We start from the raw sequence: 72,089 nt of genomic DNA, 5'->3' as shown, positions 1-72,089 counted from the left end.
ATGTTGTGCCCCACCCAAACTTCAGATTCATGGAAACTTCCTGTCTTACTGTACGTGACTGAAGTTAGGCTACATCGCACACGCACTGTCACAACGCAGTTTCATGTAGCTAACAGCTAGATGAAAGTTGGAAACTGTGGCTAAGCAGTTATGTTTGAGCCACTTTTTAACAAAAACTCATCCAGAGGATGAAGCATGTTGGGACCAGGCCGTGCCTTAAAGTGAAGTCACAGCAGGATGGTTGTGAGACATTTGTTGGCTCTAAAGTAGGGCTGCTCGATTATGGCAAATATCATACTCACGATTATTTTGGTCAATATTGAGATCACAAGTATTTAACACAATTTCATTTTGACTCATGGAACAGAAACGCTTCCATTTTATTAAATGTAGCAGTCGACACTGACTCTGAGTGTCTCACGGAGACCCCATGTTTTTTTTTTATTTCTGTTGCATTTAGTGAAGCGTAATCTGCACAGACAGCTGTTTAAATCACAGAAATATCCGGCTGTATATGTGTTTTAGGCATGCACGATATTGGATTTTTTGCCGATATCCAATATTTTCCATCTCATTTTTGCCGATGCCGATATATGTGCACATTTTATCCACCTGGCTGAGGAGACTATTACACCTGCAATCATAGATTGTACTAATGATCAAGAAAGACAATATATGAAGGAAGAACTTATGAAGACTGGAGTTCAGGAGCTCAGCATTAAAACTTTAATGAACCTGCCAAGTGGGTGGAGCAGTAGTTTTCTCTGACTTTATCAGACAGACAGGAGTAATGTGCAGGATTTCATCTTTGGTCCACAGTCCGAAACAGAAGGTGGCGGTAATGCACCTCATACGCTGGTTGCCAATAGCTGTTATAAACCAAAAAGAAAACTTTTTTTTTTAAACAGAGTGGTACATCCTGTCAGCCGAGGTGTTTCCTATCTCTGCAGCCGAACACAGCAGCTTCTCTGCGGACTGTTTCATCCTGACGGTCCCGGTGTTTCCTCCGCAGGCTCCACTTCACTCAGCTGCTCGACAGACCCGCTGCTTCTTCCCACTTTAACCTGAATAACAAACCGGGGCTCGGTGCTCCGGTTGGATCCAGACGGAGAGCCGGGGCTAGCTGGGAGGCTAGCGGAGCGTTAGCCGCAGCATGACCGGAGGGAAGCACAGCCAGCTAGCCTCCGCTAGCCTCCCAGCTAACGTTACCTCCGGTTTCACTACAGGCAGATTCACTCGCTACAGTGGGCGAGGAAATAAAACCAATGAATCAAAGGGTACAAACACTGTTGATTTCTTCCCGTGGAGCCGACATGCAAACTATTTAGGTTCAGTAAATCCCAGCTGTCAGTCAGCCTGGTGAAGGCAGGTTAGTCTGTGGACAGAGACGCTCAACGCCTGTCGGAGGCGTTTAAGGAGGAGCGAAAGCGCACCGCTGTAAAGGAAAGAGGTTTGCTGGATTTAGAACACAAGACAAAACGAGAGCATCACTGCGAAATGACAATAATAAACAATAATCGTTTTATCTCCATTATCTTGTTTTCATAATCGTTGGAAGCCAAAATCGTAATCGGAAGTTAAATTCGATTAATCGCACATTCCTACTCTAAAGGACCCTTCAGTCACCAAATACGGTGTAACAACAGATCCAGATGCGCATCAGATCATCCATGTTGACTGGACACCTGAACAACTTGACGTTTTTGTCTTTTGAAAGAGAACTAACTGACACTTGTGATTACAAAGACATAATCAACCTTTCCAACTCAAAGCCCAGAAGACTCGGCCTTGTGTAGGAATAGTAGCCGCAGGTAAGCCAGTGTTATTTATCCTGGCCCGCCGTGGCATGTTAGGATTGTGGTTTCTGTGAGGAAGTTCTGAACTGTAACATATTCATTGTTCAATTTGTTTCAAGAGTTATGCAGTGTTGGTTTGGTTATTACAGTGGAAACCGCCTGTATTGATCACAGTTACAGTGATCAATCGCTTATATGGATCACAAAGCTTGAGACTGAATCATTCTTATACAAATGTTGTTTAAATAGTTTGCTTATACTAATCAAGTACAGTGTTCATTTTGGGTCTTTTCATACATGAATCCATATGGAAAAAATTGTACAACTTCAGTAATTCTATTTTTTTTTTTTATTTTACTCCCATGAAACATGTTTGATATGTTCCTGGCGGCTGCGGCACCATTACTGCCTCGTGGTAACCCGTCTGCTTCCAGCTGGTGACCTGAGGCTGCTGCTGCCTGCACATTGAAATCATGACGGGAAAAAGAAAATCATTTTCTCTCAATGAAAAACGTTGTTTCCTCGAAGCTCATGACAAACTGCCAAAAACCAGCCAACGAGATGCAGCAGCGACACAACAACCAGCGTTTAAACAGCTGTACTGTATTTTGAAACAGTCAGTAAAATTCATTAAATAGCGAAGCTGCTCGTTTCATTACTTTATATTCATGTAATAAATATACAAATGTCAATTAGATGGTATTCTGCATGAGAAATAAAGAAAAAATGTTTAAAAATCAGTTATAATAATCATCTGTTGATAGTGATCAATTTGATCCAGACAGATGTGATCAATATAAACAGTTTCCACTTTATTGTGTTATTTCTTCTTTTATGTATAGAAAGCCATTCATCTGACTCATTTACGTTAAACTACCAAAAAAAGAAAGAAATGTCTGATCTATGAGGATGTAAAAAGGAGTGCCCACCCGTGACGACCTTGTGCCCCCCTGCTGATAATTGTCTGGCGCCGCTCTGGCTGATATTATGATGATCCACAATAACACAATGACAAAGTTACTCTGCTCATTTTAGTGAAAAGCTCATTGATGAGGACATAGTAATGTTGAACTACACATTTAAAACCTCAACACATCTGATTGGATTATAAATGGATTTTAATCTACATCATTTATTCTTTATTCAGATTGACTGACTGCAGGTTGTCAGAGATCAGCTGTTCTTCTCTGGTCTCAGCTCTGAAGTCCAACCTCTCCCATCTGAGATATCTGAATCTGTCTGGAGGAAAGTTTCAGGAATCACACGTGAAGCTACTGTGTGATTTTCTGGAGAGTCCAGACTGTAGACTGGAGACTCTGAGGTCAGTTCACTGACTGTCTGTTACTATTGTTGATCTTAATGTTTAACAACTGAACATAATTTATGTACATACATAACTTACATCCATGAAGTTCATTTTCTTTTTTCCATATTTTCATTTTTTTACGTTTATGTATGCTGTCTCTACCTGCCGGGGAGCTAACGCCAGCCAGCAGCTGTCTGCAGGTATCAGACTGATGTCAACACAAATACAAACAGTGCAGATGAACTAATGAGCAGACTTTCAGTTTCTGATGTCTGTGCTCAAAGTGATAAAGTTGAAATAGCAGGTACTGACAGTCCATGTGTTGCATTATGGGATAGCATTTATGTGTTTTAAATGTACATAATGATGAAGCTCTTGCAAGTGATGCAGGTCTTTTATTATTCTTGCTCAACTGTTTTGCACATGTAGACCTAAAACATATAAATGTGTCGTGTTTTAGTCTTTTGACATTTTTACTTGTGTTTGGCTGAACAACATGAGTTTGTATAGACGGTAGGGCTGCTCGATTATGGCAAAAATCATAATCACGATTATTTAACACAATTACTTTTTGACTCTCATTTTTGCCGATGCTGATATATATGCACATATTTTTTTCCACCTGGCTGAGGAGACTATTACACCTGCAATCATAGATTGTACTAATGATCAAGAAAGACAATATATGAAGGAAGAACTTATGAAGACTGGAGTTCAGGAGCTCAGCATTAAAACACATGAACCTGCCAAGTGGGTGGAGCAGTAGTTTTCTTTGACTTTATCAGACAGACAGGAGTAATGTGCAGGATTTCATCTTTGGTCCACAGTCCGAAGCAGAAGGTGGCGGTAATGCACCTCATACGCTGGTTGCCAATAGCTGTTATAAACCAAAAAGAAGAAGAAAAAGAAAACGTTTTTTCAAACAGAGTGGTACATCCTGTCAGCCGAGGTGTTTCCTATCTCTGCAGCCGAACACAGCAGCTTCTCTGCGGACTGTTTCATCCTGACGGTCCCGGTGTTTCCTCCGCAGGCTCCACTTCACTCAGCTGCCCGACAGACCCGCTGCTTCTTCCCACTTTAACCTGAATAACAAACCGGGGCTCGGTGCTCCGGTTGGATCCAGACGGAGAGCCGGGGCTAGCTGGGAGGCTAACGGAGCGTTAGCCGCAGCATGACCGGAGGGACGCACAGCCAGCTAGCCTCCGCTAGCCTCCCAGCTAACGTTACCTCCGGTTTCACTACAGGCAGATTCACTCGCTACAGCGGGCGAGGAAATAAAACCAATGAATCAAAGGGTACAAACACTGTTGATTTCTTCCCGTGGAGCCGACATGCAAACTATTTAGGTTCAGTAAATCCCAGCTGTCAGTCAGCCTGGTGAAGGCAGGTTAGTCTGTGGACAGAGACGCTCAACGCCTGTCGGAGGCGTTTAAGGAGGAGCGAAAGCGCACCGCTGTAAAGGAAAGAGGTTTGCTGGATTTAGAACACAAGACAAAACGAGAGCATCACTGCGAAATGACAATAATAAACAATAATCGTTTTATCTCCATTATCTTGTTTTCATAATCGTTGGAAGCCAAAATCGTAATCGGAAGTTAAATTCGATTAATCGCACAGCCCTAGATCAAGTTCATATGTTGAAGGAGAAATATTTCTTTATTATATTATTTAACGTGTTTTAATGAATAATGTCTGATCATTGATATTGATCCTTCAGAACACACACACTGATCTAAATGCAGGTGTTTAAAGTATTTTTTATGAATCAGTGTTGACATGAATATGTGTCTGAATGTTGTGGTGACATTTGGATGATGTCTGTAGAAGGCTGACATCATGATGATCCACAATAACACAATGACAAAGTTACTCTGCTCATTTTAGTGAAAAGCTCATTGATGAGGACATAGTAATGTTGAACTACACATTTAAAACCTGAACACATCTGATTGGATTATAAATGGATTTTAATCTACATCATTTATTCTTTATTCAGATTGGAAGGCTGCTGGTTGTCAGAGATCAGTTGTGCTTCTCTGGTCTCAGCTCTGAAGTCCAACCCCTCCCATCTGAGACATCTGTATCTGTCTGACAACGACGTGTGTGACGTGAAGCAGCTGTGTGATTTTCTGGAGAGTCCACACTGTAGACTGGAGACTCTGAGGTCAGACACCATTTTTTACTTCTGTGCTGAGATTAATATGATGTGACAGTTGTGGTGACACTAAACTGCAGACATAAAGCTGATATTATGCTGATCCACACTGAGGATCTATTTTCTTCTTCAGTGGTTTAGTCCATTGACTGTCAGAACAATGTTGAGCTGCACATTTAAAACCTTCATATAACAAGAAAAATCTACACTGGATAATTCACTCTGAACCTCTGAAACTCTGTTTTTATCTTTTCTATTTGACAGTTTTGAACCTGCATCCTGTTGGGTTCAGCTGTTTGGAGTTTCCATCTTCTAAACTTTAGGACAAAAAAATAGATTTTCAGATTAATTGCGATTCTTATTTGAATGATCATTAATTGATTATTGAAATCCAGAGATGGATCTTTGCATTTGTGTCTTTACTCAGTAAACATGTACATGTGCTCTGTGTTGTGTGTGTGCAGTGGTTACTTGTTGTAAATGGTTCAGTTAGAGCAGCATGATGTGTAAAATGTCCACTTTGTTTAAATCCAGTTATTACAACGTGCACAAAAATCTTATTTTAAGTGTAAAAGTAACGTAGATGCTAGCTGCTATATTAGCTGCCTTGAGTCACCACAGTCCCGTAAACCGTGACGTGAATAGTTTCAGTCTGTGGACCCGCCGCAGTTTACGGGACTGTGGTGACTCAGGATGGTCAGCTGACTCTGGCTGTCTCGTAGGGGATCTAGAGATCACATCTACAACTTTCTAAACTTCTACATTCTAAACCTTCTTCAGCTCTGAACAGATTATGAAACATTGAATGATTTCAAACATGAACTTTGTTTTCTAAAGTGACGTCATTTATTCTTTATTCAGATTGAAGGACTGCAGGTTGTCAGAGACCAGCTGTGCTTCTCTGGCCTCAGCTCTGAAGTCCAACCCCTCATCCCATCTGAGAGAGCTGCATCTAGAAGATAATGACCTGATGGACTGGGACGTGAAGCAGCTGTCTGATCTTCAGGAGAGTCCAGACTGTAGACTGGAGACTCTGAAGTGAGTAGAGAGTTGGAGTCAGTCTGTGCTGGTTTCAGCAGTATTGTATTAAACACAGTTAGTATCAAAGCAAAGATCCAGTATTTCCTGGTGAACCTTCTCAGTGGCTGCTTTCCTCAGTGAAGCTGTGAGAGGAGAATGGTGACAGGCTTCAGGATTGGACAGAAAGACAGAGAGAGAGAGAACAGTCAGCCAATCAGATCAGCCAGAAGCTTGTTGTGATCATGTGTTTGAGTTGATGTGAAGACGACTGTTGTTGTTGTGTTCATGTCTGCAGGAAATAAAGCTGGATTACAGCTGACAGCCTTACAAGATGTATAGAGACAGTGGTCCTCATCATCAAACTGTCCTACCATCAAATCTGATCTGAAAGTGTTTGTTCTCTCATTTCAACACTAAAGAATTGATCAGTTCATCTTTGTCAGAGCTCTAAGATCAGTCTGACTGCAGCCTGCAAATCACTGGCTCTGATTTCACACAAGCATCATTACGTTTAGTAACCATGTGGTCTTTATACAGACCAGAACCTCTGCTGAAGTCCAGGAATCACAGCAGCTGTTTAGCTGAGAGCTCTGACTGATTGTCATGTGATGATTTAACAGCAGGAAAGATCTTCAAATCCCACAGAGACTCTGTAGCTTTCAACTTTTCTAACAGTTGACATGTATCAACAGTAAATCCATCAGTAAACTGATGAGCGAATGTCTCTGTTTCTGCAGTAATGATGTGTTCATGACTCTCAGCACTTTATTTCCTCTGTGTACTTGAGTGAAATCTGCAGAGTAAACAGACTTGATAGCAAAAGTCTGTGCAGGTGTGTGAGCTTGGAGCTCAGTGTGTTCACTCCAACACGTTAACATGAGAGCTGAAAGGAAGCAGGCTACGCTGCACAGCTGTTCCACTTCTGGTCTGAACAGGACTGAAGTCCCTGCTGCTCTTTAAACTGGATGTGCTGCATCACTGACTGACAGCTGATGAAGTGAGTCTCACTAAACACTGATTTATGACCTCTGTTGTTTCTTCTTCTCTCATCAGCTGGGAGGATTGATGATCTCTGTCAGAGTGTGAGTGAACATCCAGGAGTGAGTGTTGAGAGAGGATCAGCTGGATCCTGATGATCCATCTGGACCGGAGTCTGGATCTGGATTTTGTCATCTTCACTTAAGTCTCTTAACTGACTACAAACTGAACATTTATCTCTGGATTCTGTTGAATCAGCACTTTACAGATGTGTTATACATGAGCTGTTTGATGCAGAAAAGATTAAAAACAGGTGTTATAAGTCAGACTCTGACCCTGGGCCCATATTTATCAAGCGTCTCAGAATCACACTGAGAGTTAACGAGGACTAAAACTAATTAAAGAAGCAGAAGAGAATTTACTGTGACTGTCAGCAGGAGAAGGATTACTCCTGGGAGAGAGTGAGACGTCGCTGTTTTACCACAGTCAGAGCAGCAAAGTAGAAATAATGATGACGTGTTGTAGTTTTCTCACAGTCTCAGCTGGAAATATGAAACAGTGGTAATTTGGTATATTATGTGTATAAGCAGGTAACCAGGCAGGTAACTTACCAAGGTTATGGAACAAAACTATGATGCCAAAATTCATTATAAGATGATATTTACATTAAATGCATTAAATGCACTTAAATAAAAAAAGGAGTTTTTAAAAGAGTTTAAAAGAGGACAATGCGGTAGCTTGTCTGATTTGCAGAGGAAGGTTATTCCACAGTTGAGGGGCTCTAATAGCAAATGTCCTTCTACCCTCTGTCTCAAGCCTTGCCTTGTGGACTGAGAGCAACAGCTTGTCCGCAGATCTAAGAGAACGAGCTGAGGTGTAAGGGATGAGAAGGTCAGTGATATAAGATGGGGCTAGGCCGTTCAGAGATTTAAAAACAAGCAGTCAAATTTTAAAATCATTTCTAAAAACCACAGGTAACCAGTGCAATGAGGCGAGAACAGGGGAAATGTGATCATATTTTCTAGCCCCTGTAACAACCCTAGCCACAGTATTCTGTACAAGCTGTAGGTGGTTGATTGGTTTTAGGGGCAGTCCAGCAAATAAGGAGTTGCAGTAATATAAATGGCTAGAGACAAAAGCATGAATGAGTATTTCAGCATCACTGAAAGAAAGAAAAGATCTAATCTTTGCAATGTTCCTGATTTGAGTGGTAGCTGATTTGGTGATTTTGGTGAAATGTTTAGAAAAAAAAAAGTCTGAATCAAAGATTTCACCCAGATTTCTGGCCTCATGGGTGCACTGCAAACCCTGGGAAACTAAGGTCTTGCTTACGGAGTCCCTGTGCACTTTGGGCCCAAACACTATCACTTCAGTTTTGTCATTATTGAGCATTAAAAAATTATTGGACATCCAGGATCTAATACTTGCAAGACATGTTGTAAGTGAGGTAAGTGAGGTGATGTCTGATGGATTTATGGATAGATATATCGGTGTATCGTCTGTATAAAAATGTAATGAAATATTGGGGATTGCAGATGGTTCCAGCGGTAACATGTAAATGGAAAACAGTAAAGGGCCAAGAATTGATCCTTGAGGAACACCACAGGTGATACCTGAGAATTTGGAGGAGACATTTATAACTGAAACAGAGAACATCTATCACTCAAATAAGACTTTAAGTGGTCTAGACCCACTAAGCCGTTTCTGCAAAAGTTAATTGTGGTTCAGCTTTCTCACTGCAGGCAGCTGCAGCCCCCTTCCCCGCACCTTCATTTATAGTCAGTCAGTCAAAAAAAAAAAAAAAAAAAAAAGGTTATAAATGCAGTTACAAGAACAAAACTTTCCACTCATATCTTGGGATGTCTGATTTGAAAGAGAATTTATTTTAATTCTAATTATAACTATTCTAATGATCTGTTAACTCCTCCTGATCTTTCATCTGTTTCACTCTCTCGTTTTTCTGCATTGAGTGTTTTGTCAGTGATGGTTATTTGGTGCTTTAACTGTGTTCTCTCCTTCAGGCCTCTGAGACTTTTTTCTGCCTCTTTCCTGGTCAATGATCATGGAGGCTGCAGTGGAAATTGTGAATTGAAGTTTTAGCAGCATTTTGGATGCAAATTCAGGAGGTTTATCTCCACCCTGTGTTTCCCCTCAGAGTTTTTTCAGGTTGGTGGTAAACGCCCTGAAACTACCAGTGTTGCACGCAGGGTTTTCCCTGCTGTAGGTTCATTCAGGGCTTAGATATGATTATCATTACAATATTTATCAAACCTTCAACACAGGTTGTAGTTTTTCACTGTGCACTCAGAAGAAAAGTGAAACAAATATGTTAACTGATAAATTGAGCACAATGTCCTAAAGTTATTCTTTATATTTTCACTGTGCACCATAAAAAATAATAATCAGAATATAACATTATGTTGTAATTACTCTATGTATGATTATACCCAAACAGACATGGCAGGATCTGCTTCAGCATGAACAGATGTTTTTTATTCTCTTTCACACAGAAACAAACTGTTCAGACACACAAACATGGTTTTTATGACTGTCACTGAGTTCACACAGGCATTTATACACATTCATACAATAATCACCAGGTTGAAACACTTAGGGCTGCAACTAAGAATTATTTTCATTATCAATTAATCCGTTGATTATTTTCTCAATTAATCAATTAGTTGTTTGTCATAAAATGTCATAAAACGGTGAAAAATGATGATGTCCTCAAATGTCTTGTTTTGTCCACAAACCAATGATGTTCAGTTTACCGTCATAGAGACTAAAGAAACCAGAAAATATTCTCATTTAACAAGCTGGAATCAACTCAAACTGATTATCAAAATAGTTGCTGATTAATTTAGTAGTTGGCAAATAATCAATCGCTCTGAAATTAAATTCACCGCTTGGAGCTGGAAGTGATTCTAGAAAGCTCTGAGTAACTTTAAATGGTGACACACACACGCACACACTGTTTATTCTGTATTAAAATGTCACAACAACAACAACATTAAGATGTTTTATTTACTGAATGTTTGAGCTGCTGTTGTTTTCATGTCATGAGTGATTTTCACCAGCAGGGGGCAGAGTGAACACGTGACTGTCCTGAACCAACAGTGAACACATGAACTCATGACGTCACTCAGGGGCAGCCCTAGCATTATAGGCTGGGCGGTCTCGGGGGAGGGGGGCGTCAGAGGTGGGCCCCGTTCATTTATATTACATTACATTTTTTTTTTTTTTAGAGAACATATGAACATTAACAGTATACACAAACAAAAGTGTTTATAACAGGGGTACATATGCAACGTTATAAGAAAAACATACAAAATAAAAAGAGTGAAATAAAAATATTTAAAAAGTAACACATTTTCACAAAAATGTATATTTGTTTTGGAGTCCATCCATCGCTTCTTGTGAATGTGGAAATTTCCCAATAATGAAATTAACTGTACAAAGAAAATAATATCTTTTTCCTTCTCATTATCTTCTGTTTTCCTTCTTATATTATGCTGAACATCCACCCAAAGTATTCTGGTATACGTACAGGGATACAACTAATGACAGACTGTTTTTTCTACTAGTGCACAAAAATTGCAAGAATATTCAATATTAATTCTAAATCTCTCTAACATCTTTTTTGCTGGATATATTCAATGCATAATTTTAAAGGAAAAGAATCTTCCTGGGGGCAGAGTTAAAGCTTGTGTGTAATTCCTGATGTATTTATTCAAGCATTTATTCTTGGTAATGTCAACTTCTCCCAGGAATATACCATTACTGAAAGGATCAATCACTGATACATCAATTAAAAGCATCAAAAACCACTGCATACATTTTTCATTCTTATCAATGACAACACCCTGTTATGTAACAGTGTTCTTCACAGAGAACATTCACTTCTGATAGATCACATTCATTGAGTTGTGATAGAACAGATTTGTTCTGGTTGATTATTAAACCTGACACAGCAGAAAATTCCTCAGTTCATCTAATTGCTTTGACCACCTTATGTCTATTAGATAGAAATATTTTTGTATCATCAGCCAGTTGGGATCATTTAAATTCTCTATCTAAGCTCACTATACCTTGGAAGTGACCTTTTTAAATATGTAAAGCCATAATTTGTGTGACAAGAAGGAATTAGAATTGGCCAACCTTGTCAGATATCAAACCTTGTGAAGTCGTGCCGTGTGCCAGCTTAACTGAGCAGTTACATCCTTTATATAATGTTTTGACAGCTTTCAAAAGTTGGTTCCCAAATCCAAAACATTTAATAAATTTAATAATAAACTGGTGGCTTATTGTATCAAATACTTTATAGAAATGAACAAATAAGATGAAACTATTGTCCAATATATATTCATTGTACGCTGTTGAAAACACACACAGAAGATGTAGGGGTCCTCCATTGGCTATATAAATATGGACGATGTGTCTCTACTTCCTGCCGCTAAGCAAAAGTGAAGCCATAATTTTCTATTTAAGTTGCTTGGCATCAGCGTGGTGAGAATGACTCAAAATGACAGAAACCATCTTTAGGAAAAATGTATTTGACATGTACTTTGATTTTTTAGTTTGGCTCATGTCCCATCCACTAACATGGATGAGACATGAGCTTCTACTGCAGCCAGCCAGCAGGGGGCGATCCAGATGTTTTGGCTTCTCTTTTGGGGAGCTGTCATGACGTCCATATTTATATACAGTCAATGATTTCCTCCTAACAGTCTTAAATTATCGTATGTTCAACACAGTATGTATTCATCTGGTCCTTTTTGAATTACATCATGTAAATTAAATGGTGTCACCAACATGAAGCATTCACATTTCCTTGCTTATTTTTCTGAAATTAATGTTTATAAATAGCTTGCTTGAGATGAAACGCTGAATCTCGTTGCACTATCACACTGATGGTCAAGAGTTCAACAGACTGTAGGCTGGTTAAACCCGGTGAATACTGGCTGTGTGACTACACACAGGGTGCGGCCCGGCACCAGGACTGCTCAGGAGTGATCAGAAACATGAAGGAAGAAAGAAAATATTAATGTTTTTCATCCTTTAATATTGATCTGTGAACACACTGAACATGTTTTATTTATATTAATCTAACTTGATTTATACATTATATAGAGACAAATGATAATGATTTATAATAATAATTCATTATAAAATTATTTTTCAATTAAGAAAAAATACTTTACACTATATAAATATTATTGTATAATGTATACATTTTTTTTTTAAATGGTGAATTATTATATTCACATACTTTCAGTGAAAAAGGCACAAAACAAGTTGAAATTACATTTAAATAAACTGTATTTTTCTGCTGTATTTGTGTGTAAGAACAGTAAAACTATATTTTTTTACAACCTTTAACTGTTCTATAATAATATTTTCAGTGATTATCACTCAAGATTTGTACATTTTTATTGGTGACTGTCTCTTTTTTCTTGTTGTTTGGGTTCCTGGTGGCTTAATACTTTGTTAAATTGACAAAATGATGAGTTGTACTTATAGCTGAGTCAGGTGATAAAGGTGATTAAATACCAGAGACACAGTATTTTCCTGTAGTCCAACTGCCTTTAATAAATCACCAAAGTGTATGCTTAGGATTCATTTCAACCTGAGCTCTGCAGCAGGAGAGGAGCACATTAAACAGCTGACACAAACATTTTATAGCCTCAACTGTCAACACAATGCCTAATGTGCAGTCACACTGCAGACACCTGTTTCCTGCAAGATAATCAATATCAGTTCCATATGTGGTGTCATGCCTGTCCGCACAGCTTCCTGTTCTTGCATTTAGTTCCCTTTTCCAACGATCACTTCTTTAAAATCAGGGTCACTATATATCATCAGATAATGTTTTCTGTTTCATATTGAATCATTTGAACATTTATTGATATGAAAGCATGTGAGAAGTTTAGAGGGAAAAATCACTATTTGGTGGAGCTGTTAACAACTCATAGACATGTGAAATGTGACCCCGACTACACACTGCTTTTTGTAAGACGTCAAAAGCCAAAAAGGTTGGAAACCACTGGTTTCATCTTTAACAATGTGTTGTATTTTAAAAGCTTGTTATATTATCCATTGTGTCAAATCTTCATCTGAAAAGTAACTAAAGCTGTCAAATAAATGTAGTGGAGTAGAAAGTACAATATTTCCCTCTGAAATGTAGAAAGTAGCATCACATGGAAATACTCAAGTAAAGTACAAGTACCTCTAAACTGTACTTAAATACAGTAGTTGAGTAAATGTAGTCAGTTCCTCTCCAGCACTGGTCAGCAGTGAGTTACCAGCAGGTGTTTAAAGTCTGATCAGGGTTGGTTGCTGTTCTCTCCGGACTCCAAACTAAAGGACACTGAGCCTTTGACTGAACTTTGAAACTGTCTCCTATTGGATTTAAGATCTGTGGACGCCTTTAAAAAGCAGCTCAACACCTGTTCAGACTTACCTTTGAGTAGCAGAGTTCTATTGATCTATTTCTATTTTATTTACTGTTCTTATATTGTGTCTCTATTTTCTTTTTGTCTTCATCTTTCATTGTGAAGCACATTTTATGACGTCTAACATAGAAAGGTGCTTTATAAATAAACTTTACTTACTTAAATTATTAAACGTCATGCAAAAAAATCAAATGTGCTGTTTAGTCAAACATTTAGGTGGTTGCTCTGTATTTCTAAAATCCAGTTAAGACAACTAAGTCAAACATTTAATATGTAAGAGCCTTACAACCAAAATGTGATGAATAAATTAAAATATTAAAATACATTACATGGATTCATTTCAACTTAAGAATTCATACAATATATACATCAATGGCTTTTATAGACACAGGAAATAAATTAAAACTTCAAAGTAAGAAAATGTTTATAAAACATGGATTCATGGACAGAAATCTCTGTGTTATCAGGTTTTCAGTTTCATTTTAAACCAGAGAGAATTTCCAGTAAATGCAGAGGAAGCAGACTGAAATCAGACCTTCAAATAAAGGAGCACATCAACTATTTTAAAAGTAGACTTAATAAACTGATGTCATTTGATATTTATGGCTTTGAAGACTGTTTTATTTCTTTATTTTCTTCTTTTATCATGTGAAAGTGCCACGACTCTGATGATGCATACAGACCTCCAAGTGTGTTATTAATTCCTGTTATTTTCTGTAAATAAAAAAAACGTGAATTGTGGATGAATCTATTTCTGATGTGTGTTTGTCATTTAAACATAAGTCATTAAAATAAATTAATAAAAACATACTGAAATATGAAATGTTAGTTGACACTTAACATTCAGTGTTTTCTGCAACAGCATCCACTCTGACATCATTGATAAGAATTTACATCACAGTTTGGACCTCTTGTAACTTTATTAACAATGAGACACTGGATGCATTATGAACAAATTACAATAAAGTTAGTTTTTCTTTCAAAATTAAATTGGTGCTGTTGTTTTTCTATAAAAAATATCCTAAACTCCTCAGATTGACACATCAACACTGATTTTGTCTAATAAATAAAATAAATAAATAAGACAATTACAGAGTAGGACATGTTAATGTTTGGAAGGTTAAAACTGAACTTAAAGAGTTGATAACAGTTTTACTGATCTGCTGAATTTGCTTTTAAAATAAAATGTTTACAAATTGATCATTTATTTCATAAATATACTCCTTTTCTTATTATTTTACATTTTCTCTTAAATGTTAGGTATAACTCAGCAGACAAAATTTGCTCTGAAATTTAAAAAAGTCATTAAAGTAAATTAACTAGAAGTATTTTTGAGGAAAAGTGTGTGACTGCTGTTGATGATAACTGGCATCATTTATTAAATGACTTTATAATCATATGAAACAAATTGATTTAGAGATGTCAGACATGTCTGCATTGGGCTTTAGTTCATTACTGTAAATAACTCAAACACTGTTCATGTCATCATAATGAGTTTATGAGCTGTTGATCAGAATTTAACACAGTTTATCACACAGATCATCTTGGTAGCTTCATATAGGAGGAGATACAAATCAAAGTGTCTTTAAAGGCCGAACAACCAAGTTTCTCAGTTATGATTGATGTGATTCTACATGAACACAATTTTCTGTCAAAGTTTAGAACAGTTTTGATTATTTTACACAAGAGATTTCTGTACTTCTGTTTTTCACTCATACAGTCCTTCTGAGTGAGAAGCTTTTAGAGTTTAGATGATCCAACTCTTCATCATTTACACCTAAATTATATGTTTGTTAGCTTTGATTGTTGCTTATGCAGTCAGATTTGCTCTTTATTCCAACAAATCCTGGTATAATGTGGATTTATGTGTCTGTTAACTTCCTGCATGTTCTGCTCTCGCCTCTCAGACAAGAATCATAATGAAAATAAAGTTTGTCTTTGCTTTTACGGGAAATATAGACCTCTAACAATAATGATCAGGTGACAGAGGCAGGAAGTACAACATGTACTAAACATTTCTTCATGTGTGGTAAAGACCTGCAGAAATTCTCATGAGAAAGTTTCACTCTGCAAAAGGGAAGTCAGATCTTTCTCTGAACATCAGCATCAGTCGTGTGGTTTCCACAGTGTGCTGTAGTTGACTTTTAACTATCAAGGATGAGATGTGGCATAAAAATTAGATGAACTTTCTAACTTTTTGTTTCTATAATTATAGTAATAACTAAGTTGAAGAAGGTTTATGTTGCTGAAGCAGAAGGAAGCACATCTCCCACCATACATGTCAATTATGTTCTGTTTGGTTTTCTACTTTATGTCTTTCTGGAGGTGGTTTGATGCTTCGTGTCTGTGATCAAGTAGAGTGTACCTGAATGAGGAAGTAAGCAGGGCGGGGTGTCTGTAAAAAACTGAAATATGACAGGAAGTGTTTTATTAAATATGCAAATAGCTTTTTAAGGGGGATGGAGGGGAATTAAACAGGAGGAAGAAAGAGGGAGCTGAGGTCAAAACAACATCTTCCTCTCTGTGACTAAAGAGCAGAAACTTCATCTGGAAACTCAAAGCCAACCTTTAGTTGAAGTGTAAGATGGAATAATTTAACTGTATCGTTCATCTTTCTACATTTGAAGAACTCTGAATCCTGCTTGGTGAGTTTTATTAAATATAAATATAAAAACATATTTATCTGTGTTCAAGTATAAAATCCCTCCATGTTGATGGTCTTTAAATTATATACGTAATTCTCTTTGTCTCTGCATTCTGCTGAGGTTGAATTTGGGAAGATGACTTTTTCCAGTCTTGTCTGACCAATCCTTGCTGTTCATCACTTGTGAAGTTTATTTGAAATTATTATTACAGTTTTTTACTATTGACCCAATATCTGAAACTAGGGCCTTCTTTGTTGAAACTTTACACACAAAAACCAAAAACATGTACACAAAATACACAAAATACAAACATTACAAGCATTGCAGATGTTCAGGACAGCTACAAATACCTTGGGATCCCTCAGGCAAATGGGAATCTTGAGGAGGCCGCAAGGAAGTCAGCCACAGCCAAATACCTACACAGAGTAAGGCAGGTCCTGAAAAGTTGGCTGAATGGGAAGAACAAAATACGAGCCATCAACACGTACGCCCTGCCAGTCATCAGATACCCCGCTGGTATAATAAGCTGGCCAAAGGAGGAGATAGAGGCCACTGATATCAAGACAAGAAAGCTCCTCACAATGCATGGAGGGTTTCATCCCAAGTCCAGCACCCTGAGACTGTACACTAAGCGGAACGAGGGAGGCCGAGAACTGGTGAGTGTCAGAGCCACTGTCCAGGATGAAACAACCAACATCCAGGAATACATCAGGAAGATGGCCCCCCAAAGATGAACTGCTAAGTGAACCTCAGGCAGCAGAAACCCAATGATGCAGAGGAGGAGGAGGAACCATCATGGAGGGACAAGCCCCTACACGGCATGTACCACCGACAGATAGAAGAAGTCGCTGATATCAAGAAATCCTACCAGTGGCTGGAAAAGGCTGGACTGAAGGACAGCACAGAAGCACTGATCATGGCAGCACAAGAACAGGCACTCAGTACAAGATCAATAGAGGCGGGGATCTACCACACCAGACAGGACCCCAGGTGCAGGCTGTGCAAAGATGCTCCTGAGACAGTTCAACACATAATAGCAGGGTGTAAGATGAAGGCAGGAACAGCGTACATGGAACACCATAACCAACTTATCACATTATAACAATATACTATTGATCTTGTTATAATGTGAAATGTTTCACATTATAACATGAAACTCATTTGAATGAGGAAACAGTGTGTGGAGAACAGATAGGAAAATGGCTCATTTATATGATTTGATTAAGCTCTACTTCATGCTTGGGTTGAGTCATGATGAGATTCTGCTTATAGTGAGCATGGATGATGATACTGTCATGACTATGCCTAAACTAAGAATGATTTTAAAATGCATGAGGATGTACAGAAGGAAGAATTAATCTGACCCACTGGAGGTAGCTGATATAATGCAGACAAACATGTCATTACTGCAGAGGCAGAAAGTACAACATGCACTAAACGTTTCTTCATGTGTGGTGAACACTTACGAAAGTTTCACTCTGCAAAATGAAAGTCAGATCTTTCTCTGCATATTATCAGCATCAGTCGTGTGGTTTCCACAGTGTGCTGTAGTTGACTTTTAACTATCAAGGATGAGATGTGGATATAAAAAACAGACAAACTTTCTAACTTTTTGCTTCTATAATTGTAGTAATAACTAAGTTGAAGAAGGTTTATGTTGCTGAATCAGAAGGAAGCACATCTCCCACCATACATGTCAATTATGTTATGATTTGTTTTTTACTTTATATCTTTCTGGAGGAGGTTTGATGCTTCATATCTGTGCTCACATAGACTGTCTAAGCGAGAGAGAGAGGGGGGGGGGGGGGGCGGGGGGCCTGTACAGAACTGATAGATGACAAGAAGTGGCGGTTTGTGAAATATGCACATAGCTTTTTAAGGGGGGTGGAGGGGAATTCAACAGGAGGAAGAAAGAGCAATCTGAGGTCAAAATAGCATCCACCTCTACATGACTAAACAGCAGAAACTTCATCTGGAAACTCAGAAGCAACCTTTAGTTGAAGTGTCAGATGGAATAATTGTTCATCCTTCTACTTTCTTTATGAAAGGTTGCACGTAGTGATGAACCCACAGTGAATTATTAGCAGACTCTGCAGAAGGTTTATGTTGCTGAAGCAGAAGGAAGCACATCTCCCACCATACATGTGAATTATGCTCTATTTTGTTTTCTACTTTATATCTTTCTGAAGGTGGTTTGATGCTTCGTGTCTGTGCTCACATAGACTTAACCTCAATGAGGGAACTAAGCAAAACAGAAAGATAACAAGAAGCGGTGGTTTGTGAAATATGCACACAGCTTTTTTAGGGTGGAGGGGAAATCAACAGGAAGGAGAAAGAAGAAGTCGAGGTGGTTTGAAACTTCGTGTCTGTGCTCACATAGACTGTCTAAGCGAGAGAGGGGGGGGCGGAGGGGCCTGTACAGAACTGAAAGATGACCAGAAGTGGCAGTTTGTGAAATGTGCACACAGCTTTTTAAGGAGGGTGGAGGGGAATTCAACAGGAGGAAGAAAGAGTGACTACAGAGCAGAAACTTCATCTGGAAACTCAGAAGCAACCTTTAGTTGAAGTGTCAGATGGAATAATTGTTCATCTTTCTACTTTCTTTATGAAAGGTTGCACGTAGTGATGAACCCACAGTAAATTATTAGCAGACTCTGCAGTTCCCCTCAGCTCCAATCAGCTTTTTACACTGTTTGAACTCATTGTTTTGGTTTCACACATTTAGAGACTTGCTGGTGAATAAAGTGGAACAGCTAAAGAGATTCATATTTGTAGACATGAACAGAGACACCACTCCACACTGAAGCTAATGTTGCTCAGTGGCTGCTATGTAAAACAAGACCAGATCAAACCTCGTATATGTCTGGACCGTGTATGTTAATGTGTTACAGTGATGGTCAGAGATCGTGTCTATAATGTGAATTCCTGGATATTAAATGTTCATCTGCAGTTTTCTGTACTGGTCCCAGTAATATTTACTGAAGTAGCATCAAATGACTGGTTAAGCTACGTTTGAGTAAAAAAAAGGTTATAAATGCAGTTGGAAGAACAAAACCTTCCACTGATATCTTGGGATGTTTGATTTGAAAGAGAACTTATTTTAATTCTAATTATAACTATTCTAATTATCTGTTAACTCCTCCTGATTTTTCATTGTTTCACTCTGCAGATGTCTCTCGTTTTTCTGCATCGAGTGTTTTGTCAGTGATGGTTATTTGGTGCTGTTGGGCCGTGGCTACAAGTTTGGCTATCAGCAATAATTAACGATTATCAAAGATAATCGTTAATTATTAAAATCAATAAAATTATTAATAAGAATTAATAATAACGGGGCACCACCCTGGACTCAGGGAAAAAGAGCCAATTCAGTCTCAAAGTGTACTAATCTATGAATCTGGGACTTTGATTAATAATTAATTTAATAACTATAAACAAAATCACCATGTCAATAGCTAGTTAAGGTTGAAGGATTTGGAGTTCTTTACAGAGCAGAGGTTGGCAAAACTCATTCTTGTGCAACATTAAAACAGACAACAGGTATATCCAAAAGCATTTATTTAACAAAAGGGTAAAAGCAACATACAATACTAATCTAGCTAAGTGTACCTATATACAAGTGTGTGTGTGTGTGTGTGTGTGTGTGTGTGTGTGTGTAGAGAAGACAATAGCAAGATGGCTGCAGTCACCTGGTGACTGAGCACATGGCATGCCGACACTTTGGCTGATAAAGGGAACTACAGGGATAAAAGGCCAGACCATGTGGTGTCTTGAACCACATGTGCTGCCTGAACCAAAGTTTGCCAAACTAGGTTTTAACCTCTTAACTGTGTGGTTCTCTATTCAAGGCCAATTGGTGTATACTAAAGGTGCCAGGTTAAAACAACGTTAGTTGCATGCAAGGCCTAGTTACTGGATGTAACATGTGTTAAGCATGCTAACATTAACCTAGCGGTGTGGCTATGCAGTAACCTGACTATAGGCAACAAGGACATCACAACAACAGTTCAATGTATAACCTTAACCAAATCAATACACGTACAGTACATTGTTTGAGTTAAACATTCTTGCTTAGCCGTACTATGCTTCACTGTGTTGCTAGGCTATGCCCAGTTGTTACCAGTCCATGAAGGAAGAGATGCTTTGTGGTGTCCTGCTTTGTAGCCGGTGAATCCGTGGGTGAGTCAGGCTGAGAAGGCTTTGGCTCTGAAGCTGAAAGATGCAGGCGTTGCTGGGGAGAGAGCACTCCAGTCGTGCAGAGGGCCCAGGTCACTCCTTGGTGTAGAGTTAGCGGCAAGCTAACTCCATTTCGCGGCTCCTGTACTTGTTAAACTGGCCAGCAGACTTGTGTGTTAGCTGCTGGCACAAGGAAACTTAGTTTCTGAGTCTTAGGCAGGCTCTCGCGTCTTCTGCCGTAAAGAAGACTGTGTGTGTCTGCTGTGAGCAGGCCACACAAGAGAGCAGAGAGCTGCTCCAGCAGCTGCTGGAGGTGTGAAAGAGAGGTTTCTGCCTCTTTCCTGGTTGATGATCATGGAGGCTGTGGTGGAAATTGTGAATTAAAGTTTTAGCATCATTTTGGTTGCAAATTCAGGAGGTTTATCTCCACCCGGTTACTGCAGTTATAGTCAAATCAAGCGCACCTGCAGAGCAGCCGTCCCACACTAAACTGATAAAACAGCTACATGAGTCTCATGTTTTAGCTGCAAGACTCGTGTTTTAATGCTGTTGTTCATTGTTTGTGATGTGAAAACATCAGAGAAATAAAAAGCTTGTGTCCTGCTATCAGTTCAGTTATAAAATCCAAACACACCGGCTGTGTTTCCCCTCAGAGTTTTTTCGGTGGGGGTGGTAGGCCCCCCAAAACTACCAGTGCTGTTGCAGGGGAGGGCATGCAGAGTTTTCCCTGTTCCCATGTTCACTATTTGTTAAAGCCTCAACAAAGGTTTTAGATTTTCATCGTGAACTCAAACAAATAAGAAGAAAAGTGAAACAAATGTTAACTGATAAATTGAGCACAATGTCCTGAAGTTATCCATTACATTTTAGTGAGTGATTTCACTGTGCACCATAAAATATAATATTTAAAACATAATAATAACAACATAACATTATGTTGTAATTACTCTATGCATGATTATACCCAAACAGACATGGCAGGATCTGCTTCAGCATGATCAGATGTTCTTTATTCTCTTTCACACAGGAACAAACTGTTCAGACACACAAACCATCATCATCACCACCATCATTATGGGCCAGGCAGCAGCCACCTTACCACAATACCTCAACTAGACACCTCAGAGCACAAGGAGAATACATTACTTTAATGTTCTATCACAATATCTCAATATTACTTAACATAGAAACACAGGACTCTCACAGATGATGTAATGATCCTGTAGGTTTGTATTATGACCACCAGTTTCAATTAGTTCAGCTTAATTTCTGAGAAATCATTTTTGTTTGTGATTTTGGCAGACTGCAAAGAATACTACAATACCCATGATCCTCGGCCACCGTTGCTATGGAGAAGAAGTCAGTCAGAGATGTGAGTCAGAGCGGTAATGAATTCAAAGCGCTTTGTCGTTGAAGTTAAACAAAAAGCAGCACCATGGTTGCTGAATTAACTCAAGAGTGACCCAGAAATTAAATCTGAACTGATTCACACCGCAGATTGTAAAATCTGTTTTCTCAACATCATAATCTTTAGTGCGTATTTGTGATAAAAACACATTCAAAATGTACGTCATGAAGGCTCGATGTCTGGACAAGTCACAAGTCAGTTAGTGATGGTTATTATGACATATGCTAATGTTTTATTTTGTCACATTCTTTAGTTTGACACTTAAAATCAAAATGTTAGATCACTGCTTTTCCTTCAGTTAATACCACAACCACACAGGTGCACGTCTACCTGTTCACTAACAGGAGAGTTCAGGCTGGATCACATGGTAGCAGTGAAATAGAAATTAAATTATAAACACTGAATTACAAGGTATTACACTGATACATGGAATTTGCCCTCAACTACCTTAGACAAGAAGTGGAGTTGAGGGAATCGAGGCCAAGGCAGTTTATCCACTTCTATCCAACTGAGTATCATAACCTTAATATTAATAATTTTGTTAACCTTTCTACATTTTAAGGACTCTGTGCTGAATTCTCTTTCTGCTTCTCCTCTTTCAGTGAAGTTGTTTTTTCTGTATTTTGGGAAGATTACTTTTTTCAGTTGTCTCTGTTCAGGAACCAGCAGTGTAAAATCAACCCAGTCTACAAACCTGCAGTACTGTACTATTGTGTGAGTTTTAAACAGTTCTCAGTAAAAAAAAAAAAAAAAAAGTCCTGCTGCAAAGACAAAAATCAAAGTGAAGAAGTGTCAGAAATGTTTCCACATCAGCTGCTGGTTTCTAGCTGTGTAGAGCAGGGTGTGGCTATGAACTGGCACTATATCCACTTTAACCAGTTTGAAAGAGAACAAACACATAAAAGAAACTTTAATCACAATGAATGAAAAATGAAAACACACACACACGTGACGTCCAGTAAACAGAGTTTTTTATATAGTTTATACTTCTCTTCAGCTTCTTCTGTTCTATATCTTAAGAATTCTCTACAGAGTGTTTTTCTTTTTACATGCATTCTGTAAACCTTTAGAAATCCATGACTTGTCCTCATAACTACACCTGTAACTGCATCTCCTTCATTTTTTCATACAATTCATTTAATAAATGATAAGCCATATTAACATCATCAACATACACATTATCCCAAGTTTGTTTCATTAAATCCGCCTTAAGAGCCTCATTAGATTCATGTGTTCTCAGTCTAAATTTGGTGAACAGCACCACCACTTGGACAAACTACGTGTTGTCACTAAAGATCACAACACACTGTGTGTGTATGTGCATGCTTATTTATTTATATATTTTATATCAATATATGGGGGGTAGGCAATAGCTTATATTTTTTCAGAATGAATGCTCAAGCTGATACTGAAAGTTTGTATAGTTTTATTTTTTTAACACTACTTTTATAACTTTCAGGGCCAAAGAATTACATCTTGAACATGAACTAAACAGTTTTACCAAAATAAACAGTATAAAAACAACTACAGGATCTAAGTACAATAAAAAAAGTCCCAGTGTTTTATCACATTAATGTCAACGATGGAAGAATAAAAGACAGAGCTCAGACAAACACATACAAATGCATTACTGAATTAGTACAGTTTTGCATTTTGCCAAATAATTTGAAAATGAACCAAACATTTTTATGTAATAACTCATATGCTGTGAAAAATGTGTGTAAAATCCATGGTTGACACTCAGATCCTGTAATGATGTGGTTTGTCCAAGTGGTGTTGCCGTAACGAGCTGTCCAAGATGGCGGACCCCTCGCGCACGTGCAACTCTCATCTCCTCAGCTGACTCAGCACAGTGCACGTGTCCAGACACAAACTCCGTTTAAAGTCTCTACAGCTGTTAAAGCCAACTAACAGCTGATCCAGCTGTGATCAGCTGCCGCCGTCATCAGAAACAGACGATGCTTCACGTGATGTTTCAGAGGAAAGGACGTCACATTTCTCTAAAAACATATTTCCTTGTTTCCTCTCTCCTCGCTTGGTTTCCTTGGGTCTCTCCTGCATCCTCAGTGGGAGGGACAAAGACACAAGGAAATGATACATGTGAGGGAAACATGATGCAATTTAAGAGATTTGAGATGCACCCAAGTCACGTGAAGCATCGTCTGACAGCCGACTGACAGCTGATCACAGCTGATCAGCTGTCAGTCGGCTTTAACAGCTGCAGAGACTTTAGATGGAGTTTGTGTCTTCACACATTGGCACTGTGATAAACTAATAAAGGTGCAGTTATCAGTTCTACTTGTAGCCAGTTACCTGTTCAACAAACACCTGCACATGAATAAAACTCTGCACTCAATATTTATACTGTGTCCTGCTCAGAGACACAGGAACCATTTCTACTGGCAGAATGTGTTTATATTATTTATTAATTATTTGCATCTGTGTTTATTGATTTTCTGATTGTGAATTCATTGTTTAATAACCCAGAATATGACCAGAGTGTCATTTAAACACTGGAAATTATTTATTAGGCTAAATGTTTCAGGGAAAAGTTAAATTATTTAACTTATTTCAAACCTGAAACTCAGGAATTTTCAGCCTCACATGTGACTGAATGGATATAACGACAAATTATGTAAAATATAAATGTGTTTAAAATGTGTTTCTTGCTGACAGACAGACTCTCCCTAACTTTAACTTTATCTATAATAACAGTTCATGAAAAGAAAAATCTTTCTAATAATAGATGATAATTGATGGTTCTTATGTTGATCAGACCGACAATTAACAGATTTTTAATTAAATGATGAATCAGAAAAGAAATAAAATATAAAACTTGGGAGTGATACACTTAAATTTAATCTGTTATCTGTCTCCACGTCGATATGAAACTGCAGTGATGTATCAGATCAGTCTGATCAGCTGCAGCGTCCAATCAATAACTGATATCCAATACGGGGGCATGTCGGCCGGTTTAAAGGCAGCTCTTGTGTTTCTTGCTCCTCCAAGCAGAAATAAGAGACTTGGGATATACTCACTGTATGTCTGTTAGCTCATGATCAGCAGCTGACCTCTGACCTCCTGGTTTAAGCACCAGGAATGATAATGGTGAAGTGTAGTATCTCATCATTATTATTTTCCCTTCAGGTTTTTGCAGGACAAACAGCTCCCCTCAGCGTCCAACGTTATCAGCTGACCATTCATGAACTCCTGTAGAGGTATGTGAGGTAAAAATAGAAAAGTTTATCCTTAAATGTGCTGTAATACCAGCAGAGGGCAGCACTTCATAAAAACATGATACTGCCCACCGACAGTGCAACAATAAAAATGAGAAATACTCATCTGATATGAAATACAGACATCAAAAGCTTCACACTTGGAACGTGGCTTCAGTTTGTTGTTTGCTTCCTCACAGAGGATGTAAATGTATTCAGCTAGAATTCAGGTGATAATGTGGATGTAATGAGTTTTGCAGTGATGAAAGACTGAAACTATGAAAATAACCAAAGTTGTGACGTGTTTGTTCAAGCAGTAGATGATTTACATTTAACATGCACATGTACAGAAGTCATACTGGTAAAGTGTCATAAGACAACACGTTCTCACTCCCACCTCGTCACACATCGACGCTTGGTCTGGACCCCGTGGTGTCACTTTTTAACCCCTTTAGCGTCATTTTTCAACGCTTAGTATCACACTAGTCACTGTTAAAAAATAAATATGTTTTATGGTGTGACAACGCGGTGGTTACGGTCTGGTTAGGTTTAAGCACAATAACCACTTGGTTAGGGTTAGGGAAAGATCATAGTTTGGGTTAAAATAAAAATAAAAAAATAAATAAAAAATAAAAAAAAACGTTAAGGTGGTCTTGAACAGTGCTCTGTGCTGATTTCCAACTTTCTGCCAACAACATTACCATCCATTGGTGTTGAAATGTACATATTCAACGTATCTGTGGTTTGCACAAACATAAAATGCCAATGTTTTATTCTGGTGACCAGGCTGAAATTTGTCACCTCACATAGACGTCATCAGTCTCATGGCGTCTATTTCAGACGTTGTGGGAGTTGAACAGAAGTCTATCGGACTACTCTGCACGTTAAAAAAAGTTAAACCACGGGGTCCTGACCAAGCTTCGATATGTGACGAGTTGGAAGTGAGAACGGGCTGCATAAGAAGAAAACTGAATACATGTTCTTCCTATTTCACATTTCTCTTATTTTCAGCAGTGGGGCATTATGGAGAAACTTAAAGAGGAGCTCTTGAATACTCTGGAAAAATTAAGTAAAAAACAGTTTAAGAGATTCAAGTGGTACCTGAAGCAGGATGGCGTCCTGGTGGGCTTTAAAGGCATCCCAGTGGCTCAGCTGGAGAAAGCAGGAAGGGAGGACACAGTGGATCTAATGGTACAGAAACATCAGGATCATGGAGCTCTGCAGCTGACCATGAAGGTTTTAGAAAAGATGGGCAGGAAGGATCTGGTGCAGCGTTTACAAAAAAAAGCAAAAGGTAAGTTAGTGGAAGGAATCTGAAAAGCAGTGTCACATGCATTTCATATATTACTACATGAGTTATGAGTTACAGTGTTCTATTAATAGTAATGTGTTAAAAAATATGTAGAAATAATGTTAGATATTGATTTGGCATTCTCTATGGTACCACCTTCATCAAAAAGATAAAGTAGCAGGATAAATAATATTTCTTTAATGATTCACAAACTAAAATAAATTTGGTTAACTGGCTCACAACATGAAAACACAACAACTCTGTTCCTTTTTCTAACTGCAACATCCTTGTTGCTGTTGCAACCAGTCATCTGTTAGTCTCACTCTCCATCTTACCCTTACTGGGAAGCAAGACCCCAAGATACTTGAACCTCCTCACTGGGAAACCCCAGACCCAGAAGAGATACTTTAACTTTTTACAGCCTCTTGGACTCTCAACCACTTCACACTTGTCTACAAATAAGATGAGATAAGACTTTATTGTCCCAGAGAGACATTTGCCTTGGACACACAAAGCTGCTTCTGTACAGTACCAAATAATTCAACATTACTACACATCATACATCTCATAAATACCCTGATCAAAAGTACTCAGGATAAAAACTAAAAATCAATAAATACAGTAAATAAAAACCATGTCACCGGACGTTTAGAAATCAACCCAGTACTTGTAAAGGTCCTGGTTCAATGAGACCAGCAGACCTACAGTACCAGTCTAACGTTTGGACACTTTCTCATTCAAGTGAATATGAAGGTGGTCTGGAGTCTGAACACCAAGGCCTTTACCTTCATCCACCATCCAACTGGCAACACAACAATCCCCAGTGAGTCAGCATGGCAGCAGCCACATGTTGCTTTTTTGGGTCAAGTTTGACTGGGCCAGATAGGTTCTGGTGTGGCCTCCAGGTCCCTCTCAGGACTTGCTCTAGAAGAGGGTCCCGGGTTTTACTTTTCAACACAAAGTTGCTCTGTCAGTTATCAGGAATGATCTGCTGAGGGAGTTGCCAAACATCAGCTCAGGAGCAGAAGGTCACAGGAAGAGACAAACATGACTTCACATCCAGATAGCCAATCTGTCTGTCATAACTAATACTGCATTAAAGTCTCAGCTTTAATTTGAGTAGGTTTATGTCAACATAGAAAGAACTGTGTGGGAGATAAAGACCTTTTAACACATAGTGCCTAAATTGCAGTCGTTCAAAAGTAATGGGACAGATACACATGAAGTCAGACTAAATGATCACACGCAGATATAACTATGTGAACTGATGCCCACAGTAAATCTGGTAATATCTCCTCCACTGACAAACAGACACTGGCAGCTCTGAGACATACAGTACTTCCTGGAGGCTGGTTTCACACTGTGAGGGTAATTTGGGGGGTTGTCATTAGATTATTGAAAAATTGTGGATGTAACTGTGGAAAACGTTAATGAACTCTTGTCAGGTGGGTAGTGACGTAATTCTGACGGGTGGTCCTACAAAGTAACTGTTATTGGTTACTATAAACAGGATTGTGGATCAGAGAAATTTTCAACATCAATGGAAAGTGCAGCACAAATTAATTGTATTATTTTATTATTTTTTATTATTTCCCCAGGTAGATTTCTCCTGGAGAATATAAATTTCTCTGCCATGTAAATACATAACATGTACTGAAACAAAATGCTGTAGATGGGAAAGTGGAGCAGCTGAATGAAAGGAGAGATCATTACACAGTGATTTATTCTTGTATTTAAAGTCCAACTAAAACTTCAACTAACACAAAGTGTCCTCTAGAAGTCTAAATAAGTTGGTTTCCACCATTTAACATTTCACTGTTTGTTGAATTCAGACACATTCATGTTGCGAGGAAAAGTTCTGACTCAGACACACAAAGCAAAACAGACGAAAAAGTCAGGACTAACAAACATCTTCTATCACTAATACTGATAAAATAAGAAAGTCATGCTTTGAGAATAAGGTCAGTGTAGAGGAGAAATCTGATCACTGATTGGCTGCTTGTACACACAGATTTACAGTAACCAGGTTACTACTGTGCATGTTAACATGTTCCCAGATTACCCACATAACCTGGTTTCTCTGAGTAACCTGGTTATGTAAGTGCATGTAAACACACTGATAGATGTTCAAATATATATTTTTCTTCTCTTTCAGCAGAAACTGGTCTGCAGGATGTTTCAGAATATAAGAAAAGTCTGAGGATGAGAATTCAACATGTTACTGAAGGAACTGATGAATCAGGAAGACCCCTCCTCAACACGATCTACACTGAGCTCTACATCACAGACGGAACAAATAAAGAGACCCGCCATGACACTCCAATCAAGTGTCACGACATCTTTAAAGTGTTACCTAACCAACCAAAACACATCATCAAAGTCGTTATGACGAACGGTGTTGCTGGCGTTGGAAAAACCTTCTCAGTGCAGAAGTTCACTCTGGACTGGGCAGAGGGCTCGGAAAACCAAGATGTCAGTCTGGTGATTCCACTTTCATTCAGGGAGCTGAACTTGATCAAAGATGAGCAGTACAGTCTCCTCATGCTGATCCATGATTTCCATCCAACATTGAAGAAGGTCACAGCAGAGAAGCTCGACTCTAAAGACTGTAAAGTTGTGTTCATCTTTGACGGCCTGGATGAAAGCAGACTTTCACTGGATTTCAACAACAGGAAGGTCGTGTCTGATGTCACACAGAAGTCATCAGTCAACGTGCTGTTTACAAACCTCATCAAGGGGAATCTGCTTCCCTCGGCTCTCGTCTGGATAACTTCCCGACCTGCAGCAGCCAATCAGATCCCTCTGAGATGTGTTAACAGGGTAACAGAAGTACGAGGCTTCACTGACGCCCAGAAGCAGGAGTACTTCACGAAGAGATTCAGTGATGAAGAGCTGTCCAGCAGAATCATCTCACACATCAAGACATCCAGCATTCTCCACATCATGTGTTACATCCCAGTCTTCTGCTGGATCACTGGTACAGTTCTGAAGGACATGTTGACTATAGACCAGAGAAGAGAGCTGCCCAAGACCCTGACTGACCTGTACTCACACTTCCTGCTGGTTCAGACAAAGAGGAAGAAGCACAAGTTCGATAAGGGACATAAGATGAGTCCATGGTTTTGTAAAAAGAGAAAGAAGCACAAGTATGATGGAGGACATGAGATGAGTCCATTGGAGCTGACGGAGGCTGACAGGGAACTTCTTCTGAAGCTGGGGAGGCTGGCGTTTGAACAACTGCAGAAAGGAAACATCATGTTCTACCGAAAAGACCTGAAGAAGTGTGGTCTTGATGTCACAGTGGTCGATCAGATGTTATCAGGATTTTGTACAGAGATCTTCAGAAGAGAGAGTGTGATCTTCAAGAAAACAGTCTACTGCTTTGTTCATCTGAGCATTCAGGAGTTTCTGGCTGCAGTCTACATATATCACTGTTACACCAACAGGAACACAAAGGTACTGAAGGACTTCCTGGGAGAAGACTACAGGGAATCAAAACCAAAGTCTTTCTTCAAGAAAATTATTGCTTTTTTCAGAAAAAGTGATAGCCCATCCCTGGATGACTTCTTGATAGGAGCCATGAAGAAATCTCTCAAAAGTGAAAATGGCCACCTGGACCTGTTTGTTCACTTCCTTCATGGCCTCTCTCTGGAGTCCAACCAGAGTCCCTTAGGAGGCCTGCTGGGTCAGACAGAGAACAGTCCAGAAACCATCAAGAGAATCATCAACAACCTGAAGGAGATGAACACTGAGGATATCTCTCCTGACAGAAGCATCAACATCTTCCACTGTCGGATGGAGATGAACGACCGCTCAGTACATCAGGAGATCCAAGAGTTCCTGAAGTCAGAGAACAGATCAGAGAAGAAACTCTCTGTGATCCACTGCTCAGCTCTGGCCTACATGCTGCAGATGTCAGAGGTTCTGGATGAGTTTGACCTGAAGAAGTACAACACATCAGAGGAGGGACAACAGGGACTGATCCCAGTTGTGAGGAACTGCATAACGTATCGGTAAGTCCAAGTGTGATCAACATTATAAATCAGTGTAGATTAGTAGTTTAGTTCTTCAAATATAAATAATATAAAATTCTTGTTATTGTTAAAATAGTGCTCTACTATTTATTCACAGATGTTCTTGAGCTGTTTCAAATGTTGTGAGTGTAAATAATGTTGATTTTTCAGTTGGTTGTGTTTGTAACTGTTAAGTTAATGAACTTAGTTATTATATTTATTTCTAGTAATTATTGGATTTACAGTTTTTTGTTCTATTTATCTTCCTTTCGGTGACGGAGGCGTCATTCAAACCTGGTAAAACAAATGAAGGACTTTAGAGGTTGTGGTTGAGGTTTTATCACACAACATATATCAGTATTTCACAGTCATCAGTGAATGTAGTAATGTTATTATTACATGAGTAGGTTCTGCAAATAATATATAATCAGACAGACACTGTTTTTATCACTATGATTAAGAGTTTAAAATAAGATCTGTATCATTTTCCAAAGGTGATTTCTGAAGTCAGAGAGATTTGCTTTCATCATCCTCATTTTCTGAGTCATTTCATAGTAAGCAGGAGGGATCAGCAAATCACCAAACTGTTCAATGATGTCAGTTATACAACAATATGTAATAATGTAATAATCCGAAAATGTAAAAAAAACCTTTTAACTTGATTGAAAATGTAATAAAGGGACAGACAGATATATTCATAACATTTTTACCGATAATGTATTATGTAATAAATTACCAATCTTTCAGATGGGTAATTTATTTTTTAAACAAAAAATTGTATGTAATTTGTTTAATGTAAACCTAACACTTAACTTAATTAACTTCTAATTAGGATGTAACACATGGTTAATAATAAAAATCTAGCCTGTAGCCTACCACTTTATCCTCATATCCTATCAAACTTTTTCTGATATCCTACAGAAATCTGCAGGAATTGATGCTGTGACATTTCATACTGTACCTTCACAAGTGATCATATCTTACAGGGAGAAAACTTCAATGCAATGTGTAGCTAGTGATGGAGGTATTTTCAGTTTAGCTCCACTAGAGCTCTACCTAGTGGCCAAAATGATTGTCATAAGTACTATCTCATTTTGATTTAAACAGTGTCATACAGGGGTTAAGATTTACCGTTCAGTCTCATATCCTTCAATATGTAATGTTATTGTCCAGCAGCTATCGCAGCACCATTATCTAGCATTAGCTTTATTGCTACCTAGCTAGCTAGCTGCTACAGATGAAACGTCTAACGTTACACACAAAACAGCATTTTAGTGTTAACATAAGATGACATACCTGTACACGGGCTTTCTTTTCCTTCTCCTCTTTTGTCCGTTTTCTTCCTTGTACACCTGAAGGTTTGGACCTTTTCATAATGAAATAAAATATGCATATCCGCCTCTTGACATCTCACAGACTTTGTGTGTCTCTGATGCATCATCTCTGTTTTTCAGTGCGCACAGTAGATATGTAGAGCAGTTGGAACATTGTGAGGAACAGGGGAGCAAAGGTTATTTCTTTGTGTATTTGCATTTTTTCCCAAGGCAGAAAATGAGGAGAGGCGCCCGCGAGTGATGATTTTTTATTCATCTGTTTTTAAATTTATTTAATTTATTTTTTCCTTTGAGGGCGACCAGCGGCCAAAAGACAAGGTGGCGCCCTTGGCGACCACCTATATGGCCTATACCTTGAGCTGGCCCTTGTGTCATAATATATCAGTATGTCAACTGACAACTATGTCACTTGACATAGAGGATGATGTCAATTTGACACTGAGTGTGTCATAATAACCCTTTATTACCAGGTGAACCAAACATTTACGACTGGTTATGTATGTTTATGTCAGGTGTCATGTAGTGTGTATGTAGGTATTATGAATGTTTATGTATACCCTCTTCAAATGAAGTGTTACCTAAAGTTGTTTTCATGATGCAGTGTTGGAAATCCATAGTATAGCGAGTAAAGAGGAATATTTCAGGAACAGTTAACTGGGGTCTCCAGTGCTGCTCAGAAGCTTATCTGACCTGGAATTCTGGAAGTCCATCACCCACTCAATAAGACCAGGATGTAGTTGCATGTCCCTGAGTTTCTGCCCATGTTGTATGGTGCTCAAATTCTGCAATTTAACCTAATAGTCATTTCACTAACCAAGACCACTACTTCTAGAATATGGATTTAATGTTTTATTGGGTAGGTGGTGGAAGAGCGGGGTGAAAAGGAGGAAGGATAGTTAGAGGGATGATGGGAGAGGGAAGGATGGATGGGGGAAGGGAGAGGGTTGGGGGTGTGAGCATGAGGGGGTGAGGGTCGAGGTCGTGGGATGAGGGATCAGGGGGTAAGGGTTGAGGGGATGAGGGTCGAGGGATGGGAAGAAAGAAGAGCCGGCGGGAAAGAGGGGAAGGAGGGAGTCGATAGGAGAGAGATAGATGTAAGGAGGAAGGGCGTCGACGAAGGGGAGGTAAGTGGGAACAAGGGAGTCGAGACTCAGGGTGGGGGTGCTGTCTCGCTGGTGTGGCGTCTGTACAAAGCCCCCAAAGAGACTTCAAGCAGAGAGGCGAGAATGAGATTTCTTAATGTTATCCAGGTCATGATGAATGTAAGTATGATAGGTGGGAGAAGACCAGCGGCCGTGGATTTTGATGATGTTGTTGGGAATACCTTGTCTCGTGGCGTTGGAAGCGGCTCCAATTCGGAATGAGTGTCCTGAGAACTGGTCAGGGGGTATGCCAGATCTGGCGAGTACAAAGCACGTGTTGCTACCTTTCCCGTTTTCCGTGATGAACAGAGGGTCTTGAGGGGAAGCTTGGCTGGCTAGTCTTGTATAGATGTACTTATGTATGAGTCTAGGCGGAAAAGGTAGATGGGTTGAGGTTGACCCGACTGGTTGGTCTTGCTGTGTTTGAGGTGGTAGATGAGTGTGACTGAAGAGTGGAAAGAGATGTCGCACAATGTGGCGTGTAGTGATGGATCAAAGGAGTAGGAGGGAGCTGTGATTTCTGAGCAGCGTAGGAAGCCGAAAAAGGCTAGTAAAAACATGGACTCCAGGGCTTTGTCTATGTGGGGAGACATGTAGCCTGTGTGGAGTGTGTGGATGCATCGGGCCAAAAGGTCCGACGTAAGGGGTGAATGTTTTGGTGTGGAGTGTGGTTCTGCCTTACGGAGACCTTTAATCAACATATTAATATGAGAGTGGGACAAGGCTGGGCATGGCGCTCCGCAAATCAATTTTACAAAGAAATTGATTCCTCTGAGGTAAGCCTGTATGGTGGAAGACTTGATCTTGAGCTGAGTATGGGAGGATGTGATGAAGCAGGAGAGGGTAAGAATGTCCAGTGAAGAGAATGGGAGTCCGTGGGAGACGTGAAAGGCTTTAAAGGAATTCCAGCCGGTGAGGTATGAAGATAGTGTTCGAGGGGCGACATTGTTGATGATGTTGTCCCGTGAAATGGTGACCAAGTGTTCCAGTTGCCGGTTCAGTTGTAGATTATGGCTGAAAATGGAGGAACTGGAGTCAGAAGAGGGTTGGAGGCTGGAGCTACTTGTCTGAATTTCTGAAACAAGAAACGAGAGAGTGAATCAGCGATTGCATTTTTGTGACCTGGGATGTGGAGTGCTCGGATGATGAACTGGTGCTGGGCTGAAACCAGTGTGAGTTTGCGCACGAACTGCATGATGTCCAGATTGTGTGACCAGCCTTTATTGAGGATGTCGACGACGGCGCTGTTGTCGGAGTGGATGGTGATGGTCTTTTTGGAACATTCGTGCCCCCAAAGAATGGCAGCGATGATTATCGGCCGCCGTAATAACCGCCAAAGCCGACTGAAGGGGTGGCGTCAGTGTATAGCTGGATGTCATTGGCGTCTGTGACATGGTTGTCGTGAAAGAAGGAGATGCCGTTCCAGGAGGAGAGGAACTGGTGCCACATTTTCAGTTCCATCTTGCACGCGCTGTCTGGCTTGACGTGGTCATGGATAGATGGGACGGCGGTGGCTATAGAGAGAAGGTGTGACAAGAAGGATCGGCCCTGAGGGATGATGCGGATGGCGTAATTGAAATGGCCCAGCAGCGAGAATAATTGACGTTTGGTGCATGTGTTGGCCATAAGAAAGTTTTGAATGAGTATGGAAATGCAGTGGGCTTTCTCAGTAGGCAGAGATGCTTGGAGTGTAATGGAGTTGAGGGTGATGCTGAGGAATCCCAGGGATGTGCTTGACCTTCTGTTTTCTCTGGAGACAGAGGAACGTTTATAGTTGTTGGAAAGGATCCAGCAGAGGGCTTCGGACAATGAGTCGAAGATTTTTGGGCTGCTCTGGCAGCCGAAGGTTAGACACACGGCAAAATAGTATGTGCCTTCCCAGGAGACTCCGAAGAGGTGCCACTAGTCGGGGTGGATGGGGAGGACTTTGAAAGCACTTGTGATATCCGCTTTGGACAACTATGCTCCTTGGCCCGTGAGGCGGATGACTGTTCCACTTCTGGTCTTTATACTGGATGTGCTGCATCACTGACAGACAGCTGATGAAGTGAGTCTCACTAAACACTGATTTATGACCTCTGTTGTTTCTTCTTCTCTCATCAGATGGTGGCCACCTCAGTCAAAGAGTGAGTGAACATCCAGGAGTGTGTGTTGAGAGAGGATCAGCTGGATCCGGATGATCCATCTGGACCGGAGTCTGGATCTGGATTTTGTCATCTTCACTTAAGTCTCTTAACTGACTACAAACTGAACAGTTATCTCTGGATTTTGTTGAATCAGCACTTTACAGATGTGTTATACATGAGCTGTTTGATGCAGAAAAGATGAAAAACAGGTGTTATAAGTCAGACTCTGAAATGATCTTGGTTCAGCCACATGGTTTCACAGCCTGTAATAGTGCTGCATCTTGCACATATTGCACAGACACATGTTGCAAACCCTCTCCATTAAGAACATCTTCTCTTCCACTGTCCAATTCCTCTTTCAACTACACCCCAAGTTAACTTGTGTTCTCTACATGAAGGTAAATACAGCGTAACAATAGAAACATATATTGTTCAGGTGCATCCTCCTCTCTCAAATATCAGGCTGTAGCTCTGCTGTTATTTGAAGGAGCCTCAATAAAAAAATAAGCCTATAAAATATTTGAGCTGTTGTAATGAAGTTGAGATATCCTTCATTATGTGACATGACTGTGTGTAAATCAAAGTTTTAGTGGGCTGTAACTGAGGACCCTCGTCACGCTCATTATCTTTACGACGTGCATTAAGCCAGATCAAAGTTTGATTCATGACTTCCATCATTGTCGCTTCTGACAGAATCGTCACTGTTGCACAGCTGCATTTTCTCCGTTACCATGAAGTGTAACATTGTGAGGACGTTCTGTATTTATTTAAATGATGTTGTGTAGAAACGTCATGTGTTCTCCTCTGCATCATACACAAAGTCAGTCTCACTAATGATTCTGTTTTAGTCCAAACAATCTTTTAATAAGCTCAGTGTCATCAAGCGTTCCCAAAACATCTCTCCTCTCAGGGAATATCTCTGCCTGAACTCCATCTCCTGCAGCTCCTAAATATTGGCAGAGATACGAATCATTTACCAAGTTTGGAAAGTTGATAAAAGGCTTTTTCTCCTAAAAGTAGAAGCAGAGATGCGTCACTCTGATCATTTTTGGCCAGTTAGGAGTGATTTCCTGCTCTGAGACGCTTGATAAATACGGGCCCAGATGTGACAGATGTGACAGATTGGATGTCGACAAATTTCATTCAGTTCAATTGTGAAAGAATTTATCATTGGTCCAGAAAACCTGCATGCAGGTCAAATCATATCTTGGTTCTGTGGTGAAAAACGTTGTATTTTTTGATTTCAGTCTAAGTTTTGATGATCATATCAGCAGCTGGTCCAGTCCTGTTTTCACCATTAAAACATATTCAAATAATATGTATAAAACCAGCACAGAACACTGCTGCTGTCAGACTTTGAACTAAAAGCAGGAAAAGAGATCATATTACTCCATTTCTATCATCACTTCACTGGTTACCTGTTTGTTTTAGGATTGATTGTAAAGATTTGATTGATTACTTTTAAAGGCTCTTCATGGCTCCAGATGACATTTCAGAGTTGCTCTGTGTGTAAATATTAAAGGTATCCAGCTTTTATATGCTTTTATATGTCTTTTTAACTATAGATCATTGTCACATTGTACTTGGTCCCAAAGACTATTCAGTCTTCAAAAATCATCATGTTAGTACTGATATTGGGAAACTGGCTTTTAAATACTTTCCTCCACACAACTGGAACAATCTGCAGAAGCTTGTAAAATTAGACAAGTTAATCTCTTTTAATCAATTTAAATCTGAAAGCAGCTGTTGTATAATCTGTTGATACTGTTATTTTTGTGGCTTTAATTGTTTTTATATGTACTTTTATTGTTTCTATTGTTCTTATATATGATTTGTTGCTGATGTTTACTGTAACTTTCATGAGCTTTTATATGTAGTGTAGCTACTCGTCCCTGTAGAAGAGAGCTTGCTCTCAAAGGCCCTCCCTATGTAAATAACGGTTGATGAGGATGATGATGATGATGATTATTATGTCAAAATGAATAGTTTATATCTCATAACGATATTTAACAAGTCATTTGCATCAGGCCGTAAGTAAACACTGATCAGCCAATCAGGTGGCTTTAACAATAACTATATAATTTAAACTTGTAGGTGAGATCATGTGATCCAGAAATTGGTTTGCAGTGTTTGTCCAAAACTTAACAAACACAATAAAAGAAACACACACACTAAGAAGAAAAAAGCAATCCAAGACATAGTCCACACATGGCACACATCCTTCATAAAACACACTAAACTACTACACAGCAGCGTCCAGCAGTGCTCCTGGAGTACAAAGATTCAATGTGAGAGAAGACACAATGCAGCCCAGAAATATACACAATACCATACTTTCCACTGTGCAGCACTGACTACAGTACTGCTGTGAGTACCAGGAGTTTTTATGTGCTGCTGTGTGTTATAGAGAGCGATGGCTGATGGGATAAAGGAATTCCTCGCTCTGTTACTGTTGCAGCTGGAGGCCTGAAGACGTGGGCCTGATGGGAGGAGCTGAAGCTCACTGAACAGGGTGTTGTGGGTGAAGCAGCAGGTTTATCAGTCAGATAAAACCAGACATTTGAAGATGTAACCTTAGACTGTGGGGAAGTTTAACAGATATTTCTCACTATTTTCTGACATTTTGTGGGCAAAAGGATTAACTGATGAATCAAGACAATGATCGGTAACTTAACTGGCAGACACTGCACAGAAACTTCATGGTAAGTTATGATTCCCCACATTAGTTCGTGTTAATCTATGAAAGCGTTTACTTACTGCAGTCACTGAATGTAGGTTTGTCAGACATTAGGCAGCGGTAAACTACTACATTACTAGTTAGTTAACTACTCTACTGTGGGAATGTACTGTAACAGTTAGCTTGCTGGCTAACGTTAGCTCGTTCTCACATACAGCTGCTAGCTAACTTCAGTCTTTTTTTGTTTACCTATACTTACGAGCTCACCATCTGAAAGACGAAAGAAGTGAAGTAATGTGTCAGTCATTGCTAAATAAATTAAAAAATGCTGCGTCCCAGACACACCGGAAATAAGGAAATATCTGATCTCCTACTTGAAAAAGTTTGGTGGAAGTGAGTCCCGGTTTGAATTCAGCACGCCACTAATGTTAATCCATGCAGTGCTTAGTAATTTGCATTTTTGTGTTAATTATAATGTTTGGCAGAGATAGAAAGTCTGAAAAGAAAGCGACAGGCGGATATTCAGTGGTTTTGGCCAAAAAACGCCCAGTCAGTCAAAATGAATCAGAGCAGTATCACAGCAAGATAATGACAACAGGTAAAACTAACTGCAGTCTATATAACATCACACTGAAGTTCACAAATGGACATATTGATGTGAGATTATTTAAGCAAATACCTGAGTTCTTGTCCCTTATGGTGATGAGGTTTAATGAGCAGTGTATTCTCTTGTCTACCAGAGCTCTCACTGAATGTTTCAAGCATTGAGTCTTTTCCTTGAAATTTTTACCAGTAGTTGTTATTTTATAGTTGTCAGACGACATGGTTTTAGCTGAATACAAGCATGGATTTTTGTGACGTGTATTTGTGTTTTAGCTGCAAACTTGGATGACACAGATTGGGATGAAGACAGCCAGAGTGATGCTGGAACAGAACCATCACAGTCACCATGCAGTTATTCTCCTCCTGTAGGACCTGCTGGTGAGTTACTGTCTTCATACTGCGATTGTACTGAGCAGAATATGAATTAGATGAGGCTACTTCTGGATCAGCATTTAGGTCATTACTGCTTGTGTATGTCATGATGACAGTCGGGTTATAGAAAAGGAGATGCATTCACATTTGAGTAAGAGTTACGCAAGTCTTATTTCATTTTCTTCTTTCCAGAAATTTCCCAGTGCAGAGCAGAGAGTCCTGTGCAGCCATCAAAGAATTATTCTGCTCCCCTTGGACCTGATGGTATGCATGTTTTCATCCTGTAAATGTTGTTAATGGAACTTAAGTAAACTATATATTGATTAACAATTATTTACTGTCTGGATACATCATGACAGAGGGGTTATGAAAGTTGAGGAGCATTCACAATCAAGTAGAGGTCAAACTTTTATTTCATTTGCTTCTCTCCAGACAAACAAAATATAAAATAGACAAAATATATTCAATGATGTGTGTCTTTGCTAACAAGGAATGACTGGTGAAATGTATTGTGAATGTATAATGAATAAGGAATTGTGCATGGATGTTGGACATGTTCTTGGCCCCTCCAAGTAAAATATGGCCCCTGATTTAGAAAAATCCTAGATCCATCCCTGTAAAACACAGTCTCAAGTAGAAAAGGCAAGGAAGCTGCTATATGTAGAAAAAGTTAAAATCACAAAAACAGTGAAAGTTGGAGAGCAGAAACCCAGTGGGTGCAAGGGGGTGATATCAGGGGTTCCCCTTAGTGTCAGTATGAAGGAGCTAGTTGAGGATATGAAAGCGTGTAACAATACAGTTAAAGATGCTAAAGGAATGAACGAGGAGCTGAGAAAAAGGAGACGGAAACAGTGATAGCTGAATTTGATGCCGAAGATATTCCCTAAAGAACTTTTCTTTGGATTTATCAGATGATGTGAGGGAGTTTGTGTCGAAATCAATGAGGTTTTTCAAGTGTCAGGAGTTTGGGCACATGGCTAAGGTATGCAAGGGTAAGAGAAGATGTGCTAGGTGCGGTAGGGATCATGATTATGGGATGTGCGGAGTCGGTACAAAGCCAAGATGTTGCAACTGTGAACACAGTGTTGCATACAGGGGATGTGAAGTGATGAAGCGAGAGGCTGCAGTACAGCTGATAATAGTAAAAGTCTCTTATGCAGAGACAGTGAAGATGGCTGGACAGGGGAAGCAGGCAGACAAGCAGGGCTGTAGGAAAGAACAAACACTCATAAGTATGATACAAGAGGTTGAGAAGAGGATGTCGGCAGAGAAAAGGAGACTAGTGACGTTCGTAGCAGGAGTGATAAACGCAACTGCGGCAGTAAAGTCAAAAACAGAAAGAATCCAGATTATAGTCAAGGCAGCCATCCATCACCTAGATTTGAGAGGAAATCAGGGATGAGTTAAGTAATCAAGCAAGTCAAGAAGCATAATGTATAAGGTTATATTAATTGCACTGTTAATCCTCCAGTGGAATGCAGTGGACGTTTGATTGCTAATGGGCAGGATTTCAAACAGTTTATCTACAGCCAGAAGGAAAAACCAGACTTGGTGTGTGTCCAGGAATCATGGTTAAAACCACAGCTAGATTTCATAATAGAAGGGTATGTGTCAAATAGGCGGGACAGGAGAGATGGGGCAGGAGGGGGTTGTGTCACCTTTGTGAAGGAGATCATCTCATATAGAACAATTGTTAGTGGAACTGAGCTGGAATGTGTGATTAGTGAGGTGTGGGTAGAAGGGAAGAACTTGGTGGTTATTAATTTTTACAATCCTTGTAGAAAATTAGAACTCAGTAAACTTGAGGAAATAGAAAAGGTAAATAGAGGAAACACAGTGTGGTGTGGAGACTTTAATGCACACAGTACGACATGGGGGAGTGACAAAACTGATTACAATGGCCAGATAGCTGAAGAATTGATGGATGAGAAACGACATGCTTGCATTTATGATGGCAGAAATACAAGGATAAATGTGAACAGTGGCAAGGAATCAGTGCTTGATCTGACATTAGTAAGTAATACATTAGTGTCATAGTGTGACTGGCATGTGCATCAGATGGGAAATGATCATTATCCAATATACTGTAAAAGAAATATTGCAACAGTAAAGGCCAAAGAGAGCTCAGGTGGGAAATGGATTTTTGGGAAAGCAAATCAGGGAAGTTCCATGAGGTAAAGTGATAAACATTGATAGCAGATTAGAGACAATATGGATACAGAAATGATTAATTTTAAAGCATGAGTGTACAATAAACACTGTATTCATTTATATTTACTCCAAAATCCAGCATACAGGTGTTTCTCTAATTTACACAGTGAGTGCAGGTGGTGAAGATGTGGCAGTGAGTGTGTGTGGCAGCCACCGTGGTATCTACAGTGTCTCTGTGCTTAACAACACACATAAACTACATGGAAACTAAACTCATACCTGCTGATATATGCACAGTATAATAAGAATCTATTAACACTCTGTCCTCCAAATATATTTTCGTTACTTTTGTTTAAGTTAAGTTATTTGATGTCATCTTGGATTTCTACAAGTGATGATGAAAATTTCATCAGTCAGTTAACGTGGCTGAGGTGATAATGAATCAGTAGGCTATATTCACACTTAGCTAATATTGGAGAAAGGCAAGCCAGACTTTGCAGAATCCTGTCACCTGCCACATCCTGACATCATTCATTTCAGCAGCTGCTGCGCTGCTTACAACTGACTCTCTCCTTTAATTATGGCTCACAACAAGCCTAAGTACAGATAACACTGCTGGTTTGAATGTTTATGATAATGTGGATCTATAATTAATGTTGGATATTAAGTGAAATGAAGTGTGTGAGAGGATTATTATACAATCTGGCTTCAATTCACCACCTCACCATCTGTGTCGTCGATTTCCTGTCTCCAAAATGTTCGTACGCATGGGTCAGAGTTTACGTACAGGTGCGCACATTCTCCCGTCAAGTTTGTTTTTATAGATCAAGACTTTTGCGTGGGAAGTGGCGTACGACCCCCTTTCAGGCCCCGTTATAAATGAGACCCCAGGTTAATAAAGAGACAGTGGCAGCAGTGTTTTTTTGATATTGAAAAAGCATATGATATGTTTTGGAGAGAAGGGCTGTTAATTACGCTTCAGGCTTCAATTGAGGCAAACATCTCTAATTGGATAATGGATTTTCTAAGTGGTAGGACTATCCAGGTTAAGATAGGGTCAGAATATTCGGAAAATCATATCATATTTTAGAAAATGGTACACCTCAGTGGAGTGTTAGAAGTCCAACAATATTTTCATTGATGATAAATGATATATTTGAAAATATATCGGCAGACACAGAAAGGTCTCTGTTTGCAGATGATGGGCTATGTGGAAGAGGGGTATGAATCTTGAGCATCTAGGACAAAAACTGCAAGAAGAGATAATGTGGAAAAATGGGTTTTAAATCATCCAACTACGAGAGTGTTGGAGGTTTGCCGGGAGAGAGGAAAAGGACATAAAACAAGTTTTGTGTGGGAAGGCAGAGAGGTAGCAAACCAAATGAAAGTCCGGGAAATTGAATTTTGTCTGACAGTGCTGTGGCCGGTGAGACCAAGCTGGGTGTTGAAAAATGCGTGTAGACATGGAATTACTGAACATTAAGAATAGGAACAAAACAGCAGACCTAGTGCAGGAGTTTTACACATATAGAGACAGAAGATACAGTGATTATGTACAGCTGTTTACAGATGGGTCAAAGGATCCAGTATCAGATAAAACAGGAGCAGCTGTGGTGATTCCTGGGTACCAGGTTGGGATCAGTAAGAGAGCTTCACATTGTTTGAGTGTTTATGCAGTTGAGTTAATTGTAATGCTTTTAGTTTAAGCACCAGGAATGATAACAGTGAAGTGTAGTATCTCATCATTATTATTTTCCCTTCAGGTTTTCACAGGACAAACAGCTCCTCTCAGCGTCCAACGTTATCAGCTGACCATTCATGAACTCCTGTAGAGGTATGTGAGGTAAAAATAGAAAAGTTTATCCTTAAATGTGCTGTAATACCAGCAGAGGGCAGCACTTCATAAAAACATGATACTGCCCACCAACAGTGCAACAATAAAAATGAGATCTACTCATCTGATATGAAATACAGACACCAAAAGCTTCACACTTGGAACGTGGCTTCAGTTTGTTGTTTGCTTCCTCACAGAGGATGTAAATGTATTCAGCTAGAATTCAGGTGATAATGTGGATGTAATGAGTTTTGCAGTGATGAAAGACTGAAACTATGAAAATAACCAGAGTTGTGACCTGTTTGTTCAAGCAGTAGATGATTTACATTTAACATGCACATGTACAGAAGTCATACTGGTAAAGTGTCATGAGATGAGAACTGAATACATGTCCTTCCTGTTTAAAATGTCTCTTATTTCCAGCAGGGGGGCATAATGGTGAAACTTAAAGAGGAGCTCTTGAATACTCTGGAAGACTTAAAAGAAGATGAGTTTAAGAAGTTCAAGTGGTTCCTGGAGCTGGATGACATCCTGGAGGGCTTTAAACACATCCCAGTGGCTCAGCTGGAGAAAGCAGGAAGGCGGGAAACAGTGGATCTAATGGTACAGAAACATCAGGATCATGGAGCTCTGCAGCTGACCATGAAGGTTTTAGAAAAGATCAGCAGGAAGGATCTGGTGCAGCGTTTACAAAACTCCCTCTCAGGACCAAAAGGTAAGTTAGGAGAAGGAATCTGAAAAGCAGTGTCACATACATTTCATACATTATTACATGAGTTATGACTTATTATACAACACGTAGTTTCAACCAAGCAATCTGATTGGTCAACTTGACATTTAGAACGAGCTCGAATCAGCATGACAGCACACGTAGCCGCGCTCAAATGAAAAAAGCCTCATCAGTACAAATATCACTCCGCCGTTCACTAGAACTACAGTCTGTGACGTCACGCTAACAACAAGAGTCACTTCCGGGTAGATGACTGGTGGTTGATTGAGTTGTGGAGATCTGTGAACGTGGCAAACTTGTTTTTTTCTGTTGTCATTTTCAGTCGTAACTGTAACGTTTGAAGATATGTAGTTAAACACGGTGGTCCGACCTATCTGACGCTTCTGCTGGCTTTATTTTATGTACTGTGTTGCTTTGTTAGCGTCTTTGGTTTGTTTTGTTTTGTGGGGGAACTGCAGAGCTTTGAGTTGTCTTTCTTTCATGTTTGTGAAACTGGATTGAACTGAACTGATTAGGAGTTGTGGGAAAACAAAACGGACCCTTTACTGAGTGGACTGAACTCTGAGACTGTGAGACGAGTTCCACATGCACTGCAGAGTGAATGTTTACTGATGAGGCTTCTTTCATTTGAGCGCCGCTACGTGTGCTGTCATGCTGATTCAAGCTCGTTCTGAATGTCTAGTTGATCAATCAGATGATCGATCGATCAGAACTACCTGTTGATTTATTTAGGCCTCTCTCTCACTCATTCTCTCTCTCTCTCTCGCTCTCTCTCTCGATCTCTCTCACTCATTCACTCTCTCTCTCTCTCTCTCTCTCTCACTCACTCACACACTCTCTCTCTCTCACTCATTCACACTCTCTCTCTCTCTCTCATTCTCTCTCTCTCTCTCTCTCTCTCTCTCTCTCTCTCTCTCTCTTTCACTCATTCATTCACTCTCTCTCACTCATTCATTCACACTCTCTCTCTCACTCATTCATTCACACACTCTCTCTCTCACTCATTCATTCACACTCTCTCACTCATTCACACACTCTCTCTCACTCATTCACACTCTCTCTCTCTCACTCATTCACTCTCTCTCTCTCTCACTCATTCACACTCTCTCTTTCACTCATTCATTCACACTCTCTCTCTCTCTCACTCATTCACACTCTCTCTCTCTCACTCATTCACACTCTCTCTCTCACTCATTCATTCACACTCTCTCTCTCTCTCTCTCTCTCTCTCTCTCTCTCTCTCTCTCTCTCTCTCTCTCTCTCTCTCTCTCTCTCTCTCTCTCTCTCTCTCTCTGTGTGTGTGTGTACAGACCTGCTAGAAGCCACTTTGTTGTTAAAAGTGTTTTTTGGATCCGTGTCTTTAACAAACACATCAGTATTAAGAGCAAGTACTGTAGTTTTCCTGCTATGCAGCCTATTTATTGAAGTAGTTGGTGCCCCACCAATGTTTTACATAGAACACGCCACTGTAAATACATAACATGTAATAAAACACAATGCTGTAGATGGGAAAGTGGAGCAGCTGAATGAAAGGAGAGATCATTACACAGTGATTTATTCTTGTATTTAAAGTCCAACTAAAACTTCAACTAACACAAAGTGTCCTCTAGAGGTCTAAATAAGTTGGTTTCCACCATTTAACATTTCACTGGTTGTTGAATTCAGACTCATTCATGTTGTGAGGAAAAGTTCTGACTCAGACACACAAAGCAAAACAGACGAAAAAGTCAGGACTAACAAACGTCTTCTATCACTAATACTGATAAAATAAGAAAGTCATGCTTTGAGAATAAGGTCAGTGTAGAGGAGAAATCTGATCACTGATTGGCTGCTTGTACACACAGATTTACAGTAACCAGGTTTCTACTGTGCATGTTAACATGTTCCCAGATTACCCACATAACCTGGTTTCTCTGAGTAACCTGGTTATGTAAGTGCATGTAAACACACTGATAGATGTTCAAATCTATATTTTCCTTCTCTTTCAGCAGAAACTGGTCTGCAGGATGTTTCAGATTATAAGAACAGTCTGAAGTTGAGATGTCAAGAAGTGACTGAAGGAATTGATGAAGATGAAAGAACCCTCCTCAATGATATCTACACTGAGCTCTACATCACAGAGGGACGGAGTGAAGACGTTAATACCCAACATGAGGTGAGGCAGCTTGAGACAGCTTCCAAGATGAAGACCCTCCATGACACTCCAATCAAGTGTCACGACATCTTTAAACCCTTACCTGACAAACAGAAATACATCAGAGTCGTTATGACGAACGGTGTCGCTGGTGTTGGAAAAACCTTCTCAGTGCTGAAGTTCACTCTGGACTGGGCAGAGGGCTCAAAAAACCAAGATGTCAGTCTGGTGATTCCACTTTCATTCAGGGAGCTGAACTTGATCAAAGATGAGCAGTACAGTCTCCTCATGTTGATCCATGAATTCCATCCAACATTACAGGAGGTCACAGCAGAAAATCTCAAGTCTAAAGACTGTAAAGTTGTGTTCATCTTTGACGGCCTGGATGAAAGCAGACTTTCACTGGATTTCAACAACAGGAAGGAGGTCGTATCTGATGTCACACAGCAGTCATCAGTCAATGTGCTGTTTACAAACCTCATCGTGGGGAAGCTGCTTCCCTCGGCTCTCATCTGGATAACTTCCCGACCTGCAGCAGCCAATCAGATCCCTCTGACATGGGTTAACAGGGTAACAGAAGTACGAGGCTTCACTGACGACCAGAAGGAGGAGTACTTCAGGAAGAGATTCAGTGATGAAGATGAAGAGCTGTCCAGCAGAATCATCTCACACATCAAGACATCCAGGAGCCTCCACATCATGTGTTACATCCCAGTCTTCTGCTGGATCATTGCTACAGTTCTGGAGCAGATGTTGACTACAGACCAGAGAGGAGAGCTGCCCAAGACCCTGACTGACATGTACTCACACTTCCTGCTGGTTCAGACAAAGAGGAAGAAGAACAAGTATGATGAAGGACATGAGACGAGTCCACAGGAGCTGACGGAGGCTGACAGGGAACTTCTTCTGAAGCTGGGGAGGCTGGCGTTTGAACAACTGCAGAAAGGAAACATCATATTCTACCAAAAAGACCTGGAGCAGTGTGGTCTTGATGTCACAGAGGCCTCGGTGTTATCAGGATTTTGTACAAAGATCTTCAGAAGAGAGAAAGTGTTCTTCAAGAAAACAGTCTACTGCTTTGTTCATCTGAGTGTTCAGGAGTTTCTGGCTGCAGTCTACATGTACCACTGTTACACCAGCAGCAACACAGAGGTACTGAAGGACTTCCTGGGAAAAGACTACAGTAACTCATCTCTGGATGACTTCCTGATGGGAGCCATGAAGAAATCTGTCCAAAGTGAAAATGGCCACCTGGACCTGTTTGTGCGTTTCCTTCATGGCCTCTCACTGGAGTCCAACCAGAGTCTCTTAGGAGGCCTGCTGGGTCAGACAGAGAACAGTCCAGAAACCATCCAGAGAGCCATCAACAACCTGAAGGAGATGAACACTTGGGATACCTCTCCTGACAGAAGCATCAACATCTTCCACTGTCTGATGGAGATGAAGGACCTCTCAGTACATCAGGAGATCCAAGAGTTCCTGAAGTCAGAGAACAGATCAGAGAAGAAACTCTCTGAGTTCCACTGCTCAGCTCTGGCCTACATGCTGCAGATGTCAGAGGAGGTTCTGGATGAGTTGGACCTGCAGAAGTACAACACATCACCTTGGGGACGACGGAGACTGATCCCAGCTGTGAGGAACTGCAGAAAGGCTCTGTAAGTCCAGATGTGATTAACATTATAAATCAGTGCAGATTAGTAGTTTAGTTCTTCAAATATAAATAGTATTAAATTCTTATTATTGTTAAAATAGTGCTCTACTTGTTCATAGCTGAAATAATATGTCAGTTATATTTAATCTCAGATGTTCTTGAGCTGTTTCAAATTCAGTCAGTTCAAAGTCATTCAGTTAATCTATTTATTTCTAGTAATTATTGGATTTTACAGTCTTTTCTTCTATTTATCTTCCTTTGGGTGACGGAGGCGTCATTCAAACCTGGTAAAACAAATGAAGGACTTTAGAGGTTGTGGTTGAGGTTTTATTACAGAACATATATCAGTATTTTACAGCTATCAGTGAATGTAGTGAAGTTATTATTACATGAGAAGCTTCTGCAAATAATATATAATCAGACAGACACTGTTTTTACTGCTATGATTAAGAGTTTAAAATAAGATCTGTATCATTTTCCAAAGGTGATTTCTGAAGTCACAGAGATTTGCTTTCATTATCATTTTTTTTCTTAATGGTTTCTGAGTCATTTCATAGTGAGCACGAGGGATCAGCAAATCACCAAACTGATTCAGTAATTAAGTGATATTACACGCGATGCTTACCGCATCACTGTCGTGTCAACAATGACGGTAAATCACACCCTCGAGGGTAATATTGCGATTATACAACATTTACCAACAAAATAAAAGATGTAAACAAAATGTATTTATATTGTGAGGCAGTTCGCTCTAAAAATAAAAAAAACTTTTTTCTTGTGTTATATCCGTTTCTATGGAAATACATAGGGATATGACTAATACCTGGAAAACAATCACTCACGTCACTAGACTCCTATGTAATGAAACCTAGTTTACTACTCCAGCAAGTAGACTGACCCTTAGTAACGACCAAGCAACAGAGACGATTTCTAGTCCCTGTTGAGTCAGCCAGCCAACTTGAGCTAATGCTTTCTAGAGATCGCGACATTTCCCAAACTGAATAAATACGACATTTATAAACACAAAACTGCTTTGCTAGCTCAATCCTGTTGTAACTAAGATATCCGCTGAAAAAAAAATCCATAGACAGATTTAGCTGCTACGTCCGCAAACTTCACAGACATTTTTAAGCTAGTAGCTCCGTGTCACCGACTCACCGGCACAGCTGATGGAGGATGCCGGAGTGGAAGCTGAGATAAACTCAACTGAAGGGAAAATGATTCAGTTTTACTGTTTATGGGGGAGCCGGTTAACGATAACGAGTGGAGAAGGGTTCCGGTTTTTCAGTGTGTGTGTGTGTAACTCGTCTCACAGTCTCAAGAGTTCAATCCACTCGGTAAAGGGTCCGTTTTGTTTTCCCCACAACCCCTAATCAGTTCAGTTCAATCCAGTTTCACAAACATAAAAGGAGGAAAACTCAAAACTCCGCTCCGGGTTTTCATCGCAGATCCCCACAAAACAAAATAACCCAAAGACACTAGCAAAGCAACACAGCACATAAACGGTCTACAGTTCTAATGAACGGCGGAGTGATATTTTTATTAATTCAACTTCAATATCACATACAGATAACATAAATGGAGTAATATAACAGAAATATAGAACAAACAAATATACAACGCCAGGGATTACAGATTAATATGAAATGAAAATGGTGCAGTAGAAAATAAAGATATAAAAAATAAATGTACACATTACAATTATATTAGTTTATTAAATTTGGAGCACAAATTTATAATCTTCACAGCTTTTCTATTGCATGAGGTAGACAATGTTTGTCACAATGTCTGTTTCTTCTTTAAATGAACAAAAAGAGGGTTTAACTTTTAACACCTTACATTAATGTATATAAAACTTGGCCAGCAATATGATAAGAGTGATGAGGCATTATTCATTTGAGCAAGTTGATTAAATTTACGTCACACGGACCCTCACGGACGCAGAAACTATAATTTCAGCTTCAGTGTGCTGTCATGCTGATTTGAGCATGTTCTAAATGTCTAGTTGACTAATCAGATTGCTTAGTCAGAACTACCTGTTGTATAATGTCAGTTACACAACAATATCTAAAGTTTGCTAACATTAACCTACATTAGCCTCCGTAAATTACTGGTCATACGAGACAAAACCCCTGAGTGTGTTGAACCGAGCAATGGTGCCTTTTATTTCTCATGAATTCAACTTTTTCTTTTAAAGAGGGAAGTCGTGTTACACAGTCTTGTTTTTAAGTCTTTCTCATATTCTGTTGGTCACAGAAAGAAACTCTCAGGTGTTTTCTCTCTTGTTGGTGTAGAGAAGAGTAGTAGCAGGAAATGCACAGAGGTCTGATGAATATATAAGAGCAGAATGGTAGAATTCAGACTGTTTAAAGAGATCTTATACACATTAAAGGTCAATGTTATATTTTAATGCTGATACCCTGATAACATCTTTCTGATGACATCATGATGAAAATAATTCAACCTTATTGGTTTGTTAATTGTGTTTTTGTGCTGAATCAGTTTTTCAGATTCTCAGAAAAGAATGTTGACAACTAAACATCATGCAGTCATCTGTCCTGCACATCTCAATATTGAATTACAGTAATATTTGATATGTACAGGTCTAATATTGTAAAGCCATTTGTTTCATTTGTGTTTGTCAACAGTAAATTTTGCCGCTTATGGATGTGAACCTGACAACAGCAGGTAGCAAAGAGAGATGATCTTTCTCAACTGTAACTGTTCACTGAGTTGAACTGAGTAAAAATATCCTGCAGTCAAATTAAAAATTAAAAATAGTGGACAGTAAAAATGTTTTTCTTATCAAGATGCCTCATGCTGACTTTGTGGAGACAGACATGGGATCAGATCACACAGACAGACTGTGAACATTATGGAAGCCTCAATGTAACTCCATTTTCTCTCCCTTCATCTGCAAGATTAAAGCAAAACAAAGATTAAAAGTCTGCAGGTATGAGAGAGAGTGATGAGAATTATTGTTTCATCCAAGCACAGTGAGATACGATTAGCTGAACTAGGAGTGCTCTGGTAGCCTACTGGTTAAGATACATGTCATATAATCACAATATCAGTGGTTTGATTCAGGTGGCTGACCTTTGTTGCATGTCATTCCCTGTCTCTCTCTCTCTCCTCTTGTTTCCTGTTATCTCTCAACTGTCGCTTTACATTAAAGGAATAAAATGCCTCAGAATTTTTTTTTTTTTTTTAAAAAGTTGAGCTGAATCACTGATGTGAAGAGCAAATGTTAATCAAAATAGGAAATGTCAAACTGTTTCATCATCAAATGAATGAAGTAAATATAAAGTGTCGTCTTTCATGATAACATATGTTGTCATATATGTGTCATTACAGACTTTCTGGCTGTAAACTCTCAGAGACTCACTGTGAAGTTGTGGCCTCAGCTCTGAAGTCCAACCCCTCCCATCTGAGAGAGCTTGAGCTGAGTGCAAACCTCCTGGAGAGACATCTGACTGGTTCAAGATTGAAGCCTCTATTTGCTGGACTGGAGAGTCCAAACTGTAGACTGGAGACTCTGAGGTCAGTTCACTGGCTGTAGCTTTGGCAGTTTTTTCTATATATTCAATTCAAATCCTTCACTGAAGTTCACATGTTTGGTTAATACATTTTTGGTATTTCCCTGAGCACAAATCTGTAGAATTTAAATTTAAAATCCACAGTCTTATTCTGTGTAAAAATGATTTCCAAAGTTTAAACTAATATGAGTCTTCAGCAGTCTGAGTTACACATATCAAGTAAGTATTTTTGTGTTTCTTCAGTGTTTCCTTGCTGAGCTGCAGTGGAGGGATCATAACTCAAAGAGGGAATTTTGAACTAAATAGTCTGTAACTTTGAGTCAGACAAATCAAGTGGGAGTCTACCAAACTGTCAAAGCCTCATATCAGCTTCAGCTGAACTTATGAACTCATTTCCTACAGTGTAGCTGTGTTAGGAAGAGACCACTTCACAGTCAGTATGGACAGGAGGAATCATTACTGCCACCAGTAACATGTTTTAATTACACAAACCTACTAAACTACCAAATACAGGAAGAAGGAGGTCATGTAATAAATAATGAACAGGTTTAGTTCAACATGTCTGATTTCATATTGATCCTCTAATTTCAGACTTGACTGAGTTCAGCAGCATTTTACAAATCAATTTTATGATTGAACTCATGGAAGTCAACTCAATAAATATTATTATTATTATTATTATCACAATAAAGGGAGTTAATCTATGGAACAACCATAATGAAGAAATGAAAACATGTAGAACATTAAGTAAGTTTAAACAAATCTTTAAAAATAACATATTGAACAGATATAGAATGGATGAACAAAGAGGTGGTCTGGAATAATATGATTTGGTACAGAGTGTCTTTTTGACTTGTGTTGTTTTTGTTTGTTGTTATTGGTTATATGCAAGTTATCTTTATTCTCTTGTGTTGTTTTGAATGTTTTGGCTTTGATTTGATTGATAAATTATAAAAAGGGGTAGGACTAGAAAAGTTCCATTGAATGGTTATTATTTAAGTTGCTTACTGAAGGTTTGCTGTTATTTTTATTTCTTTTGTTTTGCTGCCTATATATTTTATTTTGTTATTTTAACATGTTCAAACTAAAAAATAATCTAATCTAATGAATCAGTGTTGACATGAATATGTGTCTGAATGTTGTGGTGACATTTGGATGATGTCTGTAGAAGGCTGACATCATGATGATCCACAATAACACAAAGTTACTCTGCTCATTTTAGAGAAAAGTTCATTGATGAGGACATAGTAATGTTGAACTACACATTTAAAACCTGAACACATCTGATTGGATTATAAATGGATTTTAATCTACATCATTTATTCTTTATTCAGATTGTGGCTCTGCAGGTTGTCAGAGACCAGTTGTGCTTCTCTGGTCTCAGCTCTGAAGTCCAACCCCTCCCATCTGAGACATCTGGATCTGTCTGGAAACGACGTGTGTGACGTGAAGCAGCTGTGTGATTTTCTGGAGAGTCCACACTGTAGACTGGAGACTCTGGGGTCAGACACCATTTTTTACTTCTGTGCTGAGATTAATATGATGTGACAGTTGTGGTGACACTAAACTGCAGACATAAAGCTGATATTATGCTGATCCACACTGAGGATCTATTTTCTTCTTCAGTGGTTTAGTCCATTGACTGTCAGAACAATGTTGAGCTGCACATTTAAAACCTTCATATAACAAGAAAAATCTACACTGGATAATTCACTCTGAACCTCTGAAACTCTTGATTTTTACATTAAATTTCACCTTCACTTTAGGGCTGAGCGATATGACTAAATCGATATCAGGATTATTTCAAACTTTTACCTCGATAATGATTAATGAACACTTATTTATTTTATATGCTTTTTTTTGTATACTGCCCTCATAGTTCGCTGACAAGGTTTGAAACACACACAGATAAACTATTTATGGTTATTTATTGAATTTTTCAAACAGTTGAAATCAAAGTACACATCACTTGAAATGAAAATGTCTTGTGAAAAAGGTCACATTTTAGTTCTAAAGTAAAAAGCAAGTTCCCTAAAAAAAAGTAGAAAATAATAACTTGCATCTCTTGCAAATAAAATAAATTATTTTAAATAACGCCATGTGTGAAAATGTTAATGCAACACTGCTGATTAAGAGCAAGAGAAAAGCTTGGACAAGACACCTCCAGTGGATCAACAGGCTGTATCTGAGGCATGTGACAATGTTTCCTCCTGAACTGAAAACCCCTCAGATGGCGAGCTAGTGGCTGGCATGTGAAAGTACTTTTTTACCACCTTGCTTTTAGTTGTAAAGTGTACATGATTCTTTCTCCACCATTCCAGTGGATTTTCCTCACTATCCAGCATGAGAGACACCAAGTAGCTGCTCAGCTGTGCTTCTACTGTTTGCTGAAATGACACAGTGGGTGCAGTTGAAAGGGTTGCCTCACTTCCTTTGAAAAAACTTCCTAATAACCTCCTTGGTTTCTTTGCTTATGATCAAGACGTAGACAGCTCTGTGCTCTCTGGGGTACTTTCCCTGTGGACTGCAGCTGCTGACTCCATCATCTCTGTTCTGACTTCTTCCTGAATGGTGGGGACATGGTGTGCAGAAGTGTATGCTTCCAGTAGCTCTTCTGTGATGGGTTCTGAGAACTTCTCCTTAAGGTACTCAAGGATGCAGGTTTTGATTGTTTTAGTCAGCTCCATGTCATCTTCGTCCTCAGCCAGCACTCATGAATGGAGGATGTGTAGGACAGAGTTCACAAATGAAATGGTCACATACTCTTCTCCTGACAGGGCATCTGTGAACTCCATCAATGGGGAGAGAGCTTTGTTGACAGCCTCTAAGACATCCAGGTCAGCCCAAGATGGAACAAGTTGCCTTGATTTCTCATCATCACCGAGGACCTGTGTGATGGCTTTCTTTTGCTCAAGGATCCTTGCAGTCATCATTTACATTGATCCCCATCTGGTGGCACATGCAGTTTTCAACTTGTGTTGTGGCAGGTTCAGCTCTTGTTGTGCCTTCACAAGCGCCTTCTTCTTTTTCCAACTATAGGAAAAAGCACTGACAATCTTTTTGCAAACCCTCATTTCCTGCTGCACACGTTGATCTTCCGTTGCATTTTCTGAAATACGCACACATGAAAAGATGAATTATTATTTTATTGAGGGTTTGACTTATACCTAAAGACTTTACAAACTGTAAAACTTAAGCAAAATAATAGATGAGGAGAAATCTCTTAATTCAAAGCTACTTAATTAATAATAGATTAATAACAGACTTCTAGTGTAATTTTTATTTCTACTTTAATGATGAGTCATTGTAGCGTTGTTTTACATTGTAATGTGAAGTTAACATTGTAATATGAAGCACATTGTAACAGTAAGAAAAGTGCTATATGAATAGTTAATTATTATTGTCACAGTATTTATTTAAAGTGAACTAAAAGATAGCTCTAGCTCAACTGTAGCATAGTGTCTGATCAGCTGATGTGCTACCTATCGATTGCCAGGTGCAACCTGTGTCCAAAACATTGCTCCCGTGTCCGTCCATTGAGCTGTGTAGCTTTGATAACATTAGTGCTGTTGTCTGTCGTAATGGTCATGAGGTTCTCTTCCATGAGGTCCCATGCAGACAGCATATTTCTCAGGCCCTGTGCAATCATTTCTGATGTGTCATCATCTGCAAAATATGCCGTCTTCAGGCATCTGTTGCACAGGTTCCATTCATCATCAATGTAGTGCGACGTAAGGCTCAAGTATGGCTCCATCCTTGTACTTGACCAGAGATCAGACGTTCCTGCAAAGTACTGAACAGATTTGAGTTCAGCAGCTACCTTCTCACGACATGTTTTGTACATGTTGGGCACTGCTGTTTAGGAAAAATATTTTTGCGATGGCACAGCGTATCTTTTGTCAAGGGTTTTAACAAGATGTTTAAACCCACTTTGTTCCACAGTAGCTATGGGATCCATATCCTTCATGATGTAATATGCAATAGCATCAGTTATTTCTTTCCATCTTCTTGAATCCTTTGCATAATGTGCGGCATTTGTAAATGCTTGTGTTAGCGTCAGCTGCTTTGTGGAAGCGCTTTAGCGTTTGTCAGTCTCTCTCTTTATTTGAGCCATGAACTCTTCATATTCAGTAATGTGATTGTGTTCCAAGTGATTAAACAGATTGGTGGTGTTACCTTTGGTCACTGAAATTGTTTTTTCAAAGTTTTTACATTTGACTTATTTTTGCTCTGTGTCGTCTTCACTGAAGCTGAAATGTGTCCAAACCACAGATACGGTATTCTTTTTAGTTATAAGCTGCTCAGGTTGAGGCCTATTTGTTGGCTCAGTGTCAGTGCTTGTGTCATCCATGGTGCCAGCTTCCTTTGAGTGAACTCGCACTAACGTTAGTTGGACGGGGCGGAGGCACATGACTGAACACAACATAGTATTGTTTTAAAGGGACAGTTCATGAACGCACGCATTGGGGAAATTATTAACCGACTTAACCAACATGAGAAAGATTAAGTCAGTGAGAGGGTCTTAATGTCGGTCTTGATACATTTTCGGTTAATTGCCCAGCTCTACTTCACTTTAAATTTTGTTCTTTAAATTTAAACCAAAAACCTCAATCAGACAGCAACAAATATAATATCCAGTATTTACTTGTTCCAACACTTTTATGAAGCTGTGCAGTGTTTATATTAACAGAAATATTTAAACACAAGATGCTGTGATTTTTTCATGGCGACATCATTCCATTAAATGTAAATAATGTCGATATGTTGAACATCATTTTCCTCCTATTTTCCCAACATCCATCCTGACATATTTGATATCATTATAAATGTTGGGATCTTGAGTAGAATCTGAAATATTCATGTGGATTTTTAACTTGTGTTTGGCTGCACAACATGAGTTTGTATAGATGGAGTCACTGGTGGAGCTGCAGAGTTTAAGAGGTGAAGTCACTACGTCTTTATTGAAGTAGCAGCATGTTGTCATTAATATTAATGAGAGCTCTTTTTCACTGTTTGTATTTGAAAGTCTTTAACCTGCATCCTGTTGGGTTCAGCTGGTTGGAGTTTCCATTTTCTAAACTTCTACATTCTAAACCTTCTTCAGCTCTGAACAGATTATGAAACTTTGCATGATTTCAAACATGAACTTTGTTTTCTAAAGTGACGTCATTTATTCTTTATTCAGATTGAGTGGCTGCAGTTTGTCAGAGATCAGCTGTGCTTCTCTGGTCTCAGCTCTGAAGTCCAACCCCTCATCCCATCTGAGATATCTTGATCTAAGAGAAAATAACCTGAAGGACTCGGACATGAAACAGCTGTCTGATCTTAAGGAGAGTCCACACTGCAGACTGGAGACTCTGAGGTCAGTTCACTGACTGTAGAAACTGTAGAAAATGTCCACTGTCAGTTGTTAAAGTAAATGAATGTTCATAATTTTTGGTAAAGAGTCACATCTGTATACAGAAGATCCTCTCAGCTAATATCTGTTTTAAATTGATCAAGTTTACTTGCTGAAGGAGAAATATTTCTTTATTAGATTATTTAATGTGTTTAATGAATAATGTCTGATCATTGATATTTATGTTTTAGAACACACACACACACACACACACACACACACAGGGACACAGAGAGATCAATGCAGGTGTTTAAAGTATTTTTTATAAATCAGTGTTGACATGAATATGTGTCTGAATGTTGTGGTGACATTTGGATGATATCTGTAGAAGGCTGACATCATAGCCAGCAGGACAGGGGGGCACTGGGGGGCAATGTCTGTCCAATTGGGATGTTGTTCCCCACCCAAACTTCAGATTCATGGAAACTTCCTGTCTTACTGTACGTGACTGAAGTTAGGCTACATCACGCACGCACTGTCACAACGCAGTTTCATGTAGCTAACAGCTAGATGAAAGTTGGAAACTGTGGCTAAGCAGTTATGTTTGAGCCACTTTTTATCAAAAACTCATCCAGAGGATGAAGCATGTTGGGACCAGGCCGTGCCTTAAAGTGAAGTCACAGCAGGATGGTTGTGAGACATTTGTTGGCTCTAAAGTAGGGCTGCTCGATTATGGCAAATATCATACTCACGATTATTTTGGTCAATATTGAGATCACAAGTATTTAACACAATTTCATTTTGACTCATGGAACAGAAACGCTTCCATTTTATTAAATGTAGCAGTCGACACTGACTCTGAGTGTCTCACGGAGACCCCATGTTTTTTTTTTTTTCTGTTGCATTTAGTGAAGCGTAATCTGCACAGACAGCTGTTTAAATCACAGAAATACCCAGCTGTATATGTGTTTTAGGCATGCACGATATTGGATTTTTTGCCGATATCCAATATTTTCCATCTCATTTTTGCCGGTGCTGATATATATGCACATATTTTTTTCCACCTGGCTGAGGACATGACATGACACATATAAATGTGTCATGTTTTAGTCTTTTGACATTTTTACTTGTGTTTGGCTGAACAACATGAGTTTGTATAGACGGTAGGGCTGCTCGATTATGGCAAAAATCATAATCACGATTATTTAACACAATTATTTTTTGACTCTCATTTTTGCCAATGCTGATATATATGCACATATTTTTTTCCACCTGGCTGAGGAGACTATTACACCTGCAATCATAGATTGTACTAATGATCAAGAAAGACAATATATGAAGGAAGAACTTATGAAGACTGGAGTTCAGGAGCTCAGCATTAAAACTTTAATGAACCTGCCAAGTGGGTGGAGCAGTAGTTTTCTTTGAGTTTATCAGACAGACAGGAGTAATGTGCAGGATTTAATCTTTGGTCCACAGTCCGAAGCAGAAGGTGGCGGTAATGCACCTCATACGCTGGTTGCCAATAGCTGTTATAAACCAAAAAGAAGAAGAAAAAGAAAACGTTTTTTTCAAACAGAGTGGTACATCCTGTCAGCCGAGGTGTTTCCTATCTCTGCAGCCGAACACAGCAGCTCCTCTGCGGACTGTTTCATCCTGACGGTCCCGGTGTTTCCTCCGCAGACTCCACTTCACTCAGCTGCCCGACAGACCCGCTGCTTCTTCCCACTTTAACCTGAATAACAAACCGGGGCTCGGTGCTCCGGTTGGATCCAGACGGAGAGCCGGGGCTAGCTGGGAGGCTAGCGGAGCGTTAGCCGCAGCATGACCGGAGGGAAGCACAGCCAGCTAGCCTCCGCTAGCCTCCCAGCTAACGTTACCTCCGGTTTCACTACAGGCAGATTCACTCGCTACAGTGGGCGAGGAAATAAAACCAATGAATCAATAAGTACAAACACTGTTGATTTCTTCCCGTGGAGCCGACATGCAAACTATTTAGGTTCAGTAAATCCCAGCTGTCAGTCAGCCTGGTGAAGGCAGGTTAGTCTGTGGACAGAGACGCTCAACGCCTGTCGGAGGCGTTTAAGGAGGAGCGAAAGCGCACTGCTGTAAAGGAAAGAGGTTTGCTGGATTTATAACACAAGACAAAACGAGAGCATCACTGCGAAATGACAATAATAAACAATAATCGTTTTATCTCCATTATCTTGTTTTCATAATCGTTGGAAGCCAAAATCGATTAATCGCACATTCCTACTCTAAAGGACCCTTCAGTCACCAAATACGGGGTAACAACAGATCCATCAGATCTTCCATGTTGACTGGACACCTGAACAACTTGACGTTTTTGTCTTTTGAAAGAGAACTAACTGACACTTGTGATTACAAAGATATAATCAACCTTTCCAACTCAAAGCCCAGAAGACTCGGCCTTGTGTAGGAATAGTAGCCGCAGGTAAGCCAGTGTTATTTATCCTGGCCCGCCGTGGCATGTTAGGATTGTGGTTTCTGTGAGGAAGTTCTAAAGTGTAACATATTCATTGTTCAATTTGTTTCAAGAGTTATGCAGTGTTGGTTTGGTTATTACAGTGGAAACCGCCTGTATTGATCACAGTTACAGTGATCAATCGCTTATATGGATCACAAAGCTTGAGACTGAATCATTCTTATACAAATGTTGTTTAAATAGTTTGCTTATACTAATCAAGTACAGTGTTCATTTTGGGTCTTTTCATACATGAATCCATATGGAAAAAATTTAAAACCACAGTAATTCTATTTTTTTTTATTTTACTCCCATGAAACATGTTTGATATGTTCCTGGCGGCTGCGGCACCATTACTGCCTCGTGGTAACCCGTCTGCTTCCAGCTGGTGACCTGAGGCTGCTGCTGCCTGCACATTGAAATCATGACGGGAAAAAGAAAATCATTTTCTCTCAATGAAAAACGTTTCCTCGAAGCTCATGACAAACTGCCAAAAACCAGCCAACGAGATGCAGCAGCGACACAACAGCGACACAACAACCAGCGTTTAAACAGCTGTACTGTATTTTAAAACAGTCAGTAAAATTCATTAAATAGCGAAGCTGCTTGTTTCATTACTTTATATTCATGTAATAAATATACAAATGTCAATTAGATGGTATTCTGCATGAGAAATAAAGAAAAAATGTTTAAAAATCAGTTATAATAATCATCTGTTGATAGTGATCAATTTGATCCAGACAGATGTGATCAATATAAACAGTTTCCACTTTATTGTGTTATTTCTTGTTTTATGTATAGAAAGCCATTCATCTGACTCATTTACATTAAACTACCAAAAAAAAGAAAGAAATGTCTGATCTATGAGCATGTAAAAAGGAGTGCCCACCCGTGACGACCTTGTGCCCCCCTGCTGATAATTGTCTGGCGCCGCTCTGGCTGATATTATGATGATCCACAATAACACAATGACAAAGTTACTCTGCTCATTTTAGTGAAAAGCTCATTGATGAGGACATAGTAATGTTGAACTACACATTTAAAACCTGAACACATCTGATTGGATTATAAATGGATTTTAATCTACATCATTTATTCTTTATTCAGATTGACTGACTGCAGTTTGTCAGAGATCAGTTGTGCTTCTCTGGCCTCAGCTCTGAAGTCCAACCTCTCCCATCTGAGACATCTGGAACTGTCTGTAGGAAAGTTTCAGGAATCACACGTGAAGCTACTGTGTGATTTTCTGGAGAGTCCAGACTGTAGACTGGAGACTCTGGAGTGAGTTCATTGACTGTCTGTTACTATTGTTGATCTTAATGTTTAACAACTGAACCTAATTTATGTACATACATAACTTACATCCATGAAGTTCATTTTCTTTTTTCCATATTTTCATTTTTTTACTGTACAAAGTTTAGTCTGTAGTTATAAAAGATGACTGATTCTTAAAGAAACTGTAGAAAATGTCCACTGTTAGTTGTTAAAATAAATGAATGTTTATAACTTTTGGTAAAGAGTCATATTTGTATACAGAAGATCCTCTCAACTAATATCTGTTTTAAATTGATCAAGTTTACTTGCTGAAGGAGAAATATTTCTTTTATTAGATTATTTAATGTTTTTTACACAATAATGTCTGATCATTGATATTGATCCTTCAGAACACACACACTGATCTAAATGCAGGTGTTTAAATTATTTTTTATGAATCACTGTTGACATGAATATGTGTCTGAATGTTGTGGTGACATTTGGATGATGTCTGTAGAAGGCTGACATCATGATGATCCACAATAACACAATGACAAAGTTACTCTGCTCATTTTAGTGAAAAGCTCATTGATGAGGACATAGTAATGTTGAACTACACATTTAAAACCTGAACACATCTGATTGGATTATAAATGGATTTTAATCTACATCATTTATTCTTTATTCAGATTGTTTGACTGCAGTTTGTCAGAGATCAGTTGTGCTTCTCTGGTCTCAGCTCTGAAGTCCAACCCCTCCCATCTGAGAGAGCTGAATCTGTCTGACAACAACGTGTGTGACGTGAAGCAGCTGTGTGATTTTCTGGAGAGTCCACACTGTAGACTGGAGGTTCTGGAGTAAGACACCATTTTTTACTTCTGTGCTGAGATTAATATGATGTGACAGTTGTGGTGACACTAAACTGCAGACATAAAGCTGATATTATGCTGATCCACACTGAGGATCTATTTTCTTCTTCAGTGGTTTAGTCCATTGACTGTCAGAACAATGTTGAGCTGCACATTTAAAACCTTCATATAACAAGAAAAATCTACACTGGATAATTCACTCTGAACCTCTGAAACTCTGTTTTTATCTTTTCTATTTGACAGTTTTTAACCTGCATCCTGTTGGGTTCAGCTGTTTGGAGTTTCCATCTTCTAAACTTTAGGACAAAAAAATAGATTTTCAGATTAATCGCGATTCTTATTTGAATGATCAATAATTGATTATTGAAATCCAGAGATGGATCTTTGCATTTGTGTCTTTACTCAGTAAACATGTACATGTGCTCTGTGTTGTGTGTGTGCAGTGGTTACTTGTTGTAAATGGTTCAGTTAGAGCAGCATGATGTGTAAAATGTCCACTTTGTTTAAATCCAGTTATTACAACGTGCACAAAAATCTTATTTTAAGTGTAAAAGTAACGTAGATGCTAGCTGCTATATTAGCTGCCTTGAGTCACCACAGTCCCGTAAACCGTGACGTGAATAGTTTCAGTCTGTGGACCCGCCGCAGTTTACGGGACTGTGGTGACTCAGGATGGTCAGCTGACTCTGGCTGTCTCGTAGGGGATCTAGAGATCACATCTACAACTTTCTAAACTTCTACATTCTAAACCTTCTTCAGCTCTGAACAGATTATGAAACATTGAATGATTGCAAACATGAACTTTGTTTTCTAAAGTGACGTCATTTATTCTTTATTCAGTTTGAGGGGCTGCAGTTTGTCAGAGATCAGCTGTGATTCTCTGGCCTCAGCTCTGAAGTCCAACCCCTCATCCCATCTGAGAGAGCTGCATCTAGAAGATAATGACCTGATGGACTGGGACGTGAAGCAGCTGTCTGATCTTCAGGAGAGTCCAGACTGTAGACTGGAGTATGTGGAGTGAGTAGAGAGTTGGAGTCAGTCTGTGCTGGTTTCAGCAGTATTGTATTAAACACAGTTAGTATCAAAGCAAAGATCCAGTATTTCCTGGTGAACCTTCAACCTTCTCAGTGGCTGCTTTCCTCAGTGAAGCTGTGAGAGGAGAATGGTGACAGGCTTCAGGATTGGACAGAAAGACAGAGAGAGAGAGAACAGTCAGCCAATCAGATCAGCCAGAAGCTTGTTGTGATCATGTGTTTGAGTTGATGTGAAGACGACTGTTGTTGTTGTGTTGATGTCCTTTAAAGTAGCTGTAATTAAACCTCTTCTTAAGAAGCCTACTCTTGATTCAGGTGTTTTAGCCAATTATAGACCTATATCTAACCTTCCATTTCTATCCAAGATCCTTGAGAAAGCAGTCTCTAATCAGTTATGTGACTTTCTACATAACAATAGTTTATTTGAGGATTTTCAGTCAGGATTTAGAGCGCATCATAGCACAGAGACAGCACTGGTGAAAGTCACAAATGACCTCCTAACTGCATCAGACAAAGGATTTGTCTCTATACTTGTCCTGTTAGATCTTAGTGCTGCATTTGACACAATTGACCATCAAATCCTTTTGCAGAGACTGGAACATTTAATTGGCATTAAAGGAACTGCATTAACCTGGTTTAAGTCCTATTTATCAGACCGATTTCAGTTTGTACATGTGAATGATGAATCCTCCGTGAAGGCAAAAGTTAGACACGGAGTTCCACAAGGTTCTGTACTTGGACCAATTCTATTCACCTTATATATGCTTCCTTTAGGTAATATTATTAGGAAACACTCCATAAATTTTCATTGTTACGCAGACGATACCCAATTATATTTATCAATGAAGCCAGATGAACCCAATCAGTTAAACAAACTCCAAACATGCCTTAACGACATAAAGACCTGGATGACCTGCAATTTTCTACTACTAAACTCAGATAAAACTGAAGTTAATGTGCTTGGCCCTAAACACCTTAGAAACACATTATCTAATGATAAAGCTGCTCTGGATGGCATTACCCTGGCCTCCAGCACCACCGTAAGGAATCTGGGAGTTATCTTTGATCAGGATATGTCCTTTAACTCCCACATAAATCAAATTTCAAGGACTGCCTTTTTTCACTTACGTAATATCACAAAAATCAGGCACATCCTGTCCCTAAAAGATGCAGAAAAACTAGTTCACGCATTTGTTACTTCTAGGCTGGATTATTGCAATTCCTTATTATCAGGCTGCCCTAACAAGTCTCTAAAGACTCTCCAGCTGGTCCAGAATGCAGCTGCACGTGTATTGACTAAAACTAGAAAAAGAGACCACATTTCTCCCATTTTAGCTTCACTACATTGGCTTCCTGTAAAATCTAGAATAGAATTTAAAATCCTTCTCCTAACTTACAAAGCCCTTAATGGTCAGGCACCATCATATCTTGAAGAGCTCATAATACCGTATTATCCCACTAGAACACTGCGCTCCCAGTATGCAGGCTTACTGGTGGTCCCTACAGTCTTTAAAAGTAGAATGGGAGGCAGAGCCTTCAGCTATCAGGCTCCTCTTCTATGGAACCATCTACCGGATTCAGTCCGGGGTGCAGACACCCTCTCTATGTTTAAGAGTAGGCTTAAAACTTTCCTTTTTGATAAAGCTTATAGTTAGGGCCGACCAGGCTCGCCTTGGATCAGCCCTTAGTTATGCTGCTATAGGCCTAGACTGCTGGGGGACTTCCCATGATGCACTGAGCTCCTCTCTCCTCCTCCTCCTCCTCTCCATCTGTATGCATTCATGTAACATCAATGCATGTCACTAACTTTGCTTCTTCCCCAGAGTTTTTTGTGCTTTCTCATCTCACAGAAAAACCTGAGTCCCGGGCCGAACCTTCGCGGTCCTTCACAGTCCTGATGGCATCCTTCCCTGGCTGTTGCTGCTTGTGCTTGTTGTTGTTTGTTGTTGTCATTGTTTTTCTTCTGTCCCCCCTCCCCCTTTCCCTCTCTCTTTCTCTCTCTCAACCCAACCGGTCAAAGCAGATGGCCGCCCACCAAGAGCCGGGGTCCGCTTGAGGTTTCTACCCGTTAAAGGGGAGTTTTTCCTTACCGCTGTCGCCAAGTGCTTGCTCATGGGGGAATTGTTGGGTCTCTGTAAATTAAAGAGTACGGTCTTGACCTGCTCTATGTGAAAAGTGCCTTGAGATGACTTCTGTTGTGATATGGCGCTATATAAATAAAGATTGATTGATTGATTGATGTCTGCAGGAAATAAAGCTGGATTACAGCTGACAGCCTTACAAGATGTATAGAGACAGTGGTCCTCATCATCAAACTGTCCTACCATCAAATCTGATCTGAAAGTGTTTGTTCTCTCATTTCAACACTAAAGAATTGATCAGTTCATCTTTGTCAGAGCTCTAAGATCAGTCTGACTGCAGCCTGCAAATCACTGGCTCTGATTTCACACAAGCATCATTACGTTTAGTAACCATGTGGTCTTTATACAGACCAGAACCTCTGCTGAAGTCCAGGAATCACAGCAGCTGTTTAGCTGAGAGCTCTGACTGATTGTCATGTGATGATTTAACAGCAGGAAAGATCTTCAAATCCCACAGAGACTCTGTAGCTTTCAACTTTTCTAACAGTTGACATGTATCAACAGTAAATCCATCAGTAAACTGATGAGTGAATGTCTCTGTTTCTGCAGTAATGATGTGTTCATGACTCTCAGCACTTTATTTCCTCTGTGTACTTGAGTGAAATCTGCAGAGTAAACAGACTTGATAGCAAAAGTCTGTGCAGGTGTGTGAGCTTGGAGCTCAGTGTGTTCACTCCAACACGTTAACATGAGAGCTGAAAGGAAGCAGGCTACGCTGCACAGCTGTTCCACTTCTGGTCTGAACAGGACTGAAGTCCCTGCTGCTCTTTATACTGGATGTGCTGCATCACTGACTGACAGCTGATGAAGTGAGTCTCACTAAACACTGATTTATGACCTCTGTTGTTTCTTCTTCTCTCATCAGATGGAAGGAGCGGGATTGGTGATCTCTGTCAGAGTGTGAGTGAACATCCAGGAGTGTGTGTTGAGAGAGGATCAGCTGGATCCTGATGATCCATCTGGACCAGAGTCTGGATCTGGATTTTGTCATCTTCACTTAAGTCTCTTAACTGACTACAAACTGAACAGTTATCTCTGGATTTTGTTGAATCAGCACTTTACAGATGTGTTATACATGAGCTGTTTGATGCAGAAAAGATTAAAAACAGGTGTTATAAGTCATATGGGATGATGAATCTGATAGAATGTTTATATATAAGATGAATGTTTGATATTTTTGACGTATGGCTTTTGTATTACTTTTCTGTGTACTTTATTGAATTTTTGGATGTTTAACCACAGAGTTTGTCATGATGTATAAATATGGGTGTATTTTCTATTTTTTTAAAAATTCTGGCCTGACGAAGATCCAAGTGGGATCAAAACGTTGCCATTATTAAACTTTGTGTGCAGACGTTACCTTTTTTCATTATCCACTGATCTACTGATTATTTTTGTTTCATATGCTAAATTTGAATTTTATGTGTGTTTTACTGGTTTATTTTCTTCCTGTATGTTTGTTATTTTTTTGTAAAACATTGTGTAACGTTGGTTTTGAGAAGTTTTATAGACTTTTGAAGGGAGGGTGGTGGGATGATGATGGTGGGAAACAAAGACCAAATTCTAATAAACATCTGTGGAAATAAATGAACTTGCAGTGTTTTTATTCTGTGTCAAGCTTCAGCTTCATGTATAACATCTATTTTTATTGTAGTTATTGTTTCTGTCTTTGTGTATAAATGAAGCATATTTGATTGAATCTGTGTCCTTTTTTCTGTTTCTGTGGATCTGTTAGATGTTTTTGTTGAACCACTGGACCACCAGGACGCCATCTGAGTTTATGGTTACACTTTATTTTAAAGCTCCATTATTCCAGGAAAGAATTGTCTGTGTAATTTGGTCTATTTATAGATTTCCATTTCCACCTGAGTTAATATTTATTCATCAGTCATTTATTATTGGAAACTTTATTCTCATATATGTTGAATTGTATGTTTTTCTGTAGATGAAACATGTTTGTATGTTTGTCTGACCTGCTGTGAACTGACTAAAAGACTTTAGCTTATGCTAGCTTAGCAACTGGAATTCATTCATTGGAAGTGAACCAACTGAACACTGTCTTTATTTGACCTATAAATTACTGCTTAAGTACTTGGTTCTTTCCAGGAAATTTACTAACTTTAGATTTTCTGTGTTTTCTTTATTCTTTAACTTTATTACTGAAATCAGGTGAAATATACAAACAAGGAAACAGCGCCACCATGTGACGATACAAGAAAACAGCAATCCATACAGACTGAACACACACAACAAGGAGGAATAAATATATGAAAAAAGACATTTTAAAACATGTGAGGAGAGGAGAGTAAATCTAGTTAGAGATGTCTCTATTCATCATTTTGTCTATGAAATGTCAGAAAATAGAGAAAATTAAGATTAAGAAGGAAATTGGTTTGCAGTGTTTGTCCAAAACTCAACAAACACAATAAAAGAAACACACACACTAAGAAGAAAAAAGCAATCAAGACATAGTCCACACATGGCACACATCCTTCATAAAATACACTAAACTACTACACAGCAGCGTCCAGCAGTGCTCCTGGAGTACAAAGATTCAATGTGAGAGAAGACACAATGCAGCCCAGAAATATACACAATACCATACTTTTATCAGGTCGTCCCTGATTTGTAATTTCCTTTTTCTTTGGTAACTTAGTATTTCATGTAACTTATTGTAAAATGTTAAAAACACAACCGTTAGCAGCTCTACCCTGGATAATATTTCATGTGTTAGTGAATGAAATATTGATTGTGGTTGTAATGTATTCTTGTGGACAGTAGCAGGTAGTTTGTTGGTTTGGACAGCAGGTGGTGCTGCTGCATCAACAACGAGCTGACACTCAAACATACAACAGTGTGTTTTTGTCTCACAGGGAGACAAGCTGGGTTCAAACCTGTGACATGGACACAACTCCAATAAATCTACATAAATATCAGCTGTGAAACAGGAAGCTTTGACATTTCATGAACCTCTTCTAATCTAAAAGTAGCTTTAAGGTTGTAAAACTGCTGCAGCAGCTGGATTAGATTCAGTGTTGAAGTAAAGTTTTTTTTTTATTTCCACTGGTTCATTTACTGAAGTACTTTAGTACAATCATCAGATACTTGTACTTTACCTGAGTACACACATTTTAATAATACTTCATACTTTACTACTTTATACTCCACTACATTTATTTAAGTTAATTTTACTTTTAAGATTTAGATTTTACAAATACAGGACTTTAAAATAATAATCTTGAAGATTTTCATTTAAATGTCTGTTTAGTCACTATCTATCGCTGAATGAGGTAACACAATGGTGACTGAGCCTTTGGCCCACTGATGAAAGCTCTTGCATTTGTAGTATTATGAGTATTACGAACTGGGTGTTGGTGGCTTTCCCAGGAAAAATTCAAAGGCAGCACACAGTTATTGCAGTAGTTGGTCCACCAGAGAGGGTAGACAGGGCTAACACAACAGACTTGCTCTTCAACTCACTTGTGTGTGAAGCAAATCCGCGTTCAGCCCCGACAAAACATAGCAAAACATTTATTTAAACGGTACGTTGGACACCATGTTGTGTTACGCAAGTGTTGCAACTATAGCAGCTGAGAAGGCCTTTTTAATAAGGAAGGGTTTATATACATGTTGCTGCTGATTGGTTAACACCTCTGACACACCCACCAAATGAGAAAATACACCTCAAAGCCTGTTGCACAATGTTTCGAGGAAACTCGTTGTTCAACCCGGAAACCGTAGCAAGATCGTGCACACCATTTTCAGTTTGAATGTGCTGTGTACTGCCTACTACATAATCAGTCAATAATACTGCCTTCTAAATGAATGATTGACTATGCCATTACCAGCAGTTCACTCAAGAATATTCAAGCAAGACAGTCATGTGATACAGTCATGCATCACAACATGACCGGTCCTTGCAGCCATTGAATGAAATTTGTTTATCACAAATGACCTCCTCCACTCAACGTAATATTTTACAGTATTATTTTAAGGCAAATTAAAATTATTAAATATTTTAGTGTAAAATACTGTCTGCCTTGCAGTCCGCCATTGTACAGTCTAAAGAGACACAACACATTTTGGGGCAGTTGAGTATGTCTAGTAAGCTAACGCTGCTTACACAGATATTCTTGCTAATCTAGATACATCCAGGCATTTCTTGCGTACACAAAATCCACATACTATGCAGTTAGAACGCACTACATAATCAATTTGACGTCATACTTAGTATGAATAGTATGTTAGTATGTTAGATTCCAAATCACATACTTTTTCTTTTTAAATATGTATTTTTGGCCATTTTCATGCCTTTATTGGACAATGACAGTGATAAGTTGACAGGAAATGAGGGGAGAAAGAGACAGGAAATGACATGCAACAAAGGTCCACTGCGAGCTGCGGACCTTGCAGTTATGTGGCTAGCGTCAGTAGGTTAGGGCACACCATACTTTTTCTTTTTACTTTTAGTACATACTACAGCTGCTATGCTATACAAAGTACGTAGTGTAGCATACAGTATGCACACAATTGGGACGTACTACTTCGTCATAACATTACGCCTTGAACTTTGACCCTCTTGCTCATACATCCATTGTAGTCTGTGGCGCAATATTTGAATATTGCTGAAAAAAATGGTTGGTGCCACATTTCTTATCTTGGCAATACAACAAAACGCCATTCACTGAGCTCACCAAAGACACGCAGACTGTCAATGTGCTGTCATCTGTCTGTGCTCTGTCGTTGCTCAGTTGATGTGGCGTATCTTCTGCTGCACAGAGGATTATGGGTCAGAATAGCCAGAAAAGCATGCTGGCATGCATACCGCAAAGTGTGACTAGATGCATCCTGGTATTCTTGGCATACTGCATTAACATACTCAATCTTTTTCTGGCATACTAAATAGTATGGTCTCTGCTAGTGATGTCCAAAAACACACCTGCAATTACTGCTTATCACCATAGGTGCCGCCAATGAGAACGAAATGGAGATTTTTGAGACTTTACTTTAGTGTAAAAAATAGTCTGCAGAGTATCAGTGATGAAAAGAATCATTAGTTCCAGTTCTGGTGCAAAGTGTGAATGATGTCATGAATTATGAGCAACAGATGTGTTTGTTATTAAGCTAAAACATTAAAAATATATTAAAATATTAGAAACTCGTCCCTGTAGAAGAGAGCTTGCTCTCAAAGGCCCTCCCTGTTTAAATAAAGGTTGATGAGGATGATGATGATGATGATTATTATGTCAAAATGAATAGTTTATATCTCATAACGATATTTAACAAGTCATTTGCATTAGGCTGTAAGTAAACACTGATCAGCCAATCAGGAGGGTTTAACAATAACTATATAATTTAAACTTGTAGGTGAGATCATGTGATCCAGAAATTGGTTTGCAGTGTTTGTCCAAAACTTAACAAACACAATAAAAGAAACACACACACTGAGAAGAAAAAAGCAATCCAAGACATAGTCCACACATGGCGCACATCCTTCATAAAACACACTAAACTACTACACAGCAGCGTCCAGCAGTGCTCCTGGAGTACAAAGATTCAATGTGAGAGAAGACACAATGCAGCCCAGAAATATACACAATACCATACTTTCCACTGTGCAGCACTGACTACAGTACTGCTGTGAGTACCAGGAGTTTTTATGTGCTGCTGTGTGTTATAGAGAGCGATGGCTGATGGGATAAAGGAATTCCTCGCTCTGTTACTGTTGCAGCTGGAGGCCTGAAGACGTGGGCCTGATGGGAGGAGCTGAAGCTCACTGAACAGGGTGTTGTGGGTGAAGCAGCAGGTTTTCGGTCTTTGACAGGTTCCGGGTTTGGTAGATGTCCTTCTGTGCAGCATCAGTGTTACCATGGCAACAGAGGATGCAGAATGTCATAATACTCTGAATAAAACACATATAAGAAGATCTCAACATAAAACAGTCAGAATCAAAGAAGCCGTTTTTGTCTTTTCTTCAAAATAAAGTCAGTGTGATAGTTTGACTTCAGTTTGTTTTCAGTGTAGATCTCGAGGTGTTTGTTCTCCTCCACTGCCTCAATCAGCTGAACACTTAACAATGTTGGTTTTATTGCTGAGTAATTTTTTCTAAATTCAAATGATCCTCACATTTTCCCAAAGCCTGAGTTGACGTCTTCAAATTTCTTCATTTGTCTGACCAACAGTCCAAAACCCAAAGTTAACAAGTTTACTATCATAGAAGTAAAAATAACTTGTCAAAATATTCACATTTGACAAACTAGAACCAGTTTTGGTGTTTTTTTCAAAAAAATGATCAGAATAGTTCCCCATTCTGTTTGATTAATTTACTAATCGTAGCAGCTCTAAAGGGATGTTTTCTTTCTTTTAGTAAATTTACATTTGTGAAGGTAAAATGTTGCAATGATAAAACTTAAATTCATAATAAAATAAGAGTCATTGTCTTAATCATGTAAATAGAAACTCAAAATAATATCTTAGAAGAAAAGGGGAAAGTTTTGAACTATGAAGGTCTTCATGTCTTTCCAGAGTTTATGGGTGAATCTGCAGCTCCACAATAAGAGAGAAACAGTTTCAGGTTGTAATTCACAGAAAGAAAACATCACATCAGTATCGCTTTTAACTTCTGAAGGAAAAATGTTACAGGATAAAACTCATGAATCAACTTTTAAAAATGTATTTGACCTCATCAGATATGAAAAAGCTTTGCTGTGGAGTCCAAACTTTTCTCCAGTTTCTATCTTTCACATAATAATTCCAGTATGATATTGTACAGGGAACAGCAACAATGTTGTTCTGAAACAAAGCTCTTATGTTGTCGTTATTTCTGCTGGAACCAGAAAAACAACATCTGGTGGAATCCATGCAACCGAGAATTGAGGTTGTTTTGGGAACAAAGGGAGGCCCTGCCCAGTATTAGTGTGCTGTTCCTAATAAAGTGCTCAGTGAGTGTATATTCCTTCATTCACAGTTATTCAGGAAGTACTTATTAATAATTCATCAATTATCAGGATTTGTCATTTGCTTTTTCTTTGGTAACTTATTGTAAAATGTTAAAAACACAACCGTTAGCAGCTCTACCCTGGATAATATTTCATGTGTTAGTGAATGAAATATTGATTGTGGTTGTAATGTATTCTTGTGGACAGTAGCAGGTAGTTTGTTGGTTTGGACAGCAGGTGGTGCTGATGCATCAACAATGAGCTGACACTCAAATATACAACAGTGTGTTTTTGTCTCACAGGGAGACAAGCTGGGTTCAAACCTGTGACATGGACACAACTCCAATAAATCTACATAAATATCAGCTGTGAAACAGGAAGCTTTGACATTTTATGAACCTCTTCTAATCCAGTTTCCACTTTATATTTCCCCTTAAGTAGCTTTAAGGTTGTAAAACTGCTGCAGCAGCTGGATTAGATTCAGTGTTGAAGTAAAACATCAAACCATCATCTTTGTTTTCTTTATTTCCACTGGTCCATTTACTCAAGTACTGTACTTTACTACAATCATCAGGTACTTGTACTTTACCTGAGTACACACATTTTAATAATACTTTATACTTTTTACTCCACTACATTTATTTCACTTATTTTTACTTTTCAGATTTAGATTTTACAAATGCAGGACTTTAACTTGTAACAGAGTATTTTTTCACTGTAGTATTGATACTTTTGAGTAATTGATCTGAATACTTCCTCCACCTCTGTTTATTTCACAGAAGAAGCTCCTCGTTAGAGTCCAGCTTTAAGATTTGATCAGTTCTGACTCTGATTCTTGTCTTATTATTCCAGTCAGAAAATAAAGCAAAATAAAATGTATTTTCAGCAGATTCAAGCTGCCATAATAAGTCATTAATGATAAATGATGATGAATGAATGAAATAGTTTCAGTTTTTATTCTTATTACTGGTCACAAACTGTGGCTGGTTTTTCAACATTCATTCAGTCTCAGCAGCTGCTGACTCAGTTTTTACTGCCACAGCATCTCTGACCTCATGTTCTCACATTAAAATGATCCCAATCAGGTTTACAGATTGTAATTTGGGGAAAAAGAGAGCAGTGGTATTGATCGGTACTCAGTATCAGCAGATACTCTGAGTACTGAGAGTCAGTATCAGGAGAGAAAAAATAAGAAAACATCTCAGTTCTGTCATTTGGAAAATGAATCCGACTTGGATTTGAATAAAATGGTGGATGTTTTTCTTCAGAGGAAGGTGAGAACAAATCA

The 72,089-nt window shown here is 39.1% G+C and overlaps 3 protein-coding genes across 3 annotated transcripts in view; all 3 read left to right on the top strand.

Annotated features, from left to right (window-relative positions):
• LOC121890631 (NACHT, LRR and PYD domains-containing protein 12-like) overlaps positions 1-7,430 on the top strand; it is a 28,624-nt gene extending 21,194 nt beyond the window's left edge. Inside the window, exons 10-12 of the mRNA XM_042403093.1 lie at positions 2,944-3,117; positions 6,119-6,295; positions 7,331-7,430. Coding sequence (XP_042259027.1) covers positions 2,944-3,117; positions 6,119-6,295; positions 7,331-7,343 — 364 coding nt within the window. The 3' untranslated portion in view covers positions 7,344-7,430. The remainder of the gene's footprint in view (positions 1-2,943; positions 3,118-6,118; positions 6,296-7,330) is intronic.
• An 18,741-nt stretch (positions 7,431-26,171) lies between these two features.
• Positions 26,172-29,428, top strand: LOC121891259 (NACHT, LRR and PYD domains-containing protein 6-like). Its single transcript, XM_042404085.1, has 3 exons — positions 26,172-26,442; positions 28,595-28,920; positions 29,399-29,428. The coding sequence occupies exons 1-3, from the start codon at positions 26,172-26,174 to the stop codon at positions 29,426-29,428; spliced, it is 627 nt and encodes a 208-aa protein (XP_042260019.1).
• Positions 29,429-38,263: 8,835 nt separating this feature from the next.
• LOC121890616 (NACHT, LRR and PYD domains-containing protein 12-like) lies at positions 38,264-64,834 on the top strand. Its single transcript, XM_042403064.1, has 13 exons — positions 38,264-38,329; positions 38,608-38,712; positions 38,899-38,970; positions 42,621-42,691; positions 43,115-43,406; positions 45,410-47,210; positions 50,561-50,746; positions 52,077-52,244; positions 55,928-56,104; positions 59,673-59,846; positions 60,509-60,676; positions 61,529-61,705; positions 64,729-64,834. The coding sequence occupies exons 5-13, from the start codon at positions 43,127-43,129 to the stop codon at positions 64,748-64,750; spliced, it is 3,153 nt and encodes a 1,050-aa protein (XP_042258998.1). The 5' UTR covers positions 38,264-38,329; positions 38,608-38,712; positions 38,899-38,970; positions 42,621-42,691; positions 43,115-43,126; the 3' UTR covers positions 64,751-64,834.
• The last annotated feature ends 7,255 nt before the right edge of the window (positions 64,835-72,089 follow it).

This window comes from Thunnus maccoyii, chromosome 23 (assembly GCF_910596095.1).
Source record: "Thunnus maccoyii chromosome 23, fThuMac1.1, whole genome shotgun sequence".
NCBI lineage: Eukaryota > Metazoa > Chordata > Actinopteri > Scombriformes > Scombridae > Thunnus > Thunnus maccoyii.
This window is presented reverse-complemented; position numbering and strand designations above follow the sequence as displayed.

Bases quoted from the DNA above. Each gene is read 5' to 3' on its own strand.
- LOC121891259 (XM_042404085.1), top strand. From the start codon at position 26,172: ATGGAGAAACTTAAAGAGGAGCTCTTGAATACTCTGGAAAAATTAAGT. The intron at 26,443-28,594 runs GTAAGTTAGTGG...CTTCTCTTTCAG, and splicing joins TTTACAAAAAAAAGCAAAAG to CAGAAACTGGTCTGCAGGAT. The intron at 28,921-29,398 runs GTGATTCCACTT...GTTACATCCCAG, and splicing joins AAAACCAAGATGTCAGTCTG to TCTTCTGCTGGATCACTGGT.
- LOC121890616 (XM_042403064.1), top strand. From the start codon at position 43,127: ATGGTGAAACTTAAAGAGGAGCTCTTGAATACTCTGGAAGACTTAAAA. The intron at 47,211-50,560 runs GTAAGTCCAGAT...GTGTCATTACAG, and splicing joins AGGAACTGCAGAAAGGCTCT to ACTTTCTGGCTGTAAACTCT. The intron at 59,847-60,508 runs GTGAGTTCATTG...TTCTTTATTCAG, and splicing joins TGTAGACTGGAGACTCTGGA to ATTGTTTGACTGCAGTTTGT.